The sequence below is a fragment of the Erithacus rubecula genome (assembly GCF_903797595.1).
Source record: "Erithacus rubecula genome assembly, chromosome: 18".
NCBI lineage: Eukaryota > Metazoa > Chordata > Aves > Passeriformes > Muscicapidae > Erithacus > Erithacus rubecula.
In genome coordinates, this window is record NC_136670.1 from 12,826,130 (window position 1) to 12,897,417 (window position 71,288).

Below are 71,288 nucleotides of genomic sequence, written 5' to 3' on the forward strand. Positions count from 1 at the left end.
CTGGGCACTGGAAGGTGTCCCTGCACACTGGAAGGTGTCCCTGCACAGTGGAAGGTGTCCCTGAGCAGTGGAAGGTGTCCCTGGGCAGTAGAAGGTGTCCCTGGGCACTGGAAGGTGTCCCTGCACAGTGGAAGGTGTCCCTGAGCAGTGGAAGGTGTCCCTGGGCAGTAGAAGGTGTCCCTGGGCACTGGAAGGTGTCCCTGAGCAGTAGAAGGTGTCCTTGGGCAGTGGAAGGTGTCCCTGCACAGTGGATGGTGTCCCTGGGCACTGGAAGGTGTCCCTGGGCAGTAGAAGGTGTCCCTGGGCACTGGAAGGTGTCCCTGGGCAGTGGAAGGTGTCCCTGCACAGTGGAAGGTGTCCCTGCACAGTAGAAGGTGTCCCTGGGCAGTGGAAGGTGTCCCTGGGCAGTGGAAGGTGTCCCTGAGCACTGGGATGTGTCCCTGAGCAGTGGAAGGTGTCCCTGAGCACTGGGATGTGTCCCTGAGCAGTGGAAGGTGTCCCTGGGCAGTGGAAGGTGTCCCTGAGCACTGGGATGTGTCCCTGAGCAGTGGAAGGTGTCCCTGGGCAGTAGAAGGTGTCCCTGAGCAGTGGAAGGTGTCCCTGGGCAGTGGAAGGTGTCCCTGCACAGTGGAAGGTGTCCCTGAGCAGTGGAAGGTGTCCCTGGGCAGTGGAAGGTGTCCCTGGGCAGTGGAAGGTGTCCCTGAGCAGTGGAAGGTGTCCCTGGGCAGTAGAAGGTGTCCCTGGGCACTGGAAGGTGTCCCTGAGCAGTGGAAGGTGTCCCTGGGCAGTGGAAGGTGTCCCTGCACAGTGGAAGGTGTCCCTGAGCAGTGGAAGGTGTCCCTGGGCAGTGGAAGGTGTCCCTGCACAGTGGAAGGTGTCCCTGCACAGTCGGATGTGTCCCTGAGCAGTGGGATGTGTCTCTGGGCAGTGGAAGGTGTCCCTGAGCAGTGGGATGTGTCCCTGGGCAGTGGAAGGTGTCCCTGGGCACCCATTTCAGAGCTCTTGGCTCCTACTTTGTCAGGTTATCTTAAATAAGCAAAGCAGCTAATAGTTAAAAGGGTTATTTATTCCAAAGCACATCTTATTCCAAAGCCCATCAGTCTCAACAGACAAGCACACAAGCAGTGGCAAAGCAGCAGCAAGAAGCAAATGACTAAAAGCCACAATGGCTAAAAGCACCAACTCTCCCCAGTACAAACTCTTCTATAGGATTTTTCCTACCAGCTAAGATGCAAACTCAGACCAGCACACCTTAACCTGTTAGAATCCTAGTTTCTTAGTACACCAGGTTATGTATAGACTATGCATACACTGTATCTTGTTCTATCTGAAAAATGTCAGCAATATTCTCCCTATAGTTCTGTTATGTCTAAACCCTGTCTACAACTCTGGGCCTGGAGCCTCTATTGAAGATATCAGTATGGTTCAACCTTCACTAGAACTCACTCTACTACTGTGGTATTTGAAACTTTTCACTTACTAAAAGCATTAGAACTCATCCTAAAACTTACTGACTAACTAACTTAAACATCTACTTCATGTGTGAGTGGTTTAAAGCACTTCAACCCATCCACAGGCTTTAATTCAAGCCCTGCACTCTGATTTCTCTGAAGGATTCAGACCCCTGACTCACTGGCTGCAGCACAGGCAGGGCTGATGGATGAGCTGCAATGTCCCTGCCAGAGCTGGGTGAAAGGGGTGGGATCCTCTCCCTGGGTTAGGAGTGCTCAGATGGGGCTGGGCTGGTTCTGCTCTCGAACTCAGCCACCCCCAGGTGCCACATGATGCAGAGATCCCCTTCCCTTGTCCCTCCTGTCCCCTCTGGGAGTCACATTCCAGCTGCAGAAACATTAACCACGGTGTCCTCTGTCAACCCAGCCCTGCAGCAGCTGCAGGAGCCCAGAACCTGCTGCTTGCTGAGATACCAGATCCCTGATAAGGGCTGTAATCCCCTCTCAGAGCTACAAACTGATAGCAGAAACACACACACACACACAAACACAAAAAAAAAAAAAAAAAAAAAAAAAAAAAAAAAAAGCTGCTAAAATATCTATTACTCCTCTTTTAGAATTCTGTGAGCCCACATCATCTCAACACAATGGTAAAAATCCTTCCTGAGTCACTGCTGGGTTTGTTGTGAGGCCTGAGTGAGTGAGCCCTGACATATGAGTCACCTTCAATCATTAACCACACCTGAAAACACCAGCACGGACTCTCTGACCCCAGGGGACAAATTTAACAACACAAAAACTTGATCTGAAGAGAGAGAGAAAAAAAAAAAAATAAAGCTAACTTTAGAATGAGAGTGGTTCAGAGCAAACAGTGGCAGTCGTGTGGCTTGAGACACAGCCTGAGTCATGGGCTGGAATTTACCTCCCCCTCCACCTCTGCCTGCACAACAGGCATCTCCAGGAGGTTTTCCATGCCTAAATTGGGGTTTTTATGCAAAATGGGAACAATGGGATGAAGCTGGAGTAGGAGTCAATCATAACAGCTGGTTTTCTTTAAAGAGAGAAATTTGATAGTTAAAGAAATATTTAAGTTGCTCCTAACAACCCAAATATCAATGTTCAAATCAACTTCTCTTGCTTGCATTTCTTTATTTAAAAGACAATCATAATGATAATCTGATTTTTTAAAGGATGTGTGAATATGTCCTTGACCTGTTGACAGCCACGTGTTATTTTCACAGCTGGGACTTAGGATTTTACTCCAGATGCTAAAAACAAACCTGCCCATGAGTCTGCCATGACAAGAACAGCTCTTGTGCAGCCAAACTCTCCCCTCAGCCACCACAATCATTCTATTTTAACAACACAAGTTGGTGTTGTAGCAGCTTGGAGGAAACCCAGAGGGCTTGGAAAGATTATTTCTTCCAGAGTTGGCAATTAAAGAGCAGAAATGTCACTTCCAGTTTGAGCTGCAGCAACGTGCACAGGCAGGTGCAGCTCATCATTCAGGTCTGTCCTCGGCCAAAGGCAGAACAGAACAGACAGAAAATTCCTCTGCAGGAGGGGGGAAGTGGCTGCAATACCTGGAAAGGGTTGGAAGGCACAAGGCTGCTTGAGAGCACCTTGTTTTGAGTCCCAAAATGCTCAAAAATTTAGAATTGAGGTTTATTATATTAGCACACTTTCTACCACGGAGAAAAAGGGTCAGAAAGTTAAAAGTGGGGTTGATTAGGGAAGGGAAGGGAAGGGAAGGGAGGGAAGGGAAGGGAAGGGAAGGGAAGGGAAGAGAGAGAAGGGAAGGGAAGGGAAGGGAAGGGAAGGGAAGGGAAGGGAAGGGAAGGGAAGGGAAGGGAAGGGAAGGGAAGGGAAGGGAAGGGAAGGGAAGGGAAGGGAAGGGAAGGGAAGGGAAGGGAAGGGAAGGGAAGGGAAGGGAAGGGAAGGGAAGGGAAGGGAAGGGAAGGGAAGGGAAGGGAAGGGAAGGGAAGGGAAGGGAAGGGAAGGGAAGGGAAGGGAAGGAAAGGAAAGGAAAGGAAAGGAAAGGAAAGGAAAGGAAAGGAAAGGAAAGGAAAGGAAAGGAAAGGAAAGGAAAGGAAAGGAAAGGAAAGGAAAGGAAAGGAAAGGAAAGGAAAGGAAAGGAAAGGAAAGGAAAATCCCCGTTTTGGAATGTCCTCGCTGAGCGCGGCTTAACGCCGCCACCTGCTGACGCTGCCGAGCATCCCGGAGCATCCCAAAATTTCCATAAGCTTCACAGAACTCCCATGGGCATTCCTGAGCATCCCAGAATTTCCCTGAGCATCCCCGCCAGCTCAAGATGAGAATGTCAGATTTAAAGCTGCAATTGCTTTTTACAAGTGGGTAAAATAAAGGGAGGAATTCAATGTTATAAGGGAAGTGTAATTGGCCACATGGAAAGTTGCACTCACACGAGTGAATCTCCTCCATTTAAAGCTCAAAAAGTGACATTTGGACTTGAATCCAGGAGTAGCTGCTCCAAGCTGCATCAGACCGAAAAATATTCTAATAGGTTTATTTTCTTTTAACCAATTTTGAGTTATTTTAGCTCCTCACCTTCTTAAGCACAGCTCCTACTTCTGCTTTTGAGGATTTCACTTTTAAATATTTAATTGAGTCACGAAGTTCCTACTTGGCAATATTATCCCTTCAAAACTGTAGAGTATTGCTGGGTTTGGGTATCATTGATTTTACTGCCAGTGAGTTAAGTTAGGCCCTAGATTTTTGAAGTGCTCTATGAATTCTGAATATTTGATAAATCCTCTTTGCCTCCCTTTGCAATATTGACAATTTTCTCACCCTGATAATTGTTTTTTTTTAAACCCAGACCTATCAAAATATTTCTAGATACACTCAAAGCCAGGCACCACTGAATCAATAAAACAACAAAATCCACGGTGTCATTTTTTGGGGTTTGTTTTTTTGAGGATTTTTTTTTGGTGTTTTTTTTTGTTTGTTTGTTTGTTTGTGTTTTTTTTTTTAATTAAGCAAGTGGTTTTGTGCTGCTGTAATGTCACTGCCTGCCAGAGAGCTGTGCTGAAGGACAGGGTTGCTCAGGAAACCCTGGAATTCTCCTGGAATAAAGCTTTGGCTTCAGCAATGAGGAATTGCTGAGTAATCCAGCAGAGCTCAGAAAGGGAAAGGGATGGAGCTGGCACAGATCCTGACTCATATTCCAGTGGCAGCAATAAAATGATATCAAATTCTTATCCCTCACTCACATTAATGTTTCCTCCTGTAATTTAAAAACTTTTATCCCTTTAGAGGGCTGGATCAGGGATATCCATCCTTGCCTTTCCACTTGGCAGAAGTTTAGCAAATCAGATTTTTCCAGGGAGAAAAACTGGCTGCTATTGCCCTAATTGGCCCATTTCCAGGGCAAACAATTGTCTCCTAACAATCGCCCTAATCCTGCAGTGACCTGTGGGGACTCTCCTGTGCTGAAGAGGAGCTTTAACCCTGAGCTCCAGGGCAGCTGCAGGAATTCCCAGCTGGAATTGCTGGGAGATTTCTCCCAGGTGATCCCAGTGAGCAGGAAGCACCAGGACAAGGTGCCTGAGTCCACTGATGCCTTTTCTTGGGAGAAGTCCTAAGAAAATTGAAGAAAATTTGGGCTTTTCCCCCAGCCCAGAGCCACGAGGGTGAGGAAACAAGGGTTCCAAAGCAGCAGCTGCACCAGGGCAGGAGGGTGGACGTGGCTCCAGCTGTGCCCAGCTGGCAGCAGGGATGTGGCAGGACAGAGCTCTGCTGCTCCCAGCCCTGCACACCCCATCAGGGCAGGCTCAGCCTCGTGCCTGGAGCATCCTCAGGACAGCAGAGCATCCTAGACCTGCCCACGTGGATCAAACACCCCCCAAAAATCAACATTTTCTTCCCCTGCTGCAGAACCATGCTCATGGGCAAGGGCAATCATTAAATACAGAGTTTAAAAGAAAACTTTTTTTATTTCTTTTTCTTTTTAGTAGCTGCAGCTCCTCAGTTTTTCCATATTTCAGGCTTGGGAAGGGTGAAGCACTGGCAGGGGAAAGCAGAGCCAGGGGTTCAAAGCAAACCTAGCTGGGGAATGTTGTGAGCCAGGCTGTGCAGGAGCTGCATGAAGGAAGTGAATATTTGACATAGTATTGTTATCATTGCTGCATATTTGATAGAGACTTAAAATGCTCCTACAGGAGAATAATTGTGGTTCAAATGCCTGTTCCACCCACTGAGGCACCATGTCTACAATAACTCTCTGTCTCAGTCCTGACACAGGAACCTTTTATCTGTTCTAGAAGCTCCCACATGGAGAAATAGCTGGTGTAGAGTCTGTAATTCTCCCTCTTTAAAAGCAGAAGAATAGTGGCAGCAGGAACCTGGGGGGTTTTTGTGATGGGGGAAGAAGAGACAACCAGATCAGCAGCTCCCTTCCTACATCAACACTGTGACTCACAGTCTGCACAAACTCGAGGCTGAAATGTCATTTAAAAAGTGCTCAGGCATCTCTGGGAAGCAGAATCAGGGGATGTTTCCCATGGAGCTGCAGCTGGAGTGTGTGAGCCAGAGCTGATCCCACCCAGCCTGGATCTGCAGGGATCCTCTGGGTTTGCTGGAGCTGCTGCACAGCCAGACCACAGGAGGGGCAGCATGGTAATAATTAGAGATAATGTTGCTTCCCCAGAGCTCCTGCTCTGCAGCAACCATTGTCTCCTTTCCATTCCCCAGCCAGAGCACACTGGTGAAACAGGAGACAGATCCAGCTGTGAATGGGAACTCTGTAAGAGACAGGGGAAACCCTTCCTGCTGAAAACATCAGTGGGGCAATCCCCAGGAACCACCAGCTGCAAAGGAGCCACATCCAATAAAGCTCAGAACTTCAGCAGAACTTCAGCAGAAACAGCTTTCCCTGGAGCTCCAAGCCAGGCTTTTCAGGTTTGAAGGAACACAAGTTCCTTAAAGCTGCAGCTGCTGCCCCAAACAGGAGGATTTGTGGTGCTGGGGATTGACTTTACCCCTGCACCAGCTCATGGCTGTCCCAAGGATGATGGATTTTGTGATGGATATCAGCAATTTAGGAGTGCCAGCACCTTATTTTGAGGTCTGTCAGCTGTAGAAGTGTTGTTGGATACTGCTGGGAAAAAGCAGCCTCGAAGCCTTGGGTTCATCAGGCTGCTTAAGGACAAGAAATTATAACAATGATTAAACACCTGCTGGAGATGTGATGTTTTGCAGAAAACATGTTTTCAAAGAGGTGTTGCCTTCTTGGACCAATGAGTTTTTCTATTCTGTTTTGCACCTACTACCCTATATAAGTGCAGTGTTTCTTTAATAAAGCTCTCTTTTGCTTCTCCATTACACAAAGAAATATGTTGCATTATCCTTTTTGCTGCTCTCCTATAACCAAAATGCACCACAGAAGCTCCAGCTGTAACAGCATCAGCCACTGCACTGCCTCAGATTTTTTGGAATCCTGCTTTAAGCAGGTGGAACTGCCAGTGTGACCCTCAGAGAGTTTTGGGAATGCAGGCTTCAGGTGAAAACCCAAATCCTGTGGCTCTCAGAGGCCCAGGGTCTGGGCTGGCTCTGGGATTCAGGTGCCTCCCTGCCCATCAATCTGAAAGAATCCACGATTCACTCCATCCATCCTCTTCAGAGTGAGACATCAAAGCTGAGCCAAAACCCCATTTCCATTTTGTTCCAAGCTGTCAGAATTCTGCTGCAGTGATGCCTAATTCTGCTTTTTGCTCAGCTGCTCTCCTGCAGGTTCTGTCCCCCCTTTCTCGTGCTGCCAGGGGGACAAACCTGCAGAGCAGCAGCCAGGTGGGAACCTCCCCTTGCACCCACACTCCAGCCCCTCTCCAGACCTCATGTGCCAAAAGCAGATGTAAATCCACCCCAGGAATCATCTGCCCCTCGACTGCCAATATTTGAATGCTCTTGGCTCTGGCTCTGGACAGCAATAAAAGCAGCTGGTTAATCATTGATAATTGCTGGAGCTCTGTGCTGTTAATGAGCAGGAAGTTTGATGCAGCTGTCAGATGCACGAGCTGAGCATTTCCTGCAGGGGAGGAAGATTTATTTGGTGACAGCTTCATTGGAGATTTTTTAAGTAGAAAAAATAGCATTTTGAGTGCTGGAAAGTCATGCAAGCAGCACGGTTTCCTGTGCTTTGCAGATGATTTTCTGTGGTTGACACTCAGCTAAATAATTCCCAATTTGGCAAAACAAAATTCACTGTGTGCCCCTCTGGTCTGTCCTTGATGAAAACATGGGATGGCTTTGAAATGACTGGAAAAGAATATTAAAGAGTTGAAAGACACCTCAAAGGCTCATTGTCCACACAACAGGGAAAAATTAATCAGAATAGAGCTCATGTGATGGCTCAGTTCAAGAAAAGCCTTTTTTTGAGGAACAGGAGCACTGTTATTCTTATATTCACAGGTGAAGGACATGACAATCCAAATTACTTCATGATAAATATTAAAGTTTCAAGGCTGAATTTGAAGATATTTTAGGAGCTAATAGATCCATTCAAGGCAAAATATGGAGCAAACTTACAGTGAATTTAATGACCTTCTCTTACAGAAATGAAGCATTTCAGAATTCAATATTTACATCTTGTATTTCAAAATCACAATAATATTTTAACCAGGGGAGAAAGACCGAAAAACAAAAATAAAAATGACAATTGGTGCTGCATTATTGCATGGGTGAGTGGTTTCCCAGCCAGGCTGGGATGTTGTGCCTCAGCCCAGGGATAAATTCTGTTCCCAGCAGCACATGAACAATCCAGAGACATTCCTAAATCATATTCTGTCCCTGGGTGGGATTCTGAGGCTGAATTCCTGAGATTGCAGCAGTCAGGGATTTACACTGAGGAGAAAATGAGGAAGATGCTTGACCCAGTGCAGGAAGAAAAGAGGGAATCAGGATCTCCCCTCCCTCCCCAGGCCCTGCTGAGCTGCTGGATGCAGATTCCTGCTCTGCTCCCACCCCTGCAGCTTCCTCATCATCCCTGAAACACCTGACTCCTTGGGACAGATCTGTTTTCCTTTCTTTGTCATGATTAATAACAGAATTATGCCCAAACCCATAAAGCAACTCTGAAATAAAAGTGGATGATGCAAGTGGGGAAACAGATCCCAGGGATTGCTGTGGTGCTCCTTTCAAACCCCACATTGGGAATTTCTCTGGGTGTTTTGAAAAGCTCCCTTTCCAAAGCCAGGTTTGATTGACTGAGAACAGAATAAAAAGCTCCCCCTGCTGCAGACACCCCCATGTGGGCTCTGTGACTCACCTGGGGCAGCAGCAAATCCTGACAATGGCTTGGAAATATCAGCACTTAGTCAGTGTGCACACACTGCAGGGGGATTAGCAGCAATTTGACAACAGCAAACAGTCCTGCCAGCAAAAGAACTTCGGGGTTTTTCTGTATTTTGGGAAAAGTCTGTGTTGGGAAGGGGTTTGTGGGTGTCCAGCACAATGTCTCCAATCCCAAAGCAGTGTGGTGAGGGGCTGCCCCAGAGCCAGGGGTCCAGAAGTGCCTTGGAGCAGGTTGGGGTGGCCAGAGAGCAGAAAATACCTGGAGAGGGCTGGGGAGGGGCACGGGGCTGCTCCACCCTGGCTGTGTTTGCACCCAGTGTTTGTGAGCACTCCCTGGGCTGATTGTGGGGCAGAGCAGGGACAGGGAGAGTGAAAGGGACAGGACAGGGACAGGATAGGGACAGGACAGGGACAGAACACCCTGCTGGGTGAGCAGCATTTCACCTGGATCATCTCCAGCTCCCAGAGGCTGTCCCAGCCCCTCTCCCCCAGGTAACTCCTCAATATCTTCATATCCTCCATATCCATCCTTCCCTGCTGTGCAGCTCTGCTGCTGCTGCTTTGGCTTTTCCTGGGTTTTGCTTTTCCAAAAGCATTTTTTGCATTTGCTTTTGGCTGCTCAGCTGTCCTGCCTGTGCTCTCCTGCTCGAGGATCTGAGGACCTCCTGCAAATTTTATTTTCTCACTTTGGGCTTTACAGCTCCTGCTGTGCCTTTCCCCAGCAGTGTCCTGGCTTTTCCTGGGGGAGGACAGCAGAAAGGGAAGGGTTTTGGGGCAGAGCCTTGCCCCCAGCCAGACTGGCAGTGATTGTTCACCTGGTGCCACTGTGGAGCTGTCCCCTCCCTGAGAGCCCAGGGCGTGAATGTTTGAACTATTTTCCTTCTCCCACTTGGCTGCAGTGTGGAGTGGCTGAAAGAATTGTATAAAGGTGTCCCAAGAGCCTGGAGGGCTGTAAGTCAGCCTGTGCTGCCAGCTGGATCCGAGGTGTTCCTGGGTGTTCCCTGTTTGCTGTGGGTGACTCATCCCTCCCTGCCCTGTCCCTCCTGCTGTCCCCTGTGTCCCCACTGCTGTCCTCACCGTGCCAGGGCTCGCAGCCACCTGGCCCTGCTCTCCTCATCCCCAGCACGTGGCACAAGCCTCTCTCTCCCTGCAGGACAAGGCAGAGCTGCACTCAAGGTAAGCACAATTCCCCAGATCTGTCCCATTATTGGCCCTTTCTCTGCTCCATATCAATAAGAGCTGGAAATTCTGCTTTTCCACCTGCACATGGCCATGTCCTCAACCTCCAAGGGCAGGAAAACTGATTATTTTCTATGATGTTTTAATGATGGTTAAATGCAACATATGGCGAGTTTTAGTGAGGAATTAATTGTGGATTTTTGGCATTAATAGACAGGGGTGGTTGCAATATTCCAGGCTGGTCAATGCATCAGGAAGGTGAGGCTTGGCTGACTTTAGATTTTGCTGTAATTTTCTCTCATATTTTCAAAGCTTTTACCATTCTACCAGGATCAAACCAATGATTTTTGAGAGAGATTGAGGGAGTGAAAAAGGAGGATTTTCCCAAGCCTTGAACTTGGCACGCTGCGGTTCACCTAACATTAAAAGCAATTAAAAATACATTTATTTTCCTTTTGAGTTATTTTCTGCATTACAATGGAAGCAGTGAAGCATAATTTGGGAAAGGGATTGTTTCAGAGCTGCAGAATCTGGTAGTTCATGTTCCTTTTGGAACCAGCTGGGCTGGATTCCAGCTGGCCTGGGGGAGTCCCCACAAGGACAATATCCCTGGGACTTGGTGAAAAACCTGTACCTAGAGAGGAAGCCCAAGGACAGGAATTATCCAGCTCCTCCTGATTTTTAAAGGCTTTCCTCTCTTTTTGAAGAAAGTTTTTGTATCTTTCCCTCTCTCAGTCCTCAAAGTTTGTCTTCTATCAAAGTTGTCAAATTTTCTCTCACAATGTGAGGAAGAATTTCTTCCCACAGAGCCCTGGAGCAGCTCCAGGGAGGGTGTGGATCTCCTGTCTGGAGACATCCCAAAGCCACCTGGATGTGTTCCTGTGTCACCTGCTCCAGGTGGCCCTGCCTGGTGACCTCCAGAGAGCCCTTCCAACCAAACCTTTGCAATTCTGTGATCATCTAATTCACAAACACACGTGAGAGCTCCTTGAATTCCCAGAAAACCTCTCTGCCTGAACTTCAGTTCAAGACATGGTATATCAAATGAGAGAAAAATGGATGTGGCCATACAAACAGAGGCCTGAGCCCTCTGGGAATAGCAATTCCATGGGAATGGCAGGCTGGAGCTGTGTGCAGGGCTCTGGAGCCCCACACGGGGACAATCAGCTGTGCAGGGCTGTGAGATCACAGCTGGAAACGCTGCCAGCTCCATCCCATCCTCTGAGCTTGCACCAGCACTGCTGCTCTGCTCACATCTGTCCATAGGTGGCAGTGACCTGTCATTTTTCTTTAAAACAAGGCAGAAGTAGCACACATGGATATTTTCTGTGTCATAGAGTGGTTTGGGGACTTTAAAGCCCATCCTGTCCCACCCCTGCCATGGAAGGGACACTGCCACTGCTCCAAACTCCATCCAAGCTGGCCTTGGACACTGCCAGGGATGGAGCAGCCACAGCAGAGAACAGTTTTGGGATCACATTTAGGATTGTGTAGCACATTTTCTCACTTTTAGCAAAAAAAATGTAAAGAGGAGAGACGAGAAGAGAAAAGAGAAGAGAAGAGAAGAGAAGAGAAGAGAAGAGAAGAGAAGAGAAGAGAAGAGAAGAGAAGAGAAGAGAAGAGAAGAGAAGAGAAGAGAAGAGAAGAGAAGAGAAGAGAAAAGAGAAGAGAAGAGAAAAGAGAAGAGAAGGGAAAAGTCCCAAATGTATTTGTAATTAAGAGGAAAAGAAAAGACAAACAAAACAAACCTCCAGAAGCTTTCTGTGAATTTTGCACAGGCTGCAGTTCAGGGTTTCCATGTGTGATGCCTTTCCATGCTGCCTCTTTTCCTTCTCTCTGCCTTTTATTAAATAAAATCCAAACAAAACCACCCAACCTGCTGTAATTTATGCAATTCATGCACCTTTTAGCCTTGTTCTGCTGCCCTCCCCTGAGCAATGCTGCAGGTGGGACTGCAGCCAGTTTGCCTCCACAAACAAGAAAAGTTTGTTGCTTTGTGCCATTTTTTGGCACATTTTGTGAGCCCTGAGCACGATGGGTTTGGGTCAGACTGGTTGGGCAGGTGGGATTTTAGGGATTAAACAGCCTGGCCCCATTGGCTGTGTCTGAGCTAGAATTAGGCAGTGAATTCATATCCATGACACAAAAAGGGTGATTTGGGGTTTGTCTCTCACAGGAGCTATGGGCAACACCCCGAGTGTGCCAGAGGAAGCTGAGGATGACAACACCTGCAGAGTGAAGAGCTACCAGGTGAGCAGCCCCATCCCACCTCCCCAGCACCATTTTCACCCCCTTGGTGTCCTAAAAACTCAGTTCTGTGTTTTTTCAGCCTCTCCCTGAGTCTTCTGACCATGTTCAAAACGGGTCAGTGGTGACTGCTCAGAGCCCTCCCCTGGCAGTGAATGAAGGTAGGCACTGGGAAGGGGGTGGAATGCCCTGGGGAGGTTTGTACTGAAGGAAAAATAAACATTAATTAATGGCTTTGAATTAGGGGATGTGCCCGTGTTTCAGCTCTTACTTGTAAATGTGCTTCTACAGAAGCTGGGAAGTTTAAACACAACAAAAAAGAAAAAAAAAGGAATTATCTCCAAAGTTCTCTGAGTGCTGGTTAATAGTTGTGGGGATTTGGTTCTACCCTGGCCCCTAAAAAGTGGATTTTGTGTGGAGCATCAGGCAGGGGTGGTTGGTGCTGGTCCCTGCCAGGTTTGTGCCAAACTCTGCCCAGGCTCTGGGGAGTTCCTGGTGGCATTTGTGTCCCCAACAAGCCTTGGGGGAATTGTTCCTGCAAGGAGCCCAAATTGAGAATTTGGAAAGGACAAAAGGCAGCAGTGCAGGGGGATATGGACTCTCAGGGAGTTTTGGGGTTTCTGGGGGACACAGGAAATGTTTTACAAGAAAAGAACAGTCCATGTGTTGGAAAGAACTAAAAAATCCGTGTTCTGGTTACATGTTCTTATCCACAGGGTGATAAAGTCTTGGAAACCACCTCTGCATTTTTCTATATGAATCCATAATTCTGATCTTTTCAGCAACAATTTCCAACAACTGAAAATGTAGAAGTGCCTTATTCATGATGGAATCCTTATCCATCTGAGCATTTCCATCTTATTCTCACTTTTCTGGTTCTGTGTTCTTAAGGAGGAGCATTGCTTTGACTTGAAACATACTGAGCATATTAAATGTATATAAATATATTTAATATACAATATATACTACATATGTTTATATAATATATAATATATAATATATGATATATAATATATAATATATAATATATAATATATAATATATATAATATAATATTATATATATAATATATAATATATAATATATAATATAATATATATGTTTATATTCGTGTCACTGCAGTTTCTTTCATTTTCAGCATAAATAAAACCCAACAATTCCTCTTCAATCTTACAAGGAAAGAAAATACTTTATAATTCAACGCTGAGAAAAAAACTTTATGATTTGCTGTTAAGAGAACCTGCTCAGTCTGTCACAGGCACTTGAAAAATCTAAATTTAGGTTGAAATAATCAAAAGCTGGTGTGGGGATATGCAGAGGGTTCTGATAACAGAACAGAATCTCTGTTCCATGGCCCAAATTTCAGTGCCATCCCAGCATAAGTCACTTTAAGCAGTTACTTACCAGCAAAACCTCTCTCTGTGTGGTTTTTTTCTGGTGTAAATCAGCAGAGTTCTGAGGAGGAAATAAAAGCCAGATGATTTACACTGCCTGAAGACTTAAAAAATACATGTACATTTTATTTCTCATATGTAAAATGAAGCATATGGGACTGCTTTACTTAAATGGATTACCTAATTAATGTAATTGCTAAATCAGTTTAAGTAGCAAGTTGAAAAATTAGACGTTTCTGTGTCGATGTTTCTTGGATTTTAACTTTTATTTCCTGTTTGAAAAGCAGTTTAAATCATTGAGATACAATTGAAATCTCCATGTTGGTGCAATGTAATCAAGGTTTTGGAGAAATAAAAGTGATAGAAGTTATTGGTATGGAAAACAAAGTCAGTAGTATTTCTAAAATGAAATACTGCATATTGGGGCATAAAGTGAGGATTTTGGGGGAGCCAGAGCTGAAAAAATTGAACTTTTTTGAAATTTCAGTAATAAAAGCACTTGTTGAGCAACAGGTGAATGGGGAAGAGCAGAACTAAAGTTTTCTGTCTCTGATTTGCACTAAACAGAACAAAAATGCATCAGGAAAACAAACCAGGAACAATTATTGGGGTTTGGGTGGTAATTCCATGCAGATTGAAACAATCATCTACCCCTAAAAAAAATTACAAAGGAGTTTCAAAGATTACAGAGGAGAAAAGTTGAGTGAAGATGCAGCTCCTTTGTCCCAGAGGATAAATCCCATTCAGCAAATGCTGCTGGCAGCCAGAACCCAACAGAAATCCTGATTGCAGCAGCTCCAGAGCCTGCAAGGCATAAATGTGAAATATTTCAGGGATTATTTTCAGAGAATCATCATTGCTGCTTTTGCTGCTGGCTCCTCTCCCCCATTTCCATTAATTCCTGGAAATCTGGAGGTAAATAACAAGTTAAATTAGTGAAACAAGATGATTCTTAGAGAGAAAAAAAAAAATTATTTGCATGGATAGTGGAGTAAGATGGCAAAAGGAAATGGATTAAAGTTAATTTTGGATTCTTATTTGCTGCAGAAATTCATTCAGGGCTGTTGTACCCAGTGCTGGCCTGCACTGCTGGAATTCCTGGTGCCAAAATTTTGCCTTGTAGCTCTTAATGGTTTCTTCATGGCCATTAAAATATTTTCTCAACAATTATCAGAAGATCAGGGGAGAAAAAAGTGCTGTGAGGCTCTAATTTCATGGCTAAGCAAAATATTTGTCAATTTGTTTGTTGCTGGCTTGTACTCAATGAGGAATGAGAATGACCCAAACCATTCCATGCTTCTCTGATATTTCATTAATTATGGATCTTCTCTATTTTTTCCTTAAGTCAAGGAAAAAATGTTGGTCCAATTTACCAAATTCCAGGAAAAAAAAAAAAAATCACCTTGAGTGTGCTCTTGCTGAAGAGGGACTTTGTGCAGCCACAAAATTTTCTTTTTAACACACCCTGATGAGGAAAGAGAGACAAATCTTCTGGAGTGTGACTGCCTTTTGTAAAAGAGTTGAAAGGCAAATGCCTGAGCAGGAGTAGCTTGAAGAGCAATCTGTAAATTGATTTTTTGATTATTGATTATTTTGATTATTGATTTTCATTTCAGAGCAGCTTTTCATCTCAGTCACAACCAGCAGCTTTGATCTGCTCAAATTTGGCCTAGAATCTGGGGGAGTTTTGCTTATCTTTGCAATTCTGCTTCTAGATTGAGGAATAAATCTGGAAAAAAAAGGCACCTGTGTGTCATAAAAAAGAAAATTATCACGTGCTTTTCACCCAAATATTGGAATTTCGAGGATTTCTGCCTCGGTTTCTGTGCCTGTTCAGCACTGGTGGATCTGCTCTGAGTCTGTGGCTGAGATTTTCCTTGGAGCAGCTGGAGCTGACACAACAGAGCCATGGCAGTGACATTTTCCAGGGCTTCCATTCCTTCCATGATAATCAGAGATAAAAAGAGCTCCATAGGTTCATGAGTTGCTGAGGTTTTCTTAGTGCTGAGCTTAAATCCCCATTTTTATGCTTTTCCTGTGGTTCATTTGTTATCTGTTACATAAAGCAGAAGTTCAGCATCTCTTGCAATTCTTTTCCAGTGGATATTTCTCCTTTCTTTAGCTGGGGAAGGGATTTTGATTTTTGCTTCCTTCCCAAGTTTCCAGCTATAATTAGAAGTTCTTTTTCAGACATTACTACAGGAGGCTCAGGAAACTCCAAGTGATCCTTAGTGGTCCCAGCTGAGTATCTCAAGAGTTGCTGGAGTAGCTGTAATTTGTCAGGACATTGAAACTGAAACTGGTGCACATGAAATATCCCAGGAGGATTTTTGTTCACCTGGAGAGGAGATTTGGGATCTTAGGGCCTGAAGGAGCTGCAGGAAAAATGGAGAGAGAGGATTTATAAGGGATGGAGGGACAGGACACAGGGCATGGCTTCAAACTGCCAGAGAATGGGTTTAGATTGGATTGTAGGAAAAAATCCTTTTTTCCTAAAGGGTGCCCAGAGCAGCTGTGGCTGCTCCTGGACCCCTGGCAGTGCCCAAGGCCAGGCTGGACACTGGGACTGGAGCAGCTGGGACAGTGGGAGGGGTTCCTGGGATGGGATGGGATGGGATGGGATAATGGGATGGGATGGGATGGGATGGTTCCAAGGTCCCTCCCAGCCCAAACCATTCCATGATCCTGGGTTTAAGGAAAATGCCACTTCCTGCTCACCAGGACCAGTCTGAGCTGTGCAGGGGGGTGCAGTGGGGACACTCAGCCATGGAATTAAGGCTCTGGAAAAAGGAATCTCCTGGCTGTCCCCAGGGATGTGCCCTGGGTGCTGCCACAGGAGGACAGAATGTGATGGATACAGAACCATCAGCCCAGGACCTGCTGATGTTGTGTGGGATTATCCAGAATCCCTGGGGAGGGGGAAGCTGGGGTTAAAAATTGAAAGCTGAGAGTTAAAATTGTTCTGTTTTCCTAATCTCAAAGAATTTCAAACTGAAGATCTGTACTGTGTAAATGTGTTTCAGTCAGGATTTTTGGTATCTGGGGTTTTCTTTCTCTGAAAGGAAAATGTGAAAGGCATAATATTGACTAGACTATTACAATTATAATTTGAAATCATTTCAATTTTGCATTGAAACTGACAATTTTCCTGTTCGAATTCAGCAAGTCAGTTTGAGCCTGTCAGTTTTCCACAGTTATAATTAAATAGATCTAAATTCATCCTTGAAATGTGGTGATGGCTGACAGGGAAATCAGATCCATATTCCAGTCCAAGCAGGGAGGAGAAGCTGAAGCTCAGGGGGAGCTGTAAGATTTACCTCTGACAAGACCCTTTTTTATTGGGGTTTCACACCACATCATCTGTGCTTCTGCCTCCCAGCCACAAAACACATCCAAGCAAGATTATTTTCCTTTTGTCTCTTGTTTCTTTTGTCTTGTGTAAAGCAGGAGCTGCCTTTTCCTGTCTGGGAATCCCATACCAGGGATTTTCACCTCAGCTGTGCTCTCAAAGCACCGTTGTTTTATAAAATCATAAAATACACTTTTAAATCAAAAGGGTTTTTGCATCTAAGGTGTGATGGCCACATGTGTACACGTTCCTGAGGGATAACCCCCATTCCCCATTCCTGAGGGATAACCCCGTACCCCATTAGGGGATAACTGCTGTAGCCCATTATTAGGGGATAACCCCCATTCCCCATTCCTGAGGGATAATTCCATACCCCATTAGGGGATAACTGCTGTAGCCCATTATTAGGGGATAACCCTGTACCCCATTCCTGAGGGATAACCCCCATTCCCCATTCCCCGTACCCTATTCCTGTGGATAACCTCATACCCATTGCTGGTGATAACTGCTGTAGCCCATTATTAGGGGATAACCCCATACCCCATTCCTATGGATAACCCCATACCCCATTATTAGGGGATAACCCCATACCCCATTCCTGTGGATAACCCCGTACCCATTGCTGGTGATAACTGCTGTACCTCATTCCTGAGGGATAAGCCTGTACCCCATTCCTGTGGATAACCCCATACCCCATTAGGAGATAACCCCATACCCCATTATTAGGGGATAACCCATACCCCATTATTAGGGGATAACCCATACCCCATTATTAGGGGATAACCCCATACCCCATTAGGAGATAACCCCATACCCCATTATTAGGGGATACCCCCATACCCCATTAGGAGATAACCCCGTACCCCATTATTAGGGGATACCCCCGTACCCATTGCTGGTGCTCACGCCGTCTCTCTGTTGCAGGGGGTGCCCGGGCGGCCGCAGGCCGGGATAATGGTGCCGTGTCCGTGGCGCAGCCGAGCGCCGGGAGCGCTGCCAGGAGGGCACAGGCAGCTGCCAGGCCCCGCTCGCTGCTGGCCGTGCCCTGGGCTGTGCCAGGGGGAGCAGCAGCAGCCGCGGCAGAGCCCTCGGTGCCCTTGGTGCCCTCACAGCCCTCAGAGCCCTCGGTGCCCTCACAGCCCGCGGGGCCCAGCAGGCCGGAGCAGGCCCAGCAGGGCGGCCATACAGCCCCAGCACAGGACACTGCGCTCACAGGGACACCCGAGGGACAGCATGTGGCCGCCCCAAAGGCCAGGCCAGTGACGCTCCTGGACAGGCTCTTCAGGCTGGACAAGGGCTCGGAGAGGACTCGAGGGGATGCCCAGCAGGGAAGGCCGGGCTCGGACGGGCCCGACGGGAGCATCGGCGCGGCCCCGCTGGGCAAGGCAAGTGCACAGATAGCAATCCAAATTCAATAAATCAATTCATGTTTGCATTGATGGGACCTCTTGGGGGTGTTGGCAGGGGGTGGGAATGAATGGGTGTTGCCATTGCAGTGACCACAGGTAACACCACGGAGGTGCAGAGGATGAACCTGTGGTCAAAGAGTGAAACTCTCATAATTAAATCCTCATCTCCAGTTTAATGTCATTTGTAATTCCCTGAAAGGTTTGGGCAACACAGCTCCAGCTGCCAGCTGCAAATGAAACCAAAAATACCTGAAACTAAATACCTGAAATAATATTTGAAATTAAAACAGTTCCTTGTGTTTTATGACCTTGGTGTTTGACAGTGGATGGTTTTCTAAAAGTTCTTTGGTGTGTTTGATGCCATTTGAAAATAATTCTGCTTCTTGAGCAATAAGTGCTGGATACCCCATCCATCAGAATAAGGAGTATTATGCAGTAATGATTTTTGCACTCCAGTTTATTGTGATGTTTTGGTGGCTCGTTAGAAATTTTACAGGATGAGAATGTGATATAAGAAATTATGGATCTTAACTGAATGAGCACTCTAACCAAAGGAGTTGAAAGTTAATATGAGTTTAGATTCTCACTTCCTGCTGAGTCTGATGTCTGCAAGGTGTTATAAAATTAATTTTCAGGTAATTAGCTGCAGAAAAAGCCCATCCTCTGGAAGGGGATAATGGTGTAACTCTGAGTTCTGCTGGAGAGGAGGAATACAGGAATTGAAACCCTGTCTAATGTCATGAACAGGAGGGAAAAAACAGTGTGTAAATAATGTAATATCTGCTTTTATTGGCCAATTCAGGCTTACAAATAAGATGGTGATCATTGATCCTTTGGGTAGTGTTGAATTTAACTCATGAGATACTCACTGCTTACACTGCCAGCACTGCAAGTCGCCCTGAAATTCTTTTATTTTTTATCTTCTCTATCTTAGACCTTTTCAAATTCAAAGATCACATTTCTTGTTTAAAGTTACACGTCGCTGAGGGTTCATTTTTAAGGAAAAACAGTTGCATTTTTTCAACCCTGCCCTGCTCCCATCACTGGTGTTTCAGACAGCTCAGGAATCACATTTAAAGAATCCCTGAAGGCACCTAAGCAGACCAGGGTGGATAATTTGAAATTAATCCTCTGTCCAGGGCACACTGGCACTTCTGTGTTCAGCCTCTTAGAATGAAGCTTTTCAACACCCCCAATTCCTGCAGATATTTTTGACAATCACACACAAGTCTTCCCCATGACTTGCAGGAATTGTCTGTTTTCCCACTAAATGCCAAATTCTCATTTCTTACTTTGCTGTCCCTGCAGTGACCCTGCTTTCATTTGCAGAGTGGGGAAAGGTCACAGCTGGTGCTGCTGCAGGAATGGTGTGAAAGTCTCAGGAAAGAACAGTTTGGGGCAGTTTTAACTAAAATTCAGAATTAAACATTGCTGGGACTAGGAAACTCAAGCAGAGCTGTATGAGCATGATCAGGGACAGAACAGAATCTCAATCATTCTCTGCTCATGCAGATCAAGCTTTATTATATCAATTACTGGATTTATTACTAATTCCTCCTGATTTCCAGTTCTGCCCCAGTCCCCTTGTACCCATCCATGTCCTGGAGGTCCCTGGTGGGAATAACCTGGAAATCCCTGAGCCCTGGCTGGGGTTGGGTCTGTCTGGGAGTGTCTGCAGCATCCCAGCAGTTTTTTGGAACCCAGGAACATTCCTGAGGGCAGGTCTGGTTATCAAAAATGCCTCCACATCTCTTAGGTGTGTGCCTAAAGCTGCACCATGAAAATCTTTGAGGAGTCACAAAATCAAAATAAATAACTGACAGATCTGCATCACAGGGGGAGGAATTTTAACCTTAGGCTTGAATCTTTGGGCTATAATTTTGTCTTTGGTTCTTCAGATATGAAAAGGAATATTTGGTGGGGGCAGAGAAGAGTTAAGCACCTTTTCTGGGGAAAATACATCAGCTAAACACTGCAAGTGTTGCCAAATTTAACTCAATCCCTAAAACAAAGGCTGTGGCTCTGCCTTGCAGCACAGTTGCCTTCTGTTCCCTCTGAAGTTCCAATTCTCCTGCTGGATGGGAGAATGACCAAGCCTAATTTAATTATTGTTACTGTAGTAACTACAAACTGTTACCAAATAATCATACTAAAAATCAAGAAATTGCTGCCAACAGCTCCTCTTTTTTCTCTTTCTCTCTCTCTCTCTTTCTTTTTGCTTTGTGGATTATGACTTGTAGTATCTGTAAATGCTAAAAGCAAAGTTTCCCTGCACTGAGTGCCAAGACAAAACAAACAGCATTGCTGGTGAGTAAGAGAGAGGCTCCACAGTTGTAGCTTAAGAGCTGCACAAACATTCTGTGTTTGCTGAGCCACTCTTTATTTTTGTGGTCTACAAAACTACATTCAGAGAGCAGCATAATTAAAACAAGGGCAGAATTCATGAATTCATGAAGCATTTACTATGTAAGCCAAAGAAAAGATAAATTATATGCCTGAAATGTTGCACTGAGCCATGATTCATGCAAACAAAAGTGCTGGCAGGAATACATTCTTTTGATATGTTTGGGTTTTTTTGATTTTTTTCCTGATGACAGAACTGAAACTACAGTATATTTAAGGTGTTTATTACCCCCAAATTTAGCTTTTCAAAGGCATGAATTGAACATTTACATAGCATCTATTAACTCCTAATACTGATCTTCTGTTATTCCTGGGGTCTCTTTCATTATTTACCCCCAGGGCTGTGAGCAGGGAGCTGCCACAGAGGTTTTTGTGGTGATTCTGTGGGGCTGTGCATTCTCTGGGCCTGATTTCTGTGCTCTTCCTGCAGGGATATTCCCATGGGAGCACAGGGTGGAGCACAGCCCCTCTCCAAGGGCAGGTTTCAGTGATTTTCTGTAGCCAGGGCAGGGTCATTTTTAGTGGGAAAAAAATTAGAATAAAAAGATTCTAAAGAATCTTTCCCTGTGCTGGGTGATTAAAATAGAACAGTAATTGTATAATATGGATTTCTTTTATGTTACTAGTAGAAGGAATAGACTTTAAATGGTTTAAAATTTCAGAGGGATCAGGACAGCTGGGCATGGGGTGGGCAGTGCCCAGAGACCACAGGGAGTTGAAGTGTCCATTGCAATGGGCACATCTAATGGGGCACATCTCACTGGGAGGTTGGAGTTCAGGGATTTTGGGATGGCCCCAATTCTCAGGATCTGCAGGAGCTTTCTCTTCAGTGTGACTTTGTCAGGGAGATGTCCTGGAAGCAGCTGGGTGCAGCTCTCTCCTGAAATGCATCCCAAAGCCAGACCTTGGGCTCATCTAGAATTCAAAAAACTGATTAAATCTGTTTATTTTTCTCAGCAGCACCCAGCACTAAAGAGTTTGATGGCATCAAGCACTTGGCCTGGTGTTGTTTAGCACCACATCAGCCTCCTCCTTGCCCTGCCTCAGCTGTCCCTTGACCACTGGAGCAGAGCCAGCACTTTCCATGGCACCAGAGCTCTGTGGATGCCACCCCTGGGCTGGCATGGCCACGTGTGTCCTGCATGGGACACATTGTTCCTGGGGCCACCCTGGGGCTGGCAGCTGCACAAAGTGCTGTGTGAGACCCTTCAGCCTGCTGGCCATTCCTGCAGTGCTCTGCTGCTTCCTGGGCCAGCTGGGCAAACTGGGTGGGTGGGGAGTGGCACAAAGTCCCTGCTGGCATTCCAATGGACACTTGAACTCCCTGTGGGCACCTCATGCCCGGCTGTCCTGATCCCTCTGAAGTTTTAAAGTATTTAATGTCTATTCCTTCCACTGGTGACATATAGAAATCCTTAGTGTACAATTGTTGTGATATTTTAATCACCCAAAATAGGGAAAGGCTCTTTAGAATCCTTTTATTCTAATTTTTCCCACAAAAAAAAAAAAAAAAAAAAAAAGCACTGAACTATAATGAGCTGGTTAGGGAAGAAACTCCTCATGTCATTTAGAGACTCTCTGATGTCACTCTCTCCTGCACAACACTTTTGTTGAGTTTACCTGTGCAGGCACAAGGCAAAATGGAAGATAAATTCAGTGTGAGAGGTGCCAAACTCTCCAAAACTGGTTCAAGAACTGATTTTTTTAGAACCAGACCCTTGTCTAGGTATCTAAACAGAAAACAAGTCCCTTAATATTATCTGTGAGCACTGGAAAACTTTTTGGAGCTCTGAGAACTGTAATTGCATGAAGAGAAGAGGCAGCTCCATCTGGCTGAGGAGAATTACTCTGATTTATTACCTTCTTCCTCCTTTTAATGTGTGTCATGTTTGTGTTTGATAGATAAAAAACGATTGCTGGTGTGTCAAACTAGAGAACCAGAAACCATCTTTGTGTGCACAAAATCGAAGCATTTACTCCCATTTTTCACAAGTTCAGCCTTCAGAAGAGAAAAGTGGAGTTTGGGACTCGCCCTGTGCTTGTTGTGGTTGAGAACAACATTCCCCCAGGCAGCAGCAAGTGCCGAGTGTCTGAGGAGCAGGGGAAGGAGAGGGATAAATGCAGGATTGTTCTCAGCCCGTGGGCTGGGCAGGAATGGTTGGAATTGCTGTTGTGACTCCCAGCAAGTCACAAAAGTCACTTCTGCATTCCACTGGCAATCAGGCAAGCTGGCACTGAGCAATCTGTGCCCCCTTGTATTTTTTAGGAGATAGATGAGTGCACCCAAAAGGAGCTCGGGCAGGACTCTGCAGGTGAGGAGGCTGCAGCAGCACCTGGCAGGGCACAGCTAGAGCAGGACAGTGCCCAGGCAGCTGCAGCACAGGGCTCAGTCATGAGCTTCCTCAAAACACTGGTGAGTTCCTTTCCTTTCCTTTCCTTTCCTTTCCTTTCCTTTCCTTTCCTTTCCTTTCCTTTCCTTTCCTTTCCTTTCCTTTCCTTTCCTTTCCTTTCCTTTCCTTTCCTTTCCTTTCCTTTCCTTTCCTTTCCTTTCCTTTCCTTTCCTTTCCTTTCCTTTCCTTCCCTTCCCTTCCCTTCCCTTCCCTTCCCTTCCCTTCCCTTCCCTTCCCTTCCCTTCCCTTCCCTTCCCTTCCCTTCCCTTCCCTTCCCTTCCCTTCCCTTCCCTTCCCTTCCCTTCCCTTCCCTTCCCTTCCCTTCCCTTCCCTTCCCTTCCCTTCCCTTCCCTTCCCTTCCCTTCCCTTCCCTTCCCTTCCCTTTCCTTCCCTTTCCTTCCCTTCCCTTCCCTTCCCTTCCCTTCCCTTCCCTTCCCTTCCCTTCCCTTCCCTTCCCTTCCCTTCCCTTCTTGAAAAAGTTATATAAATAATGTAAAAATGCAGAAATCAATGTAAAATATTCTCTGTTGTGGTCACTGGATGAGGTGAGGGGTGGAACAGTGAAATGATCAAGTCAGTGCCACCTGCTCTGCAAATTTCACTTCTGCACAGGTGCTCACAGATCTTTAACTGTCTCCAAGACTTTCTGCTTGATATTCCTTCTGTACCACCTCTAAAAGTTTATTTTTATTAGTTGATTATAAGCCTGAATATTCAATATTAGTGAATATAAGTAAATATTCAATCCAGGTGTTTTTCATTTTAGCTATTACATTGTCCTCAAGGAATATTTGCATTATAAATTTTCCCCCTTGAGGGAAGCAATATTTGTATTTTCCCTTTGTGCAAATGAAACCTGCTGATTTCAAACTTATCTTCTGGATCCTTTGAAAGGCTTTGAAAGGGTTGATTGACTCTTTTTTTTCTCAAATTCTTTTAAGGTCTCCCCAAGCAAAGCTGAAGCCAAAAGTGATTCTGAAGACAAGGTAGGCAGTTCCTGGATCACTGGTCATTAGGTGTTTTTCATAAAGGGATTTTCTCTTAATTTTCTTGAGTTAATTTCCCAACTTATGTCATAATTTAAAGTAATTTCAAATATTTTTCCCCTGGATAAATTGAAAAGGAAGAGACTAAACAGTGCAATTCTTAATATCACCTGTTACAATCAAAATCTGTCGTGTTTTCTGCAAGCTTGGTGATGATTTGTGACTTTTGGTTATTTCTCTGACTTGTCTTTGATCTAAAATTTTAGTGAAAACTTTGAGTTCACAAAAAAATTCTGTTTGCTCATAGAAAAGATTTCCTTATGCCTTGAGAAAAACTTTATTAGGAAAGAAGGAATAAAACCCTAAAAGTGGAAGTGTTCTTTCCATGCAGATATTAGCCACAATCACATTTTGGGGTTTTCTGCTATATTTTATTCTTTTATCCTATTCAATGATCAGTCTTTGCAGCACTCTTGGTGAGTACATGGGGAATTTAATTCAGAATAAATCTGAAAATGATTCTCAATAATTCTGAATAACTCTGAAACTGGGGTGTCAGGGAGACTTGAGCTCCTCTCAGAGGTGGAGAATAATCTGATTTAGATGGGAATAATCCAGTTTGGATGGAAACAACTCCATTTCCATCCCTGACTCTGTCACCTGCCCCTTTGCCAGGTGCTGCTGGAATTGGGACAGGAATATTCTGGGTGGGTTTGGTTTGCTGGCACACCTGGCAGGGCAAACAAATCCAGGTGACTTGCAGGATGTGCAAACTCCTTCCAGGAGATGAAGTGGGAGTTCTCTTTCCTGGGAATTCCTTTATCTGATAAAGCATTTGTACTTTCATAAAGGGGAAATTGGGTTAGGAGGTTGATTTATCAGCTTGATTTATCAGGTAGAAAAGCTGAAGATTGTTTTGCTGATAGGAAATAATGTTTGGGGTCTTTTCCTCAAAAAACAGCTGAAGTGTGTTAAAGGTAAAGCTTTGCTATGTGAAGTTTCCCCAAGTTCCCAATTTTGCTGTGAGAATTAGAAGGAATAATCCTTCATCATCTTCCATGCAGGTAATCAAAGGCATCTTCCTGCTTTAAAGCCTTGAACAATTAATTAATTAACTTCAAGGACATTAATGCAAGCTTCAAATATTTTAGGCAGTGTATAGCATGAATATTCACACTGCCCTTTTCCTAAATAATGCATTATATGAAAGGTTTTAAAGTCCTCATTATGCTGCAATAAAAAGACTGAAGGTTCTTCCAAAGATTTATATATTTGCCTGCTTTAAAATTATAAATTCTAATTGCTTCTTCATGACTTGAAAAGACAGAAGTTTGTGGGATTTAAGTTTCAGTTTAGTGGAGATTTTAGAGGGAAAGTCGTGGTTTAATTTGGAATCAGGTGGATTGCCTTGGCTTTTATTTTGCTGCTCATGTGAAAGAAACTCTGAGGAGAGCTGAGAAATCACTCAGGGAAAAAAAAAAGCCAATTTATCCAGGGCTAAGAGGGAATATTTTCCTTTAATCCCACATGTGTGAGTGATGGAGTAATGTCTTTGATAACACAAATATGTTGTGCACAAGGGCTCCAAGGCAGAGAAGGGCCCTGGGGGACAGCCTGGCCTGAAGGCAGCAGCAGAATCCCCCTCCAAAGGAGGCAAGAAAAAGAAGGCAGAGAGCCCCAAGCTGGGCCACAGCACCTTTAGCAAACTCTTTAGGCACAAGGTTGGTATGGAGCTCCAGGAGGAGCAGAGCCCTGAGAAAGCACAGCTGGCTCCTGGCTGAGAGGGGGCAGCTCACTCCCAACATCTGGCCAGATGTGCAGAGCTCTGGAGATCCCTGGGGCAGCATTTCTGTGCCTGGGGGGATGGAAACCATCCTGAGCTGCACTGTTCCTCTCGTTGGGCCCTCTGTGAGCTCAGGGTTCTGCAGCAATTCCTGGAAAAATTCCTGCACCAATTCCTGCACCAGTTCCTGCCATCAACTCCTGCCACAATTCCTGCCAGTTCCTGCCACCAATTCCTGAAAAAATTCCTGCCATCAGTTTCTGTCCCAAGTCCTGCCACCAACTCCTCTCACAATTCCTGCCCCAATTCCTGCCACCAATTCCTGGAAAAATTCCTGCACCAATTTCTGCCCCAATTCCTGCACCAGTTTCTGCCATCAACTCCTGCCACAATTCCTGCCACAGTTCCTGCCACCAATTCCTGAAAAAATTCCTGCCATCAGTTTCTGTCCCAAGTCCTGCCACCAACTCCTCTCACAATTCCTGCCCCAATTCCTGCCCCAATTCCTGCCACAATTCCTGCCCCAATTCCTGCCCCAATTCCTGCCCCAATTCCTGCCACCAATTCCTGGAAAAATTCCTGCACCAATTTCTGCCCCAATTCCTGCACCAGTTTCTGCCATCAACTCCTGCCACAATTCCTGCCACAGTTCCTGCCACCAATTCCTGAAAAAATTCCTGCCATCAGTTTCTGTCCCAAGTCCTGCCACCAACTCCTCTCACAATTCCTGCCCCAATTCCTGCCCCAATTCCTGCCCCCAATTCCTGCCACCAATTCCTGCCCCAATTCCTGTCATCAATTCCTGGAAAAATTCCTGCATCAGTTCCTTCCACCAATTCCTGCCCCAATTCCTGCCACCAATTCCTGGAAAAATTCCTGCATCAGTTCCTTCCACCAACTCCTGCCACCAATTCCTGCCACCAATTCCTGCCACCAATTCCTGCCCCAATTCCTGTCCCAATTCCTGCCCCATTACTAACACAGACTAAACCCCCCTAAAAACCACTAAAAACCCAAATAAAATCAGAGGTGCTGACAAACAATGAATTGTGTAGAGGTGAGCAGAGCCTGAAAGCAGAGAGGTTTGGGAGCTCAGTCCAGCCACAGTTCAGGTTTGATGTCATTATTGTACCAGAACTTGGCTAAAATTGCCATTTTGGGGCATTGATACAGCACAGAGGAGGCTGGAACATGGAATTTCCTGCAGAAATAGGGATTTCTCCCTACAAACAAGAAAATGAATTTATTTCAGTTCTTTAGTTTGAAGTAGGAAAAATCTGGGTGTGATGGGTACTTTGAAGTGATTAAATGGAGTCAGGCAAATGGCTGTTTCAGAGAGCATGAGCTTTTCTATTAAAACCCAAAATTCACCAAAACCTTTTGTCTCAAGCTCTATATTTGGGGATTTCTGCACTCTCTGAAGATAATTATGGCAGGGAAACAGAGAATTGCAGCTTTTTAGCCCAGAGAATTCAGAAGCAAAGACCCTTCCAGTGGGGGAGGAACATAATTAATCTTTAATTCTCCCTCCAGACACCCACGTGGAATTTCTGGTGAGTAGGGGGCTTTATAATCAAGGCCATAGGTCAATCTTTAATACATTTTAAAACAAAAAAAATGTTCTTTCCACTACCTCATTTTTGAGGAAAAAAATGCCATCAGCATATTACTGAAGGAATAATAATATTCCAAATGAATTCAAGTGTGCAGTTCTTGCCAAAGATTTAAATGTGAGATCTCAGCTTCATTTCTTAATAAAATTAAAATATTGATTACTTGTTCATAATGAGTTAAGGCTTCCTGGGAAAAACCACACCTTTTGTTCCAACAATTAATCTTGCAATAATTTGTAGTGAAAAAATTTCCTGGAATATTTACTGGAAGTTTAAAGAGGGTTTTTTTTTTGTCTGGAATGACAACACTTGAAGGAATTTACACCAGTAAAATCCTTCTTATAAAATATCACTTTTAAAATATATATTTTTTTCTTGTTTCTATGTTTGTATTCACAATTTTCTTTCCACATCCAAAATACAGAAGCAGGAATTGAGATATTATAGGAAACAAGAGAGATTAAAATAGTGCCAATAATTTGTTTGTAAGACTGATTAATCTTTAACTCAGAGCAGGGATGTGACAGGCAGGCCCTGGAGTTACCACTTCTAATAAAAAAAAAATTAAAATATCATTTATATCTTTAAATTTGCAATGCTTTCTGTGCTGTATGAATTGGATGAATAATAACCAATTCCTTTATTTGAAATTATCATTTTAATATAATTGTATTTAAAGACTTTACTGTCTCCTCTCTGTGCTTTCTCTGCAAAATACACTTCTCTACCTAAATCCAGCTTAGATTGGCTGGCAGTTGACAGAAACATTGTTTTTCAGGCTCCTGGGTTACAAAACCTGAATTTTAAAAAGAAAATCTTTAACTTAAATCTTAACTTTCAAAATCTTTAGAGCAGCTTTTGATGCTGTTCCCATCCATGCACATTTGCCCTTCATTCCATGCTAATTTTGCAGTATAACTCTGCTGACTGATGGAATTTTTCCCTTGTGGGGAGAAGGGTGAATCCCTCCCTCCCATCACTAATGCTGCATCCTCACCCTTGTTCTCACCTCCTCTTCTGGATGTTGCTTAGCAGAAAAAAATATTCTTGGCTCCTGCAGAATATCTCACCTGCCCTGTAAAATATCTCAGCTGTTCTGGCAAGAACTGCCCCCAGTCTGTGCCAGGCTGCTGGATGATGGTTTTTGTTCAGCTCAGGTGATTCCTCAGGGTAACATCCCTGCCCAGGGAGGAATTTAACAGGGTTTGTGTGCTCTGCTGGAATCAGGAGCCCCATCACTGGTTTTTACAGAAGGAAATCCCACCTCATGCCCCAAACCAGAGGGGATGGGTGGAATCAAACTCCAGCAGCTGCAGAGCTGCAGATCCTGCCCGAGTTGCTGCTCTGTGCCCTGGAATTCCAGGATTCCGTGGTTTGGATCCCAGAAATCCAAGCCTCCTGCTGGCAGGTGATGGGAGCACATCCCTGATGATGGTGTGGGATTCCCATGGAAAAAACAGCTCTGGTGTCTGTGAGCACTGCAGAAAAATCTGTTCATACCTTTAAATACTCTGTGATGATTTACCTGAGCTGAATGGGAATGTGAATGCAAGAATATATATATAAATATATACTTGTAAAGAGCAAATTGAGCACTACAAGCACAAAGAATGCTGCTGCAGGTACAGGGATGGCAGCTGGCATTCCCTCCAGCAGCCTCCACTCTCCCAAGGATCAGTTTCCATGGCTGCAGGAGCCAGGACTTGCACTCACATTCACTAAAAATGAAATAATTGGTGACACAGACAATTCCTGGCCTGTGGAACTGCAGTGCTGCCCTTGCCTCAGACAGACTCATCTTTGTGTTTTGTTTCCCTTCAGGCTGTGAAAGAAACCCAGCAGACAACCAACACCAAAGTGAGTGGCAGGGGTTGGGTTATCTGTGCAATGCAGGAAAAGGGGAATTCTGGCTGCATTTTCAGTCTCTAAGTATTTTAATCTCTGTATCTGTGTTTTGGGTTTGCTGTGTCTTGTTTTGTCTGCTCAGGGAAGGGCAGGGATGGAAGGGCAGGGATGCAGCTCACCTGCCCCAGGTGATGCCTGGGCCTGCTGGATTTGTTCTCCACAATACCCATTTTTATTTTAATGTCATTTTTATTGCCAGAGCCCCGAGCAGCCTCCTGTCACCTGTGTGAAAGCAGACAGGAATGTCCCTCCCTCCCAAGAGCCACCAGCCAAGCAGAACCCAAAAGCACCAGAGGCTGTGACCCCTGTGCAGGCAGTGAGCACTGAAACCCCCCGGGAGGCCACCAAGGACAAGGGCTCAGCCACTCCCCTGCCCCTGAGCAAGCTCTTCTGGAAAAAGGTACTGGGAAAGGGCTGGGAGCTGGGCACCCCTGCAGGGGCTGCAGGGAATCCCAGGATGCAGCAAAGCAGCCAAACCCACCAGGGGCAGCATCAGTGCTCAACATCAGGAGCACTTGTTTATTTTATCTTATATCACCCTCAGCTCGGGATGTCAGGGGATAGAAAGTTTTGTAGGGAATTCTCTACCACTTCAAGGAGATTTTGTTGCATCCAAAAATATTAGGGGCTGGTTAAAGGATTTACACAAATGGACTGAGTTACAATTGGCTGTGAAATCTAAACTTTGTCAAATGAGCTCCTTTCTGCTTACTTAGAACTTCTTGGGTCTGGGATCATGCTGAGACCAAATGTTTTTGCACAAATTTCCTCCAGAGAACAACAGTAGAAAACAGAATTTGGTTCTAAGAACTATTTTAAAAAATACCTCTGCCTGTTTGAGCATTGAATCCTTTACCTGTAAAAGGCTGATGTTGCTTTAGTGAGTTTTCTTGGCAGAGAATATTTTGTATTTCCTTTGGTGAAAGACACCAGTGACCCAGTCAGCTTGAAACTAAATAAAATGAGATGTACAAAAAACCAAAAAGCAACAGGTTGGCCTCAAACTCAGCTTTTTGAAGATTCTGTGGGGTGTTCTGCAGTGAAATTATCTTTTCCTGACATATGCAATTCACTGTCCTTCTGCTAGGACAGAGCATCCAAGCTCCAATAGGTGGAAATTCAGAGTCAGGAGAAGCTTTGCTTCTGAGCTCACAAACAGCACCCACAACACTCACTGATCCAGGATTCAGCCCCAGCTTCTTTTTCCAGGCAGAATCTTAAATATCCATCTTGTGATGAGCTTTCACTTCAAAGTGCAGCTAATGAAGTGCCTGTCAACACGTGGCAGTTAATGCTGCTGCTCTGCCTGCAGATGAATAAATATGGGGAGGGAAAATGAAAAATTCTTTATTCAGCTTCTCAGCTGGGAGCCACTTTGTCTTTGCCCCATTTCCTGATCAGTCTTCAGGAGAATTTTCACAACAGTTACTCAAATATTTGCTGTGCCAGCATTTTTCTTTTTTTTTTTTCTTTTTTTTTTTTTCAGAAGGAATACTAATAGGGAATTACAGTGGGCAATTTCCAATATTTGTGTTGGAAAGCTGCTTTCAAGGCCTCCTAGATATCTGATCAGGGCAGGGAAACATGATGCTTCACATTTATCTGATCAAAGCAGGCCAGGCCAGGGTGGAAGGTGATCAAGGCACTGTTATTTAAACTGCTCTGGGATCTGTCTTTAAAAGCAGATGTGTTTGCTAAAATAACTTGAATTTTAAGCAACTCTTGCCATGCAACTGCAGGAAAATCAGGCTCTTTTTACTGATGTGCAAACAGCAAACTGGTTAATTGCTGGGTGAAGGAGAATCCCAGACTGGTTTGGGCTGGAGGGACATTAGAGCCCATCCAGTGCCACCCCTGATGGCAGGGACACCTCCCACTGTCCCAGTGTCCAGCCTGGCCCTGGGCACTGCCAGGGATCCAGGGGCAGCCACAGCTGCTCTGGAAAACTGTGCCAGGCCCTCAGCACCTTCACAGGGAGGAATTCCCTCTGTACATCCCAAATTTCCCTTCTTTCAGTGTGAAGCCATTCCCCCCTGTCCTGCAGAAGACTTTCCTGAAGAAATGTGTAAAAAATCCCTGATACTTTAAATAACTCAATCTCTGAATAGCTGACTAGCCCTACATTAAGTGGACTTTTTGGAGGTTGGCATTTAGTGCCAGGGTGTTTTTTTTGGTTGTGCCAGCAATGCCAGTGCAGAGCCAAAACTCCTTTGGGATGCAGCAATGTGATCCCAACCTGCCCCCTGGGAGAGCTGAGATCCCAAGAGCTGAGCTCTGCTTGGCTGAGCCACTGTCTCCCCTCTGCTCTGAACCATTTCCTTCCAGCAAATAGATGGGCAATTGATTATATTGTGTGAATAGGCAGAGATCCAGAGTGAAATTATTACAGATTGATTATCTCAAAGCTGTTCATAAATATAAATTAAATCTACAATTCCATGGGGAAGTGGGATGTGCTGCAGCCATCTCAGGCAGCAAGGGGATAAGGAATATTTATTCCCTCATCATTCTTCTCCTCTCTGCCCCACCCCCAAATTGTTGTTTCTTGCACAAAAGAGGAGTCAGGAACAAAGCAAAATCTCCTGCAGCTGTAGGAATCCATGTGGAACTCCCTGAAACTTAAAAATATGACAGAACTAAAAGGTGTAATCCAATACCTAATAAATATATTGGATGGCTTCTGTATGAAAAACTAAATAAATTGGGATTGTATTTGCTCAGAAAGGGAGATGACAACAGCACACAGAAAATCTGCTGTAAAGGGGAACAGGAAATATCCTTGTTCACAATGAAAGTGGCAGAGTCCAAATAAAAGAACCTGGTGACAAATAAGAATAAACAAGTGACAGGAGAGCAGGAATGGCTTCAAAGTGACACAGAGGAGGTTTAGCTGGGATATTGGGAAGGAATTCTTCCCTGTGAGGGAGGTGAGGTCCTGACAGATTCCTGGGGAAGCTGTGGCTGCCCCATCTCTGGAAGTGTCCAAGGCCAGGTGTCAGCAATCAGTGTCTGTAGTGTGTTTTACATAATCTTAATTCTGCTCTGGAGTGCAAATTCCTGAGTATGATTTTACTCATATTTACTGGATGTACTTTAGCCTCATCTCCTCAGGACATGCATTGCTGTGTGCAATTTCATTTTAATTCTTTATACATTGCAATCAAAGCTGGATTCTTGTGATTGGGAACCAGCAACTGAAGAAAGGTTATTCTTTTAATTTATAGAAACTGGTGAGATTTTAACACTTATTTACTTCTTTCAATTGGGATTAATCAAATTCCTGAAGCAACACGAGGAGAACAGCGAAACTGAAGATGCTTTTATGCCCGGTTTGATTGTAAAATTTTTTAAATCAACCAGCTCCTCAGGGATTGAACCTGAATATTTTCTCCACACTCTTTCCCACCCCAGAACTCCTCAGAAGAAGGAGAGGCTGTGAGCAATGAGAAGGCAGAGGTGGCTCTGGAGGCAGTGGCTCCAGACAGGGATGAGAGCAAGAGCACGGAGAGCACCGAGCTGAAAGCGCGAGGGGCCGAGAGCAAAACGCCCAAGGCAAACCTGAGGAGGTTCTTTAAGCTGGTAAGGGCAGCCTGTCCTTTGGAACTCGGGGAGCTGGGGGGGGAGGCTGGGAAACACTTTGCCTTTGTGGGGGAGGGGGCAGGGATGTGCAGGGGATGCTCAGGGATGTGCAGGGATGCTCAGGGATGTGCAGGGGATGCTCAGGGATGCTCAGAGATGCTCAGGGATGCTCAGGGATGTGCAGGGGATGCTCAGGGATGCTCAGAGATGTGCAGGGATGCTCAGAGGATGCTCAGAGATGTTTAGGGATGTGCAGGGATGCTCAGGGATGCTCAGGGATGCTCAGAGATGTTTAGGAATGCTCAGGGATGTGCAGGGATGCTCAGAGATGTTTAGGAATGCTCAGGGATGTGCAGGGATGCTCAGAGGATGCTCAGGGATGTTTAGGGATGTGCAGGGATGCTCAGGGATGCTCAGAGATGTTTAGGAATGCTCAGGGATGCTCAGGGATGTGCAGGGATGCTCAGAGATGTTTAGGAATGCTCAGGGATGCTCAGGGATGTTTAGGAATTCTCAGGGATGCTCAGGGATGTGCAGGGGATGCTCAGGGATGCTCAGAGATGTGCAGGGATGCTCAGAGGATGCTCAGAGATGTTTAGGAATGCTCAGGGATGCTCAGGGATGCTCAGGAATGTGCAGGGATGCTCAGGGACACGCGGGGCTCAGGGAAGTGAGGCTGGCATTTCTCCCCGCCTCCCCCCGCGCATTCCCCGCGCTGCATCTCCCTCTCGCGGCTCCTCCCGGAACGTCCCCAGGGCTCTGGTGGCCCTTTCCCCGCCCAGGGAGCCCCAGGGGTGGTGACACCGAGGATGCTTCTCTTCCCAAGCCGCATTCCCGGTGGGATGTTCTGGAGGAGCCCATCCCCAAACCCACCTCCAAATCCATCTCCTGCTGGCCACGGCACTGGCAGAGCTCTCTGTGCTCTGTCCTGTCCTGCTCTGGCTCTGGGCAGTTGTATTTTTAGTGGCACAACCTTTTCTGGCAGTTTTATGTGTGTTGGGTAAACTGGTACCTGAAAGGAAAGGAGGCAGTCACTCCTGCAAAGGTCCATCAGGTGGGAAAAAGGAAAGGCAGAAAGTGGAATCTAATCCTGCTTCCCAGAGGAAAACAGTTCCCAAATTATCTGCAGTCCCTGTGCTGCTCTGCTTTCCCACATAATCAAACTTACAGGCAATACAGAGCATTTGGAATTGAGAATAACTGGTTTATGGTGTCACAAATGCAGCAGGACATTGGCTGTCCCCACCCATCTCCATTTAAAAACTGATTGATGCAGAAAACTTTTTGGGGAGCCTTGGCCAGCAGCAAGCCCAAGTGAGCAGAGACAAGGACAAGAGGTCAGCAGTGCTCTGGAGAGAAATCCTTGGGATTGTTTCATCCTCATCTCACTGGCAGCAAGAGGGAGCTTTGTCTAGACCTCAAGGTCTTTACTCTGTTATTTTTGGTTAAAAATAATCATAATAAAAACGTGAGATAGATTAGAGAGGCTAAAGCAGGGCTATTTTTATCTGGGTTTGGGGTGTTTATAGAGGAAAAACGTGACACAGATTGCTGGTAGAGCAGATTTTTATTTTTTTTCTAACAGCTTTTGAGGAGCTGCTAAAACACAAATGCAGAGTAGATGTTATCACAGCCCATCCTGGTGTGCTCTGGACCGGGTTTGTCCCCAGCACAGCCCACACTGAGCTTCCTCCCCTGCATCTCTGCAGCTCCTGCACAGATGGAGCACAAACACACAGCTCAGCAGTGCCACCTTCCAGCCACAGCATTTCCCCCACAAAAGCCAGGAATGGCCATGGAGTGGTTTAATTTTCACTCCTGCTGCTGCCATGGATTGATTTTTGGGTTTTATAGGACAATCAGGGGCTGAGGTGCAGTGAGCCCCTCAGTGGGATCAGGCTGCTGCTGCTGAGCCTCACCTTACAAATGCAGAGCAGCAGCAAACCACAATTCCGCCCCAGATAAATTTAGAACAAAAGTCACATCCTTTCATTGTTTTCATTGAACTTCTGCAATGAAAAATGACATTTAGGTTTGGGCTCTCTGAAATCCTGGAGTTTGTTTTATGCTTTGCTGCTGAGCTCTGTGGTTTCTGTGGCACCCAGGAGAGCACATTGAACCCTCCAACACATTTTAAAACACATGTTCATTCCTGTTGTCCCTTTTGTAGCACTAATTGTAACTTAACCTTAACCTAATTCTCACAAAGCTTGTAATATTTACTCAGTTTGGTCAAACAGAGGTTTCTCACTTTTCAATCTAGTTGGAAACAAGATTTTACCTTAAATAGATATTTTAGAGTCAAGGTTTGCTCTGTGTGACCTTCCAAGTGCTGCAGCCTCAGGCTCTGCTTGGATTGTCCTGGCTGGGAAGTGTGGGAAGCAGGAGAATTCTTATTTAGAGATTTTAAGGACTGCAGGAATAAACTGAAAAGCAAAATTAAGGATTAAATGGATGCTGATGACAAAAAACTCTAAAGCTGAGTGGGCTTTAATTATTCACAGCACATGCACTTAGTTGGGTGGATAAATAGAGAGCAAGTCCCACCAGGTCTTGCAGAACAGATTTGGATCTGAAAATCAAGGAAAAACTTTTTCCTAGAAAATTCCAGCAGCAGGTTGACAGCAGGTTCTTGTTTGGTGGCTGAAATGATCCCTGCTCAGGCCTTGATGGCAAACCTGAAAAAAGAACCACCTGGAGATGGGGATATTTCCAAACCCAGCCTTGATCCCTGTGAGTTTTCATCCTGCCTCAAAAGGACCTTTGTTATTTTAGTCAGTCAAGGGTGCTGGAGGGACCCCCAGTTCAGAGGAGGGAGATGCTCCCAGCCCCAGACACCACCATGTAAGTGGAACTTTTTTATTTTTGGCCTGGACTTTTCCATCCTCTGGTGATGGGTTCTTGTCACCTCCTTCCACACAGCTCTGCCTCTTGAAATGCAAAAATCACTGAGAGAAAAGTGCTATACTCACTGAGCTTCATATATTTACACATAACTTTCCTGTTTCTTTTGTCCATTCATATTAAACAAGATTTTAAAGAGTCAACATCATATTTTTTTAAAAAAGCTTTTTCCAGGTGTGTTCCTTTTCTTAAAATAATTAGTGGATTTATGTTTGATTTTCTTCCTCTCTTTTGACTTTCTGCAAGTACCTTGGCTCAGGCAGTTGAACTAAATACACACAGAATTATTTTTACTGTGTTGATTTACTTGTCTTCTGAGGGAAGAGTCATTCAGGTGGAAACTCTAGAAAAGAGAACTGAAAGTGAGAATGAAAACTGGTCACTGCAATGTAACAAAAGCCATGAAAATGTTTCTTGTTCTGTTTTTGGTTTTTTTTCCTTCTATGTTCATAAAATCTAAACCCAGCCTTTGGGTGTGCTGTTTGCATTCTATTCTTCATGGCTTTCAAAATGCTTCAGAAAAATCATATTTTCATCAGAAATACAAATTCTGTTAATTGGAGAGCCAAACCCTTATCTGCTGCAAGTGAAGATATCCAGAATTCATCTCTCAGTAATGAGAGATAAAACAAGGTTCTGTGTATAGACAGCTTCCTTTAAGAGGAAAGCTGAAGCTACACTCAAAACTGACATTTCAGAATTTCCTTTTTTAAATAACTGTAAAATTATTTCTCTCTCTTCCTATTTTCACAATGTCTGATGACACCAAGGTTATTTTTTATGAATTATGTCTCTAAAACATCCTAAATATAGAAGGGCCTTGTCTTGTGACACTTAATCCTTATTTCACACAAGAGTTTTGTGAAGTGATCTGGCTAAGACACTCAAAATTTCAGCCCTGGATTTATTTTGTTATTTTAATGAGCAACCAGCTTCATTCCATTTTTGTAAATCACTTTATTGTTCTTCCTCCTCCTCTCCCTTGCCCTGGTGTAAAGTAGAACAGTTTTATTCCACAGAGGAGCCCAAGGTAAACTGGATCTGCTGCTGACTTCTTCCTTTTTTGGGGATTTCTTTGAAAGGATTTCCTTAAATTATGCTGCAGTGTCTGTGGAATGCTGTGATTCTTCTCTAAGATAACAGGGAAAATACTGTCCATTTTTCTTTATTTTTATTTTTATTCCAGTGGCACTGCTCATGTTGAGGGAGGCAAAGCAAACTGCCAGGAGCAGCTCCCCTTTGGAATAAGGAGCATTAACATCTTTCATTCTGCATTTCCTGAGCTGCTCCCATCAATATCAAATATGCCAATTTCCTGCCTTTCAAGGTTAATATGAAACACCTCAAAGAGATTATCTGATAGGGTTTGAGATTTTTTTTTTTTTTTGGCCTGGAAAATGTATTATGATTATTTTTTTTTAAAGTGTTTTGTCTGACATCAAAGGCCCCACCTGCTCTCAGCCATGGGGACATTCTGCTTTAGCTGCAGTGCTGTCTCAGGCACGTGTGGGGAGGAAAACTCTCATTTTCCACCCCCAGAGCCAAGGCACAGATTTCACAGAGTGTGTCTGAGGCTTGCAGCCTCCTCTGGCCCCTTTGAACTCAGCTGTGCTGGGCTCAGTCCCAGAGCTGTGCTGGTTGCTGCAGTCAAGGTGAGCATTTGCAATTTCACCAGAAAATCATTTCAAAGATGAGCTGAGGCCAATTCCAGTGAGAAAGAGACAACATGAAATTCACTTTGTGTCCATCCTTGTGTGGGAGAGCTCCTGCATCCCTGGGCACTGAAAATGTCATTTTGCAGCTGAGCTGAGCAGGACACAGGGGGATCCTGTGCTGTGTCCAGCTCCTCTGACCCCACTGAATCTGCTTTGCTGAGATATAAATAAATAACTGATCCCCTCCTTCCCCTTCTCCTGCACAAAGATAAGCTGCTGACTGGATTTTTTTTTTAAGTCTAAGAGCAGAAAAATCCAGGTGTGAGGAAATATTTACCCTCATATATCAATCTTTGGAAAAAGGAATAATTCCAAAAGCTCATAATTAGTTGAGTCTCCTGGTCAAGGCTGAATGTATTAAATGGGTTCTGTGATTTAAACACAGAACTTTTATTTAAGATTGGGTAGCAAGAAAAGGTGAATTGAGTGGAAAAGGCAGGCAGTAGGATTGTTGACTCCTCTCATTCTTGTTCCCCCAAAACTGGACAGGTTTGAACATTTTTTATTTTTAAATACAAGAGATGTATTTGCATTCTGTTTCTCTAGAGTTTCTGCATTCAGGGTTTTCTCTGAAATCTAAAAATGTTTTTTTTTTTTGAATGAAAGCTAAGCCTGGCATGTGAGCACATAACCCCAGGCCTTCAGAAGAAAACCAAATATTTCAAGACTAATGGTAAAATTCCCAAAGCTGGAAAAATACACAGCATTAAGCTCAGGCCATGGCCTGAGGGCAGATGTGAGATTTCCAGCTTTTCAACATGGCAAATTTGTGCTGTTTTAATGATGGTCATAAATAAAGCCATATGGGGATTTTGGACTTTTTCTGCATAAGAAAAAAAAAAAGAAAATCCTATTTGCAAACAGATTTCCTGGCAAAACCAGCCTCATTTACTGCTTTCCAAAGAGTGACAATTTCATTGTCTGATCCTTTGAGTGCCAGATCTGATTTTTCTTGTGTGAACTTCAACTATACCCTGAACTTCTCTGAGTTCCAGAATCTTTCCCTTTACTCAAGACAGGTGCTTTGTGACTGTGATTTTTTTTTTTTAGATTTCCTGTCTCTTCTTTTGCACTTGAACATGACATTTTCTATGATATTCTGGCCTTCCACAGCCAAACCCTGTGGTGTTAATTTTTGGAGAGTTGCTCCACTCACAGGGAATTTGTTTTCTTCCTTTGCTTGATGGGGTCTTTTGATTGTTGTCCTCTCTCAGATATTTTCCTTGCACTTTTTGGGTGCAACCACTGGGGTATTTCAGTGTGCATGGTCACTCTGTGCACACACATCAGGGATGGTTTGATCCCTCAGTTTTTGCTCACAGAATTCCAGCAGCTCCCTGGGAGCCCTGCAGTTCATCCCAACCTCTCTAAATGAAAACCTGCTGGCCAGCAGGATTCCTCCCTGCCAGGTGGCCTTTCATTTTTTTCTCTTTTCTCCCTTAACATATTTATGGATCTCCTCCTGATCTCTTCCTATTCCCCACTAAAAATATCCCTGTTTGAAACCATCACAGACCCTGAACGCCACGGAGAAACCTCATGGCCCATCTGACAGCGACCCTGGGGGCCAGAGGAGCAAAGAGGGTCCCAAGGACAAGAAATCCACGCTGGAGCTGGGCAAGCAGAAGGGCAGGGAGCAGCCAGAGCCCCGGGAGGGAGCAGCAGAGCCTGACTCCATCCAGAACGGTGCTGACACCAAGGAGCCCCCCTACAGGAGGACAGAGAAGAGGCAGTCCCTGGGAGGGTTCTTTAAAGGCCTTGTACGTTCATTTCTCTTCTTTTTGTTGCCATTTTCCAGCTGCAGGCAGGCTCTGATTCATGGGGGATTTGTGCATTGACTTCACAGAAGGACTTGGGCCAAAGAGGTTTTGGGAAAGGAAAGAAAATTCAGACCTCGAGGTGTTGATGGAGGGAGAGCTGGAGTTGTTGCCACAGCCTTGGCTATGGGGATGACTGTTCCTACAAATTACAGGGTGTTAATTAAGGGAAAGTGGAGCTGGGGCTGGTTTACCTGCCTGTCCCCATGGGGGTGCAGCTGGGACATCCCTGCCAAACAAAATCCCTGCAAAACAAAATCCCTGCAATGTCAAAATCAAAGCTCCTTGTGGAGTTGAGCAAAAGAGACAAATTTAGAATTCTTCCAGAAAGGGAGATCTGAAGGAGTGAGGAAACATCTTCATGAAAGACACAGAGAGGGGCAGGAAGGGTGGCTCAGATTGAAAGGGCAAGAAAAGCTTTTAGATCAGAGAGAGATTGTGAGAGGTAAAAGTTTGAGGAATTAAACAGAATCAATGTGGAGGAAGTAGAGATGTTCTCTAGGATTTCTTTTTCTTCTGTTTGCCTCAGTTTGGCTGTGCAGTCCCTTCTGCAATTACAGAGAGTGCTCCTGCAGCTTCTCTCTCCCATTAACTCTTCAAAAAAGATATTTTTGACCGCAGTAAAGTTGATTTGGTCAGTTTATTTTGCTCCAAAGTGGCAGCAAACCACATAACAATGAGATCTGTGTAAGGGAAAGCTCTCATGGAAAATTATTACCTTTCAATATCCCCAAGATTACCAAGAGCTAAGAAACTCATTCTGCAATGCTAAAAAAATTAATCTGCTCATCTCCTAGGTGATCAGAAGGTGTAATCATTGATCTAAAAGTATCAGATCACACACACCAACCAATGCCAGCATTGCCAGTTCAAGATAACAGCTCAATTGTCCAGGAAGCACTCAGCAGAAAAATTCAGCTTTTTGTTGATAAAATGGGAGCAGGAGATATTGGAGAGGGGATCGAGCCTGGGTCACTGAGCAGCTCCTATTCTGTATTTTAGCACCACCCTACCCTGGATGCTGGTTCCCCTGGGAATGGCCCAGAGCAGGAGGATGTCACAGGGCAGGAATGCAGATTAGAGCACTGCAGCTCCAGCCTCTGCTCCCAGCTGGGTTTAAAATGCTGCAATTTTGGCTACAAATCCTGACATTTTGGCTACAACTGGAGCCATTTATGCAAGCAAACAGCATCACTGCCCAGCTGCAGGGCCTGAGCACAGATAAGGTTGTTCCTGTGGTAAAAGAGATTAATTTATAAACTGTAGCAAATGTATTTAGGGAGTCTTTGAAAGATTAGATTAGAAAGGAAAAGAAAGGGGGAAAAAAGATTAATAACATTGTTTCCTGGGCTGGAATAACTCATAGTCCAGTTGTCAGGAGCTGGGAGTGCTCAGCACGTGGAAAGTATTCGGATTTATTCTGTTCAGAGTGTGTGCTGCACTGAGTCAGGCTTCTCCTGAGCAAAATTTGGGGGGAAAAAAAATACCCCAGCACCACGAATTTGCTGTGTGTGCACTTTAAAATGCTCTGCCCAAACCATCACGTTCCTGCTTCCCTGTCACAGAGCCCTGAGCTGGTGGTACCTGAGCTTCTGAATCCAAAACCAAATCCTGAATCCCAGGGCAGAGCTGGAATGTGTCCGTTAAAAAAAGGCAGAACAAAGTTCTTTCATTCACACTTGGAAATTCCAGTTCAACAAGAACCATCAGCCAGCCTGATCTTCCTGCTTTAATCAGCAACCACCTTGAAAATGGGTGCAGCAGGAGACTGCAGTGAGCAAACAGCAGCGACCTCTGCAAAATGAGTGCTAAATGAGGCAAAATGGGGATTATCTCCTCTCCTGTCTGCTGCCTCCACCCTTTTATGGGAAGAAAGGCAAATTCCATCCCTTATTCCCTTGATCAGTTTAGAGGTGACTTCATCATGCTCAGACAGGAGCTGGAGCTGGCAGACCCCACTGCTCCTGTGATGTGGGAGATCTTTACCTGGTGTGGAGGTTTTTAGGGTTTCTGGGTGAATTTGGAGTGAGAAGCCCCCTTGGTATTGGTTGATGGATAAAGGAAGGGTTTTCTGCTATCTATAAATGGCCAAACCCTTTTATTCTGCTCTAGGGCATCCTCCAAACTCAACATCAGGGGAAGCAGAAGCAAAACCACTGCAGCCAGCTGAGCTGCACGAGCTTGCAATCAGTTTTAGATGGGATTTGTCAGTCCACTGTAATTTTCGACTGTTTTTTTCATACTTAGATCCTCCAAGGTGAAACATTAAAAGAAGATCAGTGAGGTGGAGCCCTATCAGTGTAAAAACCTTGCTGGTTTTACTTCCCTGAAGGGGATGAGGAACTGGAGACCTTTCACTCTTTGTGTGTAACACAGAATCCTCCTCAAGTGGCAACTCAGGTTTCCAGGAAAGGACAATTCACACATTATTCTGCCCAGTTTCTATCCTAGGGAAAGCACAGGATCACTTTTATCTTTGTCATGCTGGATTTTCTGCTTAGCAAGGCATGATTTGGGCTACAAACAGCACAGCCACCCCACAGTGGTAACACCGACCTCAAACACTGTTTGTGGGTCTGTGTTGTTGAAGTTTTGGCAGCTTCAAGGCCAGCAAAATTAGGCCAAGCTCCTTAAACCAGAGCCAAGCTTTTATCAGTTAGTGAAAAATGTAGTTGGTATAGTTAGAGCTATACATTTCCTCCATCTAAGCTGGATTAGTGTCTTGGAGCAGTTCCAAACCCAGAATTAGGTTTGCAGTGTAAAAAAAGCTTTATCACTCAAACATTGTCGAATACCTGTCATGCATAAAAGTATTTAATGTTCCTTTAACCTAGAGCAGAGCAGGGCTGGCTCTAATACACCATTCATCATGCTCCAAGGACTCTTAGCAGGGTTGCAGTGAAGCGTTTAGGGCAGGGAAATTTTAGAGAAAGTCAAGCCAAAACTCCAATACTACAGGCACACAGCAGCCTGGCTCTGGTATGTGAGCCCAGCTCCTGAAAACAATTGCTCCCATGCCAGATGAGACAATTATATTAAAATAACCCCCACATTTAGGCAGAGTCACAGGCAGGAATTCTGTGTGGTTCTCATGATGCAGATGGTGCTTATATATTTGTGCATATTAAATAAAGGGTAAATGAAGAGAAGCAGGGAGATTAAATCACTGGGAAATATTTAAATGAGCGGGAAATATCTGGTAGCAGAAGTCTGAGGCACAACTCCAGACCTGACCATTCTGAAACACTTGGGGATGTCTCTAAAGGTGTCTCTTGTTCCACAGGGCTCCAAAAGGATGTTGGATGCAGAAGTGCAGACAGACCCCGTGTCCATCCTCCCTGCTGGGAAATCCAAGTAGTGCCCAGCCCTGGCTGCTGAGGGGAGGCTCAGCAGCTCTCTGGGAGCTCCTGGCAGCAGAAATGACTCCTTCTCCTCCCCTGGCTGTCAGCAAACCCCTGGGGCTGAAGCAAACACCGGGGTGCCATTGCAGGTTGTCACTGGTTTGTTCCTCACCTGTAGGAAGCAGCTCTAAAGATCCCCAAGAAATGTGTTTGAAGGAAGGTGGTGTGGATGGTTTGAGGTGTGGAGAGGGGAGAGAAAATCAGGGATGAGGGTGGCAGAGAATTCAATAAATGGCAGAAAAACAAAGCACGTGTAAAGGAGGGCAGAGAGGCACGGGCAGCTTTGGAGAACTTGAAAGCAAAACCAGAGACTCCCTGGTTTCATCCAGGGCATACATTTAATTTAATCCCCCTGCAGAAATGTTGTGCTTCAATGCCCAAACAGCCGAGTCACTTCTGGTGGGGTTTCGACAGAGCTGAAATCCGAGCTGAGCCCGCGGTGATCAGCCCCCGCTTCTGTTGGTCATTAATGGAAATTAAAACGCTAAAATGCAAAGGCTTGTGATTGGGGCAGCTCCTCTCTCGGCCCGGCGGGGTGGGATAACAAATTAAAAGCGATTTAAGGTTCTAACAGGACACAAGAGGGCACCCACGTCCCCTAACGCCGGGCTGTGCTGCCAGCCGGGAATTAATGTTCCTTAGATCATAGGAAACTTAGTTCATCATCCTGATACTTGTTTATATCCCTACTTGTAATTAATCCTAATAAAAACCAAAATCAAAGCTGCCCGGGCAGCTCCCTGCTTCTCAAGACTCCTGTAATAACTGTAGGTAATCAATTTTACAGAAAATTAAGGTTTCTGTTTGGTCAGTCCTAGCCTGTACAGGGAACCAGGGGCCTGACATTTTAATTCACACTGATATTAATGATACAGTACTGTATATTTTGACACCTTTATCTTTAAATAAACTAATACTTATCCTTTGAAACAAACAAACAAAAAAATCAGTTGCTGCTTCAATTTTTAAACAAAGTTTGTTATTTACATCTCTGTGCTCTGGTTGTTGATGGGGCATTGAGGCATAAATCAGACAAACCTTACCTGTGGAGGGAATAATTGTTGTTTTCTCTTTATTTGAGTGAAGATGCCACCTGAAAAGCAAAGGAGAATTCTGTAAATTCTGCAGAATTATGTTTCTAGCTAATCAGAGAGGACAGAGGTGAAAAACCCCTGCAGTTCTGTGGGATTTTTGCATTTTCTGCTCCCCTCCCTGGCAGTGTCATGCCATATAAAGGGATATTTATGTCATGGGAATTGCTCACAGGTCTCCAGCTGATCCACAGCCCCTTCCTTGCCCATCTGGGCAGGACCAGGGACTCCCCAGCATGAAAGGATTGGGGTTGTTATACCCAGCTTTACTCACAAAAAGAAATAAAAAAAATTAAATTAAAATAAAATTTGTCTACATGAGAAAAGATTGAGCTGAATAAAGCACATTCTGGGAGATGCCCCCTGTGGTTACACAGGGCTGTGGGAGTGCCAGATGTGAGACAGGAGCTGTTATCAGAGCACAGGAGTAAATTATGGGATCAGCTGACTTCATACTGCTGTGATTACCTCAGGAAGAGTATTTAAGAAATTTTCAAATAGAAATTATGCTCTGGGTCCTCAATTATATTAGTATCATAGAGATTTTGGGTTGGAAGGAACATTAATGCTCAAGGGTTTTGAGCTTTCCATTACCCCAGGATGCTCCAAGCCTGACAGAAGATAAGCACAGAGGGGCTGTGGCTGTGGTGGGGGAATAGCTCTGAATTCTGTACAGCCACACACTCTTTGAGAACATCAGTGAAGAATCTGGATTTGTTGTAGGCTCCACCTCTTCTGGATTACACACCCTGGGCTTTACTGGCAACTTCAGCAGCTCAGCAGTTCTGAGAACACAAAAACAGGAAATTCTGCACAGCCCTGACGGAGGCTGAAGATGCAGAAGGATTCCTTCAAGAAGTGTCATTTTCTGAAAACTAATTATCAAAAGCCTCGAGGAAGAACAAACCTCTTATCAGCACTCTTTGCTTTGCCTTCATCATTTCCTATTAAATCTGTCACCTGCAGAAGGGCAGAGGGAAGAACCCCCAGCACAGGAAGCACCAGAGATTGGACTTGAAACCGGAAAGGGACAAAGTCCAAATTCCTCCTTTATCAGAGCCCAGGTGCTGCAGAACCTGCCCCTTCACCCACTCTGCACACTGCAAGGTCCTTCATTCTTATCACAGGCACAGGGAAAGGCAAGGACAGACCCTGAGCACGACATTTAAACCACAGAGTTGTGCAGACTCATCTTTGTTCACCAATTTCAGGGATGTTTGTGATTGCTTCATTGGTTGGAAAACACAAGGGAAGTGGGGATTAAGCTGCAGTTTTCGTTTTGGTTTTTTTTTTTTTTTTTCTGTCAGCAGTTTTGAGCCCATTGGAGAAATAGATTCTGAGCTGGTAAAGAATGAAATGTTATTACTTGGTAAATGAAACTGAAGTAGCCCAGAATGTTGGGACTTTGTCATCACAGGAAGTTTTTTCTCTGCAGCTTTTGAGCCCTGGTAAAGGCTGCCATGAGTGAAGAAACAGAATTGCTTGTGAAATAATTACTTGTAAAATTGAGCTGAAGTAATATTTTTTCTATTGTTTTATTATTATTTTTAACCACTGCTTCACATATTGAAAAGGCACATAATTATCAAATGTCCTGTTCAGGAACCCTTCATCAAATTCACTAATCAGGGCTAGATAACTTTATTACTCCCTGTTTATTGCCACAAAATGCTGTATTAATATTCACAACCCCAATCACGGTGCAGTACCAGTCTCAGATATTATATTAAAATTTCCCTGGAGTTTGTGGGGTGGTTCTCCTGTTGTTTGTGAGGTGAATCCTCTGTGCTTTGTGGGGTGATTCCCCTGGAGTTTGTGGGGTGAATCCTCTGGATTTTGTGGGGTGGTTGCCCTGGAGTTTGTGAGATGATTGCCCCAGATTTTGTGGGGTGGTTCCCCTGGATTTTGTGGGGTGATTCCCCTGTGTTTTTGGGATAGTTCCCCTGTGTTTTTGGGATAGTTCCCCTGTGTTTTAGGGGTGATTCCCCTGTGTTTTTGGGATAGTTCCCCTGTGTTTTTGGGATAGTTCCCCTGTGTTTTTGGGGTGGTTCCCCTGTGTTTTTGGGATAGTTCCCCTGTGTTTTTGGGGTGGTTCCCCTGTGTTTTTGGGATAGTTCCCCTGTGTTTTTGGGATAGTTCCCCTGTGTTTTAGGGGTGATTCCCCTGTGTTTTTGGGATAGTTCCCCTGTGTTTTTGGGGTGGTTCCCCTGTGTTTTTGGGATAGTTCCCCTGTGTTTTAGGGGTGATTCCCCTGTGTTTTTGGGATGGTTCCCCTGTGTTTTTGGGATAGTTCCCCTGTGTTTTTGGGATAGTTCCCCTGTGTTTTTGGGGTGGTTCCCCTGTGTTTTTGGGATAGTTCCCCTGTGTTTTAGGGGTGATTCCCCTGTGTTTTTGGGATGGTTCCCCTGTGTTTTTGGGATAGTTCCCCTGTGTTTTAGGGGTGATTCCCCTGTGTTTTTGGGATAGTTCCCCTGTGTTTTTGGGGTGGTTCCCCTGTGTTTTTGGGATAGTTCCCCTGTGTTTTTGGGGTGGTTCCCCTGTGTTTTTGGGGTAGTTCCCCTGTGTTTTTGGTGGTTCCCCTAGCAGTGCTGTGCAGTTCCTTGGCTCCATCCCCATCAAACCCCCCTTTGGGAAGTGCTGCCCACCTTACCCCAGCACATCCCTCTGCTCTCCCACCTTTTTGCTGAAAGCCAAAATGTGGCCTTGGCCACCTAATTCAACTCTGAAAGCAAAAATAACTCTGTCCTCTTTAAATATCTATTTAAAGGTGAATGGCAGTGCTAAAATTTTAGTACAGAGGAACATTTATCACAGAAATAACAAGTTTCTAAAGTTTCCTTTCCCTGTAAAACGTGCTGGGAAGGAGGAGATGTGACACTAAAGCCTCTGAGAGACCCAAACAGGGCTGGCATTGAGAGTTTTGATGTGAAAAAAATGATAGATTTTGGTGCATCAGCATCAAAAAAGCTTTCTTGGTGAAGGAAATTGTGAAATAACCTTTCTTGGGTTAATCTTGGCGGTGGGATGTCTCTGTTTTATGAATTCTCAACAAAGTTCTCAGCATCTCTTAAGTTTGTGGCTGCTTTGATTAGTGCAAAGAGGTGAAGAAATGGTGTAAATGAAATTTTTCATTCAGAGCACACAGGGCTGTGGCAAGGTGAGGGTTAAGGGAAATCTCCTTTTTTCCCGGTGCTGTGAGTCAGTCTCAGAGCTGACCTGCAGTGATGTAACATAATATGGACGTGGAGGCTTTTCCAAACGTCACTTTGAAACAAAGCATGTGCTTTTAGAGAAAGTTGTTTGTTTTAACTGAGCCCAAAATCAAGCATTCATCATCTTGTCTCCTGTACAGCACATTGTTCTAGCTTGGGAAAAAAAAAAAAATTGAAACTAAACCATATGCTGAAAGGAGAAGAATTCAGAAAAATTTCCTCCCTTTTCATCCAGTCTGTGCCTCGTTGTTTTTTTTTTTTTTTTTTTTTTGAGCTTCAAGGAGAGGGGGGAATGTAATTGCTGTAGACAGGGTAAAGATGGTAGTTGCTATTCCCAGTCCTTTACACTGAGTAGGTGCTTTCAAGAACTTGGAAACAAACATTGCACTAAAATTACAGCTGGTTCCTGGCAGAATTGCCTGTAAATGTCTGTGCTGGAGGCTGGAAATAGAGTGGAGGGGTTGCAGAAGGTGTTCTCAGGCTTGTTGTTCACAGATGTAGCTTTGTTCTCAGGGGCACGGGCTGCCAAGAGTTCCCTGAGCAACTGCTGATTGTGCAGGCTTCAAATTTGTATTTTATTTTATAAACGCTGATTCTTTGGCAGTGAGATGTGGTGGAGGTCACCCCGAATTGATGTTGTTAGCTCCTTTTCGATTTCTCCTTTACCTCGAATTTACTCCTAATTGACTCTTCATAGGGTTGTACTGTGAGTTCCTATAAAAGGTGAAAAATATGATGTTGGTCTGAAACTGGATTTGGAAGTTTGGGGACAAATCATTGTTTTTGTGGAATGTTGTCTGTTTTCAATTTATTGTTGGACTCCACATATCAACCACATTTATCAAAGTACTTTTTTATATCTGACTTCTTAATACATTTAGTTGATCTCTGCCCTGCCAACAAGAGAACACAAAGTACTCCTGAAAGATCTCAATTTGCAATCTGAGATAGTTAAAACTATTGTGGCAGCCTAGTTGATATCACCAACAGCCATCTCAGAAATTTAAAGATTTTTACTCCAGTTGTTAGCCTGAATTTGGAGTTTGCTGTTAACTGTCTATAGAAAAAAAAAAATTAAAATTAATGAGCAGTTTTTGCAAGTTAATGGAGTGTTGATTTCAAATGAGACACCTCCAGGAGGAGAATGCTTTATTCTTCCTACACTTGTTTATCCTTCTTGGATGTCTTGGTGCTTTTTTCCATTCAAGGCAGAGATATTTAGGCAATAAGGGAGCTACATGCATTGCTTAATTCCCATTTTCCCAGTGTTTGTTACACCTGAGCCCTGATTCCCTGTGGCCATTCAGGTGAGAGATGCCCACACTTAGGCCAGACAGGATTTTCCTTTTTTTTTTTTTTTTTTTTTTTTTTCCTTTTCCTTTATTTTTTTCTCTTGTTGCACACTTAACGTCCATCCTCAGAAGCTGTTTCTGATTTAACATCCAGCCCTGGAGGAGGTTTGGGCTGGGCCAGGTGAGGAGTAGGCAAAGCTGAGCTCAGGTGGGACAGGGAGATGCCCACCCTGAGCTGGCAGGACCTGCTGTCAGCACTGAAAATTCAAAGATTCAACAGAGGAAACAACCCTGGCTATTGAAAATCAGATTGTGCTGCCACTGGCAGCACAGCCCTGCCACAGATGGACCCTGTTAAAGGCAGAAATCAAACACCAACTTGTTCAGGCTGGGAGAGATCACTGCTGAGCAGGGGAGCTCTTGGGTTTGTTTTTATAGCAGAAAGGTGACCAAGATTTGAAGCTTTTTTAGGCTGCTCCAGTGCTGCTTACCTGCAATTCTGTGTGATCCTCACCCATTTCAGCCTAACAAACTCAAAATACAGTTATTATTTTATTATTTTACCATAGCCCTGCAGTTCATCGCCAATAATGTTATTTTGGTTGAAGTTTTATGAAGGCAGTTGAGAGCATCCTGTGGATTATTGAGCTCAATAAAATCTCAATTCCCTGCAATTCTGCTGGACACAGAACTTCTTCATCCTGCAAACTCAATCTCAGCAGTGAAATCGTGGGTGCTGCTTTCCTAGCAGGGCAGGAATGGGTTGTTCTGTGCAGAAATGTCTGCCTGAAACAGATTTTCCATGAAGTGTTTTGTCAGTGTGTGCACTCTCTCCCCATCCTGGATTCCTGGGAACTCAGGGATTAAGTTCCCATAAACTCAGATGATATAATTTCTTCCAGGACCACATTCATGTGCTAATGTCATTGTTACACAACTCAGCTTTAAAACAACGACATGAAGTGCTCAATAATTAAAAATATTTCTTCTTCCTCGTGTCCACCACTATTTTTTCAGATGAGAAATTGAAAAGGTAAAAATATTTTTTTAAATATGTAAAAAATATTAGAGTGCTATTCTGTACTAACACAGACATGACAACAGAAAGAGTTTTGTTTTCTCCCCTTCCCCTCCCCCTAACCAGTTTCTCACCCTACCCGGCCCTGCTCTCACATTAAAATATCCTTTAATATGTTCTTATGTCCTGAGCTGTGGAGCAGCAGCTCAGCCTTTACCAGCTCAGGCTGTTTCCAGCCATCCCCACGTTTCTGAGTTTCCTTTGAATATTATCTCACATCCCTTCCCTCCTCAGCCCATCTCTCCAATGCCAGTAGAGGGCACTTGGATTTAATTTCTTGCATGGCTCAGGCTCTGAAACTATTCCAGCAGTTGCACTTACAGTTTTTTTTGGTTTTTTGGGTTTTTTTTTTTTTTGGTTTATTGTCCTGTCATCCCATTCATAGAAACGTGGAGGGAAAACCCAAATCCCAAGCAAGGCAATAATCCCAAAATGTGTGATCCCAATTTAGGATCAGGATCCCCCGTGGAGCCCAGGGAGGAGCAGGGCTCTCCCCACTGAGGAGAATTCCAACTCCTCTGTTTCCTGAGGAGGATTTTTCTCATCCTGGGGGAGGATAATGAAAGGCTCCTCGAGATGTTTTCGGAGCAATTTCTGCACAGCTCTGGGTAAATAAACTTCTGCAGCCTCAGCAAAACCAGCTCAGCACCCCCCAAACTTCCCTGTTCATCCTCTGTTTGCTCTTTTGGGATGTTCTGATGTTTTCCAGCATTTACAGTTCGGGCTGGAGGTTGTGTTTGATAATCTCTGTTTGGGTTTCCCCTCCCTGATGAAGAATAAAGCAAATTGGGGTGGTTTAATCTCAATACCTGCCCAGAGAGCTCCTGTTTGGCACTGATGGGGCCTCACTGGCCTTTCCTTTGGTGCCTTTGTGGGGAACCCAGTGGATAAAAACTGATGTGGGGCAAAGAAAAGCCAAGGAGTGCTGGGAAAGGGGTGATGGTAAAGGGGAAATGAGAGACTGATCCTTGCAAAAACTGCTGTGCTTAGGGCAGAAAAAAAAAAATAATGCAACTAAAACAAAAAATGTAACTGCAGAGTGTGGGAGAATGCTAAGTAAGCACCACAGAAGTGGTTTTAAATTAAAAAGAGAGAGGACAAATGAGAGTAAGTGCCTGATGTATATGAAAAGATATATTCCCTGCTCCATTCTCCCTTTGTCTTCCAAATGCAGAAGAAACAAAAAGGTCAGGAGAGATTTGGTCAGCAGCACAACACGGAAGTGACTTTTTTGTGCTGCTGTGAATGTGGCATTGTTGTTCTCTCACTGTCCTGTTCAGAGTCAGAATGAAATTAAAACAATGCTGTGATGAGAGGGACAAAGGCTGTGGTGGAGAGGAAATGTGCTTACCTGAGAGCTCAGCCCTGCTTTGAAGAGAAACTGCTGCTGGTGCTGAGCAGCAGCTGCTCAGGAAGCTGCCTGCAATCTGCCTGAGCCCTGCAGTCTCTGAGCTCTTCAAGATTCCCAAAAGGAAAGATGGAACCCCTTGGACATGACTGAAGGGTGTTTCATCCAAAACAGAAATTGTGTTGGTGGCTGAGAATGGTAAATGGTGAAGCAAAGGCAATTATTTGTGATTTAAATGTGCTTTCCAGGCCATAAATGTATTTATTTCCATGTGTACAGTCAGGTGTGTGATTCCAGCTCAGGCAGCACTCAGGGAACTGCATGGCTGCCATGGGAGATCCATAATTGCCTGATTATGGCCATAATTAATTAATTAGGTATTGGTTCAATCATAGAATCAATCATGGTTCAATCGTGTTATTGGAGTTATTGATGGGGATACACTGGGATAACTGGGATCTTTGAGTTATTAATGAAAAGTAGAGTGGGATAACTGGGATCCTTGAGTTATTGATGTGGGATAACTGGGATCCTTGAGTTATTAATGAAAAGCAAATTGGGATAACTGGGATCCTTGAGTTATTGGTGTGGGTACAAAATGGTCCTTAACTTGTGTGTAACCTCAGCAGAATAACTCACATGGAATCAGTGGTTTTTAAAAAGAAGTTTCCTTCTCCTTCAGGCTGCCCTGAAGTCCATAGTCCCACCCTAAACTGCAGCTGAGAAATCATTTCCCAGCATTATTGCCAGTGCAAACTCACCTGGGTTTGGGAAGCAAACTCTGCATCTGCTACCAGCAAAAAGCAAAACTCCTCATCTCCCACACTTGCCATAAATTGGAGAAGGAATTTCTCTCTAAAATATATTTTGCCCAGCAGTTCACACATCAGGGTTGTAGTTTGAGGCTGTGGTTTGGAGGATCTCTGAGATTTCCTGAGACTGGAAATGGTCAAACACTTCTAAACCTTACTAATTAATATTTCAGTTTATTAATGGAAAAAGTGTATTTGGAGCTGTTCCCTTAGAGGAGAGGGATGTTCCTACTCCCCTGCTGCCTGGAGTTCCTGGTACCAGTGTCAGCATTTGGTTCAGGCAGGGATGAGTCAGGGATCCAGAACAGATTTTGTGCAAATGAGGCAAATCTGCAGCTTCTTTCCTGATTCTGACAGGCACATCACTGCTCTGAGATTTCTCTGGTGCAAAGAATAAGAGGCTCAAAACTTTGTTCTTCTTCCCTTTAAATCTCACTCAGTGTGTCTCACTTTACCATTTAATACCTAAATCAGTTGCACTTGGGCACTGGGTAGTTTAGAAAACAAAATAGTATTTTATGAAATAAGACAAAATAAAGCACTTAGAATTAACCTTAGCCATCATGAATAATCTAATTAAACCCTTTTTTCATTGAAAACCACCTGATTCAAATTGCTTTATTCACAATGATTTGTCAAAGCATATGTGCAAAGAATCTGTGTGATTTTTCAGGAGCAGCTCCACATTGTTCAGTTTTTTACCACATGACCAGCCACGAGTCACACTCTGTTATTTCTGTTTCCTGTTTGATGCAGAAATAAGAGATTTGCAGGTCTAGCATATTATCTGCTATATTATGCAAATGAACCCCAGCTTCTGAGAATTGACCCAAGACACTTTCTCTGCTGCCTGATCCACCCAAAATCAGTTTGGCTCCAGGAGCTCCTGCTGGAGCTGCTCCTCCTCAGTGTCCTGGAGAGCAGCACTGCACAAATCTTTCTTTTTTTTTGGTTTAAAGCTCCATCTGAGCAGTTGTTTATTGGATTTATCACGTTGATTTCATGTATCATGGGCCAGGTTCTTTTGTCTCCCTGTGCAGAAGCAGTTGGAGGATTCCATGGGGAGCAGCTCCATGTGCATTTGGGGATGTGCTGCCACTAAATCCACACACTGTGAAATCATGGAATGGCTTGGAAGGGACCTTAAAGATCTTCTCATCCCACCCCCAAACCTGTGACATTATTTACATGTGAAAATCAACTCCTGGGCAGGATTTATTGAATAATTCTGCTGGAATAACTCCTCTTTTGGAGTGAGTGGCAGCAGCAGAGGCTGCAGTGGATTTCACAGGGCTTGGATCTTTTCTGCATTTCAGGATCAAAGCTGGGCTGGGATAAGATCTTTATGGGTCCATGTTGTGTTTGGGTTTTTTTGTTCTCTTTATTCTTTCTCTCTTTGGAGTGAGTTGGTTTCACTTTGAGAGCAGAAGGAACTCTCAGCATCTCCCTCACCTCCTGCCTGAGTGATTTTAGGGAACTTTTGGAGGTTGTTGTGTTGTTACCCAGCCTTATTTCATCTTGTGCCAGTCTCTAAAGCTTACACACACCAAATATTTTAGGTTGTTGTCATATCCTCCCTTAGTCATAATCACACTCATCCAACCTTTCTCTTGTTGCCTTCTTTTTGTTTTTTGATAGCTTAATTTTCTTAATTTGCTTTCTATTCCCCGAATTAGCAATAGGGCTCTGTAAACAGGCATGAAGAGGGAGGAAGGAGCAATTTTAAAAATCAAATTGAGTTCATATTCAAAGTATTTTTAATTAAAAGTATTAAGACTGGAGTTTTTTAATTCTGCCTAAAGATTGCAACAGTTGTGCAAATTAATCCTGGGGGGTTTTTAGTGAGATTTTGTTCGTTTTGTATTTTTTTAGCAATCCTCTCCCTGCCAGTTCAGACTCCTGAATGCTTCTAAAATTAGTCAGTGACTTGTGCTAATTTTTTCTGATGGTGATTTAATTTGAGCACACTTATGATTTATGTGAGACAATAAATTGTCCCTTTCAAACAATAGCCTGGCTTTGGGAGAGGAGCTGAGGCTGGCAGGTGATTTCCAGGGGGAAATGCAGTTTTTCCAGGGGGAATTGCAATTTTCTAGGAGTAAATGCAGTTTTCCAGGGGAGAAATTTTTGGAGTTTTCTAGGGGTAAATGCAGTTTTCTAGGGGGAAATGCAGTTTTCCAGGGGGAATTGCAGTTTTCCAGGGTGATATGAGAGGCAAACTTTACAGGCAGGGGGAAGGGAGTAACAACAAAGCACTTTATTCTTCCCTTTCCCCTCCCCCAGGAGAGGGAGGAAGCAGAGGAGTGGTGGCAGAAGTAGAGAAGAAGAAAGAAATCAAAAAGCAAAGAAAACTGGAAAGTGGAGCAAGGAAAGGAATTTAAAGGAGAACTGTAGGGTTTTGAATTTTGACATAATGACAGCTGTGCGTTGAGAGAGTGACTTTAATTTTAATTGCCTGATTTCATTGTGCTGATATCAGCTGGGATTGATGGAGGGTGAAGGTGTGGGATAAAGCAGAGGGGAGATGGTTGGTGTGACATCCCCCTGTGGCACAGCAGGCACAGGCAGCTCCCAGGGGTTTTCCCAGCTCTGAGCTGGGTGTTGCTGGTTTTGGCTGCTCAGATCCAGCCTGGCTCTGTGTGCTGGGGCTGGTTTTGGGGATTAACCCAACCACCTGTCACTAAAACACCAAACCCAGCAGCAGAACAACCCTGAGCCTTGGCAGAGGCACCTTGGGGGGGGGAAGGATGGAGGGAATAATTTTGTAAAGCAGCAAAGCTTTTGTTTCTCAGAGTGGAGCTTTCCCCAGCTTTGCAGTTTCTGGGATTTTGTGCCCTGCCTTGCTGCACACACACGTGTGAGGACACCTGAGCACACTCAGGCTCAGCCCACTGCTCCCTGCATCCTGCCTCTGGGCCTGTTTGTGCTGCTCCAGGCTGCTGAGGAGCAAAGTTTATGTTTGGTGCTTGAAATCAGGTGTTTTTCCAGCTGTGGGTGTAAGTGCAGCTCAGGAAAAAAAAAAATAATATATGCTATATGATATATGCTATATAGCATACACTGCAGTATGTAGTATATAGTATAGAGTACATTATATATTATATATATATATTTTAAAATATAAAATATAAAATGCCATATACTATATAATATATAGTATATAATACATATATAATATATAATAAATATATACTATATATAATATAGTATATATTATATAGTACATATAGTATAGTATATATAATACATATTATATAATATATAATATATAATGTATTATATATTATATATTATATATTATGTGCCAGTGTGCTGACCTGGGGCAGAATCTCTCCTGACTGATTTTCATCTTAAATACTGGTTTTATGCCCAGAGTTTTGTTTGGTTGTAATTGCTCCTGAGTACAGCTGCCTTGAAAAAAGGGGGTTTGCAATTCACAAGGTTTCCTTTCCATTTTTTTGTCTGCTTGCTCATTTCCAGCTTGCTTCGGGTCCTGGGAGGATGAAGTTTTTTAATTTGGTTGCAAAGCAGCTCCAGAGCCCTGCAGGAATATTGACAAGGACAGCAGGGAGAGGCAGGAGCTGGAAAAGCAGCTGCCCCAGCCCTGGCTGGAGCTGCCCCAGCCTCAGTGCCTGCTTGTCAAACCCAGGATGTTTTAAATAACACATCCCAAGCAAATTGTGATTGCCCAACAAAACCTTGCTTTGTCAGAAACTTTCTGCCCAGATTTGCTTTTGAGTAACGTGCTCCACCTGACCCAAGAGAGTAAAATCCTCTTTCTTGGGGCAGGGAGTGTATGAGTAACTGATAGTGCACGCCCAAAGTTCTCCCACTGCGATTACAGCAGCCCATAAAAGTTGTTTCCTTGAATTAGATCTGGAGCCATCACCCAGTTTTGAACAGAATCAAAACTGCTTCTACCAATTTTATATCTGAATTTCTGCTCTGGGATCTCTTAAAGCAGAGTCTCAGTGACAGCACAGCTGAAAACTAAACCAGGAGGGTTCCTCATTCCCTGTTCCTCCCTGCAGGGCAGAACCCTTGCTTTTTGACAGTGACCTGTACAAGCACACCTGCCTGTTTACCAGCTGTTGGAAACCTGTTGTAGAGCCTTTGTACAGGGGCTCAGCACTGTAACCAGAGCTGGGAGAGTGTGGCAGCTCAGCCTCCTCTTCCTCATTCCCTGGCAAATGTGCCAGGACACACTCAGCAGCACTGGGCTCTTTGTGCAGCCCCAGGTTGGCTTTTCCCATTTCCTCAGCAGTGAGGTTTTGGGTTAAAAGAGGAAATAAAAATGTGTAGCTATTCCTGTCTGAAAACCAGACCTCAGCTCCCGGTGGTTCTTTTCCTTTCAAAACACGAGCAGGATTAAAAATAAAGAAGTGTCAGTGTGCTAATGTTTCAGTTTCTAATCAGTTCACAAATGGCAGGAAATTAACTGGCTTTTCATGAACATCTGTTCCACTTCTGGCTTGAAAGGTTGGAGGCAAATGCTATCTGTCAAATCTCATGGTGAGAATCAGCAATAAATACACTTTTCCTTTTCCACCCCCATTTCTCTATTATTCAAAATAGTACATTGTAGCCAAATGCACCAGTTTCTTTTCTTCTTGCATTTTTTTAGGTAGTGGAGAGGATGATGAGCTGCCTCAGAATAAAGGTCAGGAAAAGTGGTTTACACCTGCTGGATGTGTGCAGCAACACTCACCCCGAGTTCTTCCCAGGTGAAATGTGCTTTTTTGAACATTTCACACAGGCTTGGGAGGCAGAACCTTTTTCCTGGTATTATTTAAGTTATTATTAAAGGTCTTGTTGCTGCAGCAACAGTCCCTATGGGGATGCCACATCCAAGTGACTTCATGGAATCACCTTTCCATGCCTGGTGTGCCCAGGTTCTCCTGCAGCAGAAGTGCTCCACAGGACAGCTGAAGAAACTTTGTGCTGAGTTGATGTTCTTCAGGCTGTGGGGAATTAATGAATATCCAGCAAAACCCTCTGGGAGTGGCTTTGTCCCCACTGCCACACTGGGGCTGGAATGCACATTATTCTCTTTCCAGGGCTGTGTTCTGGGTGCTGTCTCCTCCTCTAAAACTGGACAAACATCCCAGTTTTCCTGCTCTCTGCTCTGAGGCTGATAGGGAATTCACAAGCCCAGATTATCTGGAGTTTGTAACAGCTGTGATTTTCTTGGTTCCCTGCACAGACAGGGCTTGAGCTCCTTGGCTGGAGAAACACTGGGATGTCTCCATTAAACTCTTGTAACAGCTGATTATTCCTGAAAGTGCTTTCGGTAGCAATTCAAAGAAAAGCTGTTCTGGAGAACAGAGAAGCTGAGCAAAACCTTAAGCAATGCACAGACCACTGAGTTTTGAGCAATCCAGAGCTGAAATAGAGAATGACAGCCCAGATAATGCAACAAATGGCCTAAAAAGCACCAAAAGCTTCCCAGATTCCCTCGTGGGGTCCAGAGAGGAGGACATTAATCAGGCCAGACAGAGGAATCTGTAACCAAACAGGTTTGGCCATTACACAAGAATACCATGCAAACATGAAACTGGAGGAAAAGATCTTTATCAGCCCCTTGCATGCAAAACCAAACAGGGAAATTCAGTGTTCTGTGCACTGATCCAGCTACAGAGGGAGGTGGGATTTTGTTTTATCTCCTAACTGGCAGCAAATTCTGGTCCCACATGGGGCACTCAGTAAAAGTTCCCCTATATCACCACCAGCACTGTTTTCCCACTATGCCCAAACTGAAAATGGGCTGGGGCTTTATGGGGCAAACAGGCTCAAAGAGCTTCAGAACTGTTAATTTTTATTAATCAGAATGATAAAGTTTTGGAAGAATGGATGCACACTGTCTTTGACTGTAGGATGAAGTTTCTGCTGACCTGCAGAGCTCAGACAAGGGGCAAGGCAGGTTTGGGATCTCAGGGTGCAGCAGGTGCCCCAAACTCCCTGTGCAGCTGATGCTGTGTGTGTCACCCATGGAACACTGCCCTGATTTGCATTTTTGGTTCTCCTCAGCCTTGTCCAAACCCCACATCACCCAGCAGGAGAGGGCTGCAGTGGGGTGAAACATTTCACTGCTGCTTCCACCCACCCAAATCCACTCAGGAGCTGCTGGTTCCCAGTTGGAAAATTCTCTAAGGAGTCCTGTGGTGGAAAGGGGTGCCACTGGCAAAAGACACCCCAAAATGAAGGCACTGCCACAGCTCTTACCCTGCTGGGACCAAAAATCCACTGGGAGCACAGAGGCACCCATCCCTCTGGCCTTATCATCCAGTCTTATCACTGCCTGGCAGAGGTTTAAAAAGTGTTAGCAATTTATTATTGCTCAGCTCTAAATTCTCAGAGCTCCCTACAAGGCTGGGGAATAATTGTCCTTGCCTGACTTGTGGGAAAGTGAAGTGGAGCAGATGTGCTGGGAGATAGAGGTTTGCTCATTCCACCAGAGTCAGGTTTCCTCAATTTATTGAAGAGTGCCAGGCTCATATTGTTCTTTCCTTTAACAGTCAAAAAATAATATCAGCTTGTGCTGCATGGCTGCTGATTTATGTATTCTTATTCAAACAGATGCACAGATCTGGTTTAATGAAAGGACAAGAAATATTGTCTATTAATGAACTCTGAATAATTATGTCATGCTCTAAGCATTGAGTACTCAGTGCTCACTAGGGGAGGAAGAATCATTGGGCAAGAAAAATAATTGTCTCACTAGCAATTACCATTAAAGTATTAAAGAAACTGATGTACTTCTCATTAAATAATCTCTCTGGAAGCTTTTGTTCCCTAATAAAGTGCTCATTTCATGAAGTGCCATCAGGAGCACAGTAATTTGATTTGATTATGAGCCTTTACCTGCTTATTGGAGAATTGCTTGTAAATATTAATAATGGATTCTCACCAGGGGAAAAGAAGGTTCAAGGGACGTTCTGAAATCAGGAAAATGAATCATGAGGTGCCCTCCTCATCCTCTGTTCTTGATGTCTGCCTGACATTAAAGTCACAGTTGTTACAGCACAGTTTTTCCTTGATTGCACAGTTAATCCCTCTGAAATGATGCTTTTTGATTTGCTTTTTCTTACCACGATGGACTGTCTGCAGTTTGGTGCTTACACTGAGTTTTTCCACCCACTACCTTGAGTTTCTAACCTGCAGCTGGAGAATCTCCCCCTGTGCTACCCAGACAGACTGGGTGCAGGGGGAGGAGAGATTTGCCCTGGCCAGAAATGCATCTCAAATCTGCCATTTCAAAATTCCTCAGGTGCTTCAAGAGAACAAACACATTTATCAACTCAAAACTCCAAAACACCAAGGCACTTGTCCCACTTTCTGCAGGCACCACAGCCTCCAGTGAGCACAGAGAAACTCAGAGCTCTGCAGATTTGGCCTCGAGTTTCTGCTGCTGCATCCCAGAGCAACCTGTGAGTTTTTGAAAAAACAGCCCCAAAAATAGCCAGAATCTCATAGTTTCATTTTTCAGTGTTGTAGAGCTGCAGAATGAGAATGCCTTAACAGGAAACCTCAGAGGGAGAAATACAGGTGGAGATTTTTTATTTTCTTTTTTTAATATTAAGTGGTTTTTAATATATTAAAAGCTTTGTCTAGAAGGCAGGTGACACATCCCTGTCCTTGCACACCCTGGGCTGAGCTTTCTTTGGACTCTGCTTTCTTTGGACTCTATCTGACACTCAGGTGTTGATATGATCAGCTCCACCAGGAGCCTTTCATCCCTCCCATTTATCTTCATTTTATTACAGTTGGTGGCCATAAACGTGGGATAAGATGCTACATTTGTCCCTAAATTATATCAATTTATGATTTCATGCTGTGGGGTCAAAGTTTCCTGGCTGGGTCTGTACTGAGTGTGGCCTTGTGGAGCCTTGAATGGTTTCTTTGTGCTGTAGGGGAAAACCTTACCTGGGATCTCATGGAACAGCAATCAGAGACACACTCTGGGTGTTGCTGGTTTTTATTCTCTCAGCATTTTTAACAGCTCTTTACAGAGAAAAAAAAAAAATCTTATTGAAAAATAGGTGAAAAAACAGGAATATTTGTCTGGTTTTGTGTGGGTGAGGATTTCTAGTGAAAGTTCCAGGAATTTTTTGTGTGTGTTTTTTTTCTGTCAATTTTATTTCCTCATCACTTACAGGTAGTTTTTGATTATTAACACTGACCTTTGTGTCACCCACATCCTGGTATGCATCACCACGTTTTGTGTATGAAACACAAGAAAATCTTTATTATTATCAGAAATACACAGGACAATGATTTCAATTTTCTTCCTTTTTTCCACTGAAAAGGAGGGGAGGGAGAGACCCATCTACTGTATTTCACTAATGTGGTTTATACACTGTCCTGGAAAAGTCCTACACAAAAATTCTCTTAAAAAGAACTGCCTGTGGCCCATGGGGTGTTCCTCAAACCATTTAATGTGTGAGAGGCTCTTCAGATCAAACTCTTCTTTAAAAATTGCTGCTCCAGCCCCATCCAGCCTTGGGTTCTTGCAGGGATCCAGAACAGCCACAGCTCCTCTGGGAATTCCATCCCAGCCCCTCCCAGCCAGGAATTCCTCCCAATATCCATCCCAAAGCTCCTTCCTTTCAGCCTGAAACCATTCCCCCTTTTCCTGTCCCCTGGAAATAGGAACAGTTCATTAATTTAGGTTTTCTTCATTTCCATGAATCTTGAGCTGTGGGCTTTGTCCTGTTTGGATTAATTGAATAATCAGGATTTTAACTGAGCTTAATCTGCATTTACACCAGAGTGAGGGAAGAATAATATTATGGGATACAGCAGCTGCTGCTGGGTTTAGTTCAGGTGACAGAGGTAAAATGATATTAATGTGAAGAAAATCCTCTGTATTCAGGATATTCTGAGGCTTTTTTCCTTCCCCTTCACTCCTCTTGTTCCACCTGTGTCCCTGCCAGACCCAGGGCCAGGGATGAGCTCAGGGAGCTTTTCCTGACATCCCAGCACACAGCCTGGGATGCAGATGGGAGAAATGATAAAAATGATAAGATAAATATCCTTGCAGGGGTCTGTGGTGAAGTTTTCCAGCTGTAAAATGAAGCAGTGGCACTTATTTAGCCCTTATGCAGAAGAGATGTGAAAGCACTTAATGGAATTACACTCCTGTAATTGCAGCTACTCTGTAAAAAGCATTTTTAAAAATGTTTTAAATACATTAAAAAACGAATTCATTAAACATGAGCATTCTATAAAATGTTACAACCCACTGTGGAATTTCAGAAATTTCATTTTATCCAGAAAACAAACAGAGGAGGGAGTGGAGCAAAAAGAACAGAGTTTTTATCTCCACACTCCTCATTTCTGCAAGGGGGAGGTGTGCAGCAAAAACAAACCCAGGCCCTTCACCCTCACAAATGAGAACCTTCAACTCTGGTTTGTAAAGCTTGGAATGTTTTGGGCAAGGTGTCCCAGCAGTGTTTCCACACTGAATTCTGTGTGTGCCCACAAAGAGCACCCAGGACATTTCATGGTCACTCTGTCTGGAGCTGGCAGAAATTCCTGGGGTGCTGCAGCTCTTCCAAGAACCCCAAAGCTTTTTGTCAGTAATTCAGCACATACCTGACCCAAAAAAAATAAAAAAAAAAAAAAAAAAAGAAAAAGAAAAAAAGAAAAGTTGTCTGGCTGGTTTTGTTGTTTCAGCTGTGCTGAATGGGGAAGCAAACAAAGCTTCAGCATTTCAATTAACTTTCAACTCTGATGATATTTTCAAGACAATATTTATCAATGTTGATGCCCCCCCCCCCCCAGCAGCTCAGCTTCTGCATTTTGTATTTAACAAAATAAGAATTCCTCTCAAGGAGGAAATATGTCAGCCCATCCTCCCCTAGCTCTGGATTTCTGGAATTTGTCCAGCAGGGGAGGTCTCACATCTCTGTTTTAGCACTTGACCAGATGAATGAGCTCCCCTATCTCAGTACAACCTGCAGGTTAGAAAATGAATAAAATATAAAATGTAGGTTCTTTTTTCTGCTCTCAGGAAGTGGCTGCCAGGCCCTGAGCTTCTTTCTGCTCCAAACAGCAACAAACACCAAAGGATTCAGCTCAAACTCCACCTCTCCCTTTCTGCTCCACACTGAAATTTAAAACAACGTTTTTCTTTGCTGTTTGCAGCTGATTTTAGCAGAAATCTGCCCCAGTGCATCTCAGTGTTTTCAGCATTTTCAAAAGATGCCCCAATTAACTGGTAATAATCCCAAATGCAGCACTCAGAGCTGTGGGTTTATTGAGACTTGGCCACTTCAAAGCAGCAGCAGCCCCGAGATTATCCAATTGCAGCTCCTGGCAGCAGCTGTTAAATCTTAAATTGCTGAAACATTATCTGCCCTGCAGGATGATGGAGCCTGGCAAAATCCTGGGTGAATGTACAGGGACACACTGGGAACTTGCATCCTTTCATACCTCAGGAAAACTAAAAGTTAATTTGAGGGGGAAAGGCCTTAGGTGATCAGCAGACAGTGTGGAGACAGCTTATCTCTCTGATCAGAAGATACTGGTTTTAAATCACAGGTAAACAGGCTTTTGAAGTATTGCAGACTATTTAATCTCTAACCAGCAACATAAATTATTTTTTTTTTACCCGTTTTAATCAGGAAAAGTGACTATTTCAGCTTCCAGGGAAAGTGTCTTCAGCAAGGTGACCCAGTGTGCTCAGGGTGCAGCACCAGGCACTGAACACTGAATAAATCCAAAATACTGCTGAGAAAACCTTTTCTAGATGTGTCTCCAAGAGCTAGGGGTGCATTTATTGGCATTTCTTCAGCCCAGTTATTCAGCTGCTATGACTAAAGCACACACATTTCTCTATTTCCCTACACCAGTTTAAAATCTGCATTTCTCACAGTGAAAAATCAGAATCAGGGGTCAACGTCTGATCTCTCCTATCTCTTGGTGTAAATTTCTCTCAATATTGTGCATTCTTTTCCAGAGTGTGATTGTTAAAATCAGGGAGCAATCACTGGAAGGATTGAAGTTTGAGCTGGCCTTTGATTTGCATGCAGATAGCACCATTGAAACCTCTCTTCCTTACAGGTTTTTGTTTTTTTTTTTTTTTTGTTTCCTGCTCTAAATCTGTGTCTGTGGAAGTTGTAACAGCTCAGGGGAGGTGAAGTTGATTTATTGGAGGCTTAGGGCTGTTATAAATGCAGTTCTCTCATTCAGCATTGAGGTCAGATTGGATGGGCAGCAGTTACAATTTGTCTGCAGTGATGAACTTTCATTATCTTAATATCCCAAGCAAGGTACCTGCAAGCAGCAAAACCACTTCCTTTGTATCTCTGGGTGAAAAAAACCAACTCTGGGTCTGGGTATTATTATCTGCCAGAGCTTGAAATCTGCACTTCCTGAAGAAAAAGGAGCAGAAAACGAGCTCGGTGCTGAGCTGGGCAAGGGGCTGAGTGTTTGACAGGTTAATCTCACATTCTGTTTGGTAAAACTCTCAAAATTAAATCATTTCATTCCTTTTGTGTGGGTTTAGTGGGAGGAACTTCCACAAAAAGGTGAAGGGAAAGAGCAAAAAGTAAATAAAATTGTCAGGCAGCAGCTTGAGCTGGAGATTGCTGTGATGTGAGAGAAGTTTGTGGGGAGGAGGTTCAGTCTGACACGTGTAATCACTGCAAAACTTCTTTTTCTCACAGTGAATTGAAATAATTTTATTCAAACCTTCTAAGTTCAAGAGCAGGCAAAAGGTATTTTTGCCTCAGCACATTTTTTGCATCCCTAAAAGTTCTCTTAGATTAGTTGAAGGACACTTTATGACTCAGATGCTGAGGTAAGAGGAGGAACAATGACCATTCTTTTGGCTCTGTGTTAAGATCTTTGTGGTTCTGTTTTGACTACAGCAATCAAATACAGCAGTGCTCAGACTGAACATGTTATTTAGGATAAGACATGGGGAGAAAGTGAGAGATTTTTGAAGGTTAACCATAAAAACTCTATCTAAAGGCATAATACAGCCAAATTCTCCTGCCCAGGCTGAATGTCTGATTCCCTGCAAGCACTGAGCAGAAAAAGGAGAATTTGGGGTGAAAAGCAAGAGCTGAGAAGTTTTTTTTTTTTTCTGTAGCTTCAGGTGTGTCTTAGAATAGAAATAGACACAGGGCTGTCAGTGCAGAAGGTTTTTTTTTTTTTTTCTGCCCACAGATGTGGTGTGCACTGTCAAGTCATCTGTAAAGCAATTAAAAGCTTTTTGTTCCAGCTCAGAGCCAGGAATTTCCTCCATCTATTTTTAATGTGGGAACAGATCCATTACACCCCTGATGTGGACAGGCACTAACATCCACTGGCATCTCAATATTGATTAAATATCAAAGCACTCATTATTTGTGACTGATCTCACTGGAGGAGCACAAAATATTTGGGTGAGACAGCTCCAGTGAGTGACATTTTAATGGCTAAAAATGAGATGTAGCACACACATCTCCCAAGTATTTGAATCTAAACCATAAACACCACCCTGCTTCAGCTGCACTCTTCCTTTTTTATTTTTTTTTTTTTTTTCTGTGCTGTACAAACACAGAAGTAAAAGAACAGCTTGGTAAACACGTGCCTGTGCTTCTGCAAATGCCTCAGCTCAGGGCTGTGGAAATTTGTGCACAGGGGTATTTTACTCACTTTTATACACTTTTATACACTTTTATTCACTTTTATCCACTTTTATTCACTTTTATTCCCAAAGCATGCATGGGTTCCATGGAGCAGTGGTGCAGCTGGAGGAGCTGTGACTTTAAATGTGCTCAGCTTGTGGAAAAAAGTGAAAATCTTCAAACTGGTCGTGGGTGGCTCTGAAAGGAGAGTAAATGTCTTGCAGGGTTTCATTGTGCAGTCACTCATCTCTTTCATGGGATGTTTTGGATTATCTGGACTGGATTAATTCTCTCAATGTCATGAAAAGCACCTGGCCAAGTGTTGCTTTCCTGCTTTTCCCTCCTCCCCTGTGTGCCCAGCCCTGGCAAGAAGCAAGGGGCCATGGCAGAGCTTCACTGGGCTGCTGCAATTAAATTCCAGCACTTCTAGAGCAAAAAATAAAAAAAGTTTTAAAGCAGGATCCTCATTACTGGGCCTGTTCCACACTGGAGGTTTCACTTTGCTCTTCTAGGAGATGCTCAGTATCTCTCCCTTGTAATGTTTAAGTGTTGCAAGGGTGTGGGAAAAATAGGGGATTTCTAAATTTCTAAATCCCATTCAGCATCTTGTACTGCAAGATTGACTCAGCTTCCTGCAGTACACCTGAGGGAAATGGATCTCAGGATGGATCCCAGGATTAATCTCAGAATAGATCCCAGGATTAGTTCCAGAATGATCCCAGGATGGATCCCAGGATGGATCCCAGAATTAGTTTGAGAATGAATCTCAGAATAGATCCCAGGATTAATTCCATAATGAATCCCAGAAGGGATCCCAGGGTGGATCCCAGAATTAATCCCGGGGTGGATTTCAGAGTAGATCCCAGAATGGATCCCAGATTTGACCCCAGAATGGATCCCAGGATGGATCCCAGGATTAATTCCAGAATGAATCCCAGAATGATCCCAGGAATAATTCCAGAATTAATCCCAGAATTAATTCCAGAATTAATCCCAGAATTAATCTCAGAACTGACCTCAGAATGGATCCCAGAATAGATCCCAGGATGAATACCAGATTTTTATTGTGTTTTTTTGGGTTTTTTTATTATAAACTCTCTTTGCTAATAACAAGAAGATTTTATGAAGAATTGTCCCTGAATCCACTCATTTGTTGAGTAATTTCAGATCAAATAATTGTTTTTTCTCATGAAACAAAGCTTTCACTTGGGTCTAAAGCTCAAACTGTGCCAGAACTGGGAGAGAAGGGGCAAAGTTTCTCTTTCTTGCTCAAACCAGCTCAATTTCAAATGTTCAGGAAAGGGAGCATGAAGCTCAATGTACACTGAAGGAGGAATTGCTGAAGTGCAGACAGTTCTTTGGGTCTCAATTGTACAAAAAATAAAAATAAAAATAAAAATAAAAATAAAAATAAAAATAAAAATAAAAATAAAAATAAAAATAAAAATAAAAATAAAAATAAAAATAATGCAAATTTGAGTTGTGAACTGTTGTGCACATGGAGAATTTGATAAACTTTGATTAACTGTCCTTAAATACCTGAGACAAACCCTGCCCTTCCTCACCTGTGCCCCAGGTATTAATCTATGAACACAGGAAAAAACACAAATTTCCAGTCATGAGCCTCTGATTGAAAATGGTTCTTACTGGTTAATTGGGAATAACAAAAAGATTTTGAGTAATTCAGATATTTTTTTTTGTGATGAACTGGAGCAGGTATGAAGGCAAACCATGTGCCTGGGATTGTTCAGCTCTGATATTACCATTGTAAAATAGAAATGTTGTCCTGTGTGATTAAGAGATAATTTATTTTAAGCAATCAATCAACTGTAATTGAAACAAATACAAAAAACAAAAAAAAAAATCTGGGCTAAATGTAGGGCTATTTTCGTTGTAATTCTAGTTGGTTGCTGCTGTTGATGATGGAATATCACCCATTTTATTGAAGAAAATGAAATTCTTTTTAATGAAGAAGACCACAGAAAACCCAAAAAGGAACAATTTCAGCTCTGCCCTCTAATCCTGCTCTTTGCTGCTTCGTCTTCTATCACTGAAATTCGAATTAAAATCATAAAAAGCCAAATTAAATACATTTTCTAGGTTATCTGAGTGATTCCTTTGTTCCAGGGGTGTGATCTCTGTCTTTGGTCACTGCCCATCTCCTTCTCCCTGCAGGACCAGACACTTTTTATCTTCACTGCTGTCTCTGAGTTTCAAAGCTGCAGCTCAACGATAATTTTACAACTCTGGCACTTTCAGACTTGCTCAAGCAAAGGACACAATCTTTAAATCCAGCTGAATTCAACACTTGTATTTATTAACAAAGTGGCACCGGGCCAGAATTCCCAACACAGAACCTGTTTGCTCATAATGCTGCCTTTGTGAGGATATCTGAATTTCTGGAATTCAGACCCACCAATTTGCTCAATGAACCAGAAACCATTTCTATTTTGTGGCAGGAGGAATTAGGAAAAATTACCAGCCTTGCTTTTTTTTCTTTTTCTTTTTTTTTTTCTTTGAGTTCTGTAATAAAATTATTTTTGAACTTTATTCTGAGTATTGGGGTGTTGCTGTACATTCCAGTCATCTCAGGATGACTACATGAGGGGAAGGAGGAAACGAGAAAAAAAAAAACCAAACCAGTACTGAAACAACAGCAAACATTGTAATTTCCTAGTTTCTTTTTCCTAGAAATCACCTCAGAAATGCTTCCTAAGCAAAGATGGTGGGTAATGGAGGAGATTTATGCAGTACAACTGAAAATACTCTGAAAAGTTCACAAAGGCTGTAATTTTCGAATTAGAAAGAATAATTTTCTAAAAGTGGCAGGAGGAGGGTTGTTGAGCTTTACTTTGTGTCTCTTTTGTGAAACAGGCACTTCTGAAAAGCGTTTTTGCCTTTAATTGTTTCTCTTTTGTGTGTTTGTTTTGATTTTCTTTTGAGCAGCAACAGGGATTTTATCCTCTCTGAAGTGCGAAAACTTTTGCTGTCATTTCTTGCATCACTCAAAGAAGCAGGAAAATCTGGGCAGTGCCAGAATGTCCCACCATGAACATGTAAGTTGATGACTTATTTTTATGTTTAAAAAAAACCCATCATGTGTTGTTTGTTGCAAAGGGGAAAATCCCTTCTTGACTTGAACTTTGTGATTGTGACACTGTTATTTCACTAAGGCTGGAATTTGGGAGTTGTATTTGTAAATAACAATAGAGGACCCCTTTGTATAAATATAAATATTTATATGAATATAATTTTTTTTTATTTAAAAAATTGTGTATCTCACAGGTATCCATGAAAATTCAGGAAAAAAATATTTCAGTTGTCATAATCCTCATTGTTCTGTCCTTGAGGTTTGCTGATAGATTGAGAGGTGCTTAGAGAGGATCAGGATCTGGTAACCCAAATAACTCAGGCTGAGCTGAGATGCTTAGCTGATGGACCAAGAAGAATTCCCCAAACATTTGGGATTAGGATTTTCTCTGCCAGTCATTCTCCTGGATTGTGGAAGATTTGGGATATCTGAGGCTGTGTCCAGCCCAGTTCAGGGTTTCTAGGGCAGAAGTTGTGCCCTGAGCTGGATTTTGTGGCACAGGAAGGTGTCCTGGTGGTGGCCAAGCCTTCCCCAGTGAATCCTCATCCTGCATCACCCACACTCAGCAGCCACCACTGAAACTGCACCAATTCCATCTGAATGTCTCAGCAAATGCTGGCAGAGACCAATGCTATGTCTTATTTTTGTTTTTTTAAGCCTTTCACTTCCCCTTTTGATTTCCTCCCTGGGTTTACTTGCCCTGATACTGTTTTGTTCCTGTGCATTTCACATCCTCCTGAACGTGAATGAGAAGCCAAAGGTGAGGAGCTGACTCTGAGGCAGTGCCAGGGGTGCTGGAGGATCAGCTCTTTCTGTTTTCTGCTGAAATCAATGGCCATAAACCAGGAAAATCCTGTTTGAGGCATTGCCCCAACCCAGCAGTCCCTGCCTTCCTGTCCTTGTCATCCTCTCATCTTCTGCTGGCAAATTGGACACTGTGATGAGCCCACAGAACCAGGACAGATCCTTCACCTCAGATTTGAGTAGCAGACAAAGAATCTTTGGGGGTTTTTGTTTTATTTTTGTTTTTCCTCTATTTCCCCATCTCTGTTCCTGTGTCACTTCACTGCTCCCTGGGTTGGCTCTGCCTTGTTTTGCCATTTTGCCATCACCTCCCAGTGCTGATCCATCCCTGCCCAGGTGTCCTGGTTTGGAGGACAGATGTTTGCCAATAAAGGCAGAAGCCTCTATTTGAAATGGAGAAGGTAAACCCCCTCCCTCCAAATTATTATAATTTTGAGATTAAGGGGCTCTCAGGCAAAGATATGGAAATTAGGAATAACAGTTCTTCACTAGGAAAATTAAAATAGAAATGCAGTATTACACAGAACAATCCCAAACCCTGCCAGAGTCAGAATCCAAGCTGGCACAGTCAGTCAGTCAGGGTGTTGGCACAGTCCCATTCCATGGTGCTGCATCCTCCTGCAGGGGCAGATGTGGCTCAGCTGGAGCAGTGCTCCTGGAGAAGGTGCAGTTTCCTCTGAAGCTCCAGGGATGATGTGGAAAGGTCTGGCTTTCCTCTGGAATCCAGTGGAAAAAAGGTGCCTTGGTGTCCAAAATCTTAGTTTTTATCTGGGTAGGAAAGGCTTGGCTCCTGCCCTGGCTGGAGCATCTCCCAGTGGGATGATGGAATTTTATCAGTCATGCCCTGGGACTCACTGGCCATGAACAGGAGATATCTCCTGGAGGGAGGATGGGCTGTGGGAATATAAAGATGATTGCCCAGCTGGTTTAAAGATGGCCCATTAGCAGATAATGTGTGCCAGGAGAACAGGGTCACTGCCCCACCCAGTTTTTAACAATGGCCCATTAACAGGAGATATCTCCCACAGGGATAAGAATCACTCCCACACCCAGTTGTAAACAATGGCCCATTAACAGGTGATACCTCCTGGATGAAGGGTGGGTCATGGGAAAGGCAAAGATGATTGCCCCAGCTGGTTTAAAGATGGCCCATTAGCAGATAATGTGTGCCAGGAGATAGAGAATCACTGCTCCACCCAGTTTTAAACAATGGCCCATTAACAGGAGATATCTCCTGGAAGGAGGATGGGATGTGGAAATAGTAAAGATGATTGCCCCGGCTGGTTTTACAGATGGTGACAGAATACACATTTCTGGCCACATCAACCCAACACACCAGGGCAGAGATCTTTGTCACCAGGTGTGGCACATCTGGCGGTGCTGGCAGTGAACCCTCCGTGTGGCAGGGGCTGAGCAGGGAGCTCTGAGTGTCCCCCTGGCTGTCACCACAGCTCCTGCATTTACAGTTCTGCTCTGCTGTGCCCAGGTGACAGCTCCATTCAGAGGGACAGAGAGCACCTTCTGTCCTAAGTGCTGGAACCATTATTTCCTGTCTCTTCAGCAGGGTGGCACAGAGCTGGTTAACACTTGTGGCCCTGCTTCCCTTTATTCCCATTTTAATAACAAAAAAAGGAGAGGGCTGCCCTAAGGAGCAGAAATGTGGCATGAAAGGCAGGATGAGAGATGCCCAGAGAAGAGGAGGAGCAGGGAGATGGTGTCTGTTTGACTGGCAAGAGGGACCTGAAGGAAATCATTGCTGTTTCCTTCCCCCCAGACTCATCCATGATAACTGGGCATCTCGTGGAGGGTCAAAGGAAATGGTTTGGGTTTGGCTGGTGCAGCTCCCTGCCCCAGATCCCTGTGGCTGGAGGTGCTGGTTCAGCTGTAACTGCAGTGTTTGGTCATTTTTGTCATTTCATATGAGAGGCCCTCCCTGGAAAACTGAATTTGTATTGTTGGGTTGTTTGGCACAGCTCCAGCTGTGCTGATTGTCTTTTATTGGGCACTACAGATTTGAGCTGCACTTGATTAGAGCATCAGTTTGATTTCTCTGCCTGATCCTTCCAGTTCTCACATGTTTTACTCTGCCAGCTCAGCCAGCAGCAGCAGGACACCAGAGGCTGCATTTGTTCCTCCTGAGCAGCAATTTTCAAAGCAAAAACCACCTTTGAAGCAACCTTCTCATTTATTGTCTCTGTCCTTCTAAAGGATGGACCAAAATCTGTATCTCATTGTGACAGGAGGAGAAAAACTAAATAAACAGAGTGAGACTCAGCCTTGGGTTTGAAGTCCAGCCAGGCATAAAGGTGCTGAAGGGGAACCCTGCCCTGCCTGGTCATGGCCAGGGATCCCTGGGAGCCCTTCAGGGGTCTGTCCTTAGGGGTCCCATGGTCAATAATGGGATTTAAAGCATCTTAAACTCATCAAAACTTATTAATGCAACACTGCAAGGAGCAGTTGTTGGCTCCTGCAATGGCCACAGAGCACAGGTCAGAAGTAGGAGAGTCAAGTTTCTGGTTTTGATTTCATATGAAAATGTTTTATTATGGCTTCATTTCATGTCCAGGGATCCACAGTTGAATCACACATCATTCAGCCTCTTAATTTCCTGCAATAAAAATATAAGTGCTGAGATAAAGAAGTTCAAAGACCTCCACTTGAAAATCATGGGGTTGAGAGAGAGAAACATCTTCTTTTCTTGCAGCTCTCAAACAGGTCTGCACTGTCAGCTTGTGCTTGCTTGGTGTCCTCCTTCATCACCACTTCCCACCAGGGATTTTGAAGATTGTGATTTTGTGATTGAGATTTTGAAGTTTGTGCTGTAATTGAGTTGCTAATTTGCAGATTCCACATGCTGGGCTGGCTGGAGGAGGCACAGGCTGCCTGTGAGGGGAGCTGCCTGCAGTGCCAGGAGATTGGGATTGGGATTGGGATTGGGATTGGGATTGGGATGGGATTGGGATGGGATTGGGATGGGATTGGGATGGGATTGGGATTGGGATTGGGAACTGCCATGCTGCAAGTCTGGGAAAGCTCCCAGCCCTCCCCCAGCCAGCACACTGGGCACTGCCCCAGGGAAAGCAGGAGATTTATCCCAAACTGGGGGG

At 44.0% G+C, this 71,288-nt stretch overlaps 1 protein-coding gene across 1 annotated transcript; it reads left to right on the forward strand.

The window, feature by feature from the left end:
* The first annotated feature begins 9,130 nt into the window (after nucleotides 1–9,130).
* Nucleotides 9,131–44,006, forward strand: BCAS1 (brain enriched myelin associated protein 1). The gene is made up of 13 exons (XM_079321803.1): nucleotides 9,131–9,254; nucleotides 12,118–12,191; nucleotides 12,271–12,349; nucleotides 17,856–18,316; nucleotides 23,010–23,156; nucleotides 24,075–24,119; nucleotides 25,700–25,840; nucleotides 29,337–29,372; nucleotides 29,620–29,820; nucleotides 32,832–32,999; nucleotides 35,775–35,843; nucleotides 39,133–39,378; nucleotides 42,719–44,006. Exons 2-13 carry the CDS (start codon nucleotides 12,123–12,125, stop codon nucleotides 42,791–42,793), a joined length of 1,737 nt encoding a protein of 578 aa, XP_079177929.1. The 5' UTR covers nucleotides 9,131–9,254; nucleotides 12,118–12,122; the 3' UTR covers nucleotides 42,794–44,006.
* The last annotated feature ends 27,282 nt before the right edge of the window (nucleotides 44,007–71,288 follow it).

Bases quoted from the DNA above. Each gene is read 5' to 3' on its own strand.
- BCAS1 (XM_079321803.1), top strand. From the start codon at position 12,123: ATGGGCAACACCCCGAGTGTGCCAGAGGAAGCTGAGGATGACAACACC. The intron at 23,157-24,074 runs GTGAGTTCCTTT...AATTCTTTTAAG, and splicing joins TGAGCTTCCTCAAAACACTG to GTCTCCCCAAGCAAAGCTGA. The intron at 35,844-39,132 runs GTAAGTGGAACT...AAACCATCACAG, and splicing joins CCAGCCCCAGACACCACCAT to ACCCTGAACGCCACGGAGAA.